The sequence below is a fragment of the Zophobas morio genome, unplaced genomic scaffold (genome assembly GCF_036711695.1).
Source record: "Zophobas morio isolate AGI-343-1 ecotype UQ-CSIRO unplaced genomic scaffold, CSIRO_AGI_Zmor_V1 ptg000022l, whole genome shotgun sequence".
NCBI lineage: Eukaryota > Metazoa > Arthropoda > Insecta > Coleoptera > Tenebrionidae > Zophobas > Zophobas morio.
The window spans coordinates 4828755-4900843 of NW_026972127.1; the positions used below are offsets into that span (position 1 = coordinate 4828755).

At 32.8% G+C, this 72089-nt stretch overlaps 1 protein-coding gene and 1 long non-coding RNA gene across 2 annotated transcripts; one reads left to right on the forward strand and one right to left on the reverse strand.

Moving 5' to 3' along the window:
• The first annotated feature begins 16475 nt into the window (after positions 1–16475).
• LOC135133840 (insulin-like growth factor-binding protein complex acid labile subunit) lies at positions 16476–43134 on the forward strand. Its single transcript, XM_064062358.1, has 2 exons — positions 16476–17096; positions 41995–43134. Exons 1-2 carry the CDS (start codon positions 16476–16478, stop codon positions 43132–43134), a joined length of 1761 nt encoding a protein of 586 aa, XP_063918428.1.
• LOC135133725 (uncharacterized) lies at positions 40433–40976 on the reverse strand. Its single transcript, XR_010281201.1, has 2 exons — positions 40514–40976; positions 40433–40467 (listed from the first exon to the last, which is right to left on the reverse strand). It is a non-coding gene; the product is annotated as an uncharacterized LOC135133725 (long non-coding RNA).
• Positions 43135–72089: the final 28955 nt, after the last annotated feature.

Sequence of the window (72089 nt, forward strand, 5' to 3'; positions counted from 1 at the left end):
TGTTACTGTATCTTAGCACTTTTTTCTTTTTTTGTTGCCTTTTTTGTAGTCGCCTAGTTTTTGGTCCTTTTTTGGCGTCTTTTTTGGTAATTTTTTGTAGTGAGCATTTTTAGATTTTTGTTTGACTCTTGTTTCCTGTGTTTTCCAATCGTATGTCGGTTTTTGTGGACTTTTAGTCCCTTTTTCATTGATTTTTTGTTCTACTTTTTGTCACTATGTTTTTTTGACTCCATTTTGTTGGTAGCATCTTTTTCATCTCTTTTTTGTTAGTTTTTCTATTTTTCTCCACTTTACATTGTTTTTTTATTGTGTTTTTTACTTTTTCAGTTTTTACTACCTTTTGTATCAATTTTTTGTCCCTTTTTGATTGTTTATTTTTCGATTTTTTGTTACTTTATCTTTTTTGATTCCCTTCTGTTAGTTACATTATGTGTGATTTTCTTGGCACATTTTCATTTTATGTCACTTTTTGTGGCCGCCTTTCTTTTGGACCTTTTTTAGCGTCTTTTTTGGCTTCGTTTGTTAGTCATTATTTTGTAGTCATCTTTTTCTTATTTTTATTTAACCTGTTGTCCTCCGTTTTCTAATTGTATGGCGATTTTTGTGGATTTTTTGTCCCTTTTTTTGTTATTTTTGTGTTCTACTTTTTGTGACTACGTTTTTGGACTCTCTTTCGTTATTAGCATTTTGTCGCTTTTTTGTCACTTTTTTAATTTTTCTCCCCTATTCATTGTTTTTTTTTTGTTGTTTTTGGTGACATTTTCATTTTTTACTTCCTTTTGTTGGTCGTTTTTTGGTCACTTTTTTGGTCACTAGTTGTAGTCACCTGTATTTTCACAGTTTTTTGTAAAATTGTTTTGTCACGTGTTTTTCCTATATTCTATCGCCCTTTCTTTATTTATTCCCCTTTTTGTTATTTTTTTATTCTCTTCTGTTAGTCACATTTTTCTTTTTTCTTGTGGTTATTGGTTTTTGTCCCTTTTTCTAATCGGCCTTTTTTGTGGGCTTTTTTTGTCGCCTTCTTGCTCCTTTCTTGATGGCGTTTCTTTATCACGTTTTCTCGATTTTTCTCTCTTTTTTTTGGTTTTTTGTTGTGTTTTTTGTGGCTTTACTTTTTTCTTCCTTCCGCATTTTTGTATTTTGTCCCTTTTTATTTGTTTTTTTTTTGTTTTATCTTTTGTTAATTTATCATTTTTCGATTTCCTTCTGTTAGTCACATTTTGTGTGACCCTTTTTGGCGCTTTTTTGTCACTTTTTGTGGTCGATTTTCTTTTGATGCGTTTTTGGCGTCTTTTTTGGCCTCGTTTATTAGCCACTTTTTGTAATGCTCTTTTTCTCATTTTTAATGACTTTTTTGCCCTCGGTTTTCTAATTGTAAGTCCGTTTTTGTGGACTTTTTGTCCCTTTTTCATTTTTTTTTAGTTCTACTTTTTGTGAGTGTGTTTTTTTGACTCCTTTTTGTTATTAGCATTTATTCGCCTTTTTTAGTCACTTTTTCAATTTTTCTCCCCTGTTCATTGTTTTTCTACTGTTCTGTTTTTGGTGACATTTTCATTTTTTACTCCCTTTTGTTGGTCGTTTTTAGGTCACTTTTTTTTGGTCGCCTTTTTCTGTGACTTTTTGGTTTTTGTTTTTGTTACATTTCTTTTAACCTTTTTTTTGAGCTCTTTTTTATAATTATTTTTTGGTCACTACTTGTAGTCACCTTTCTTTTCACCTTTTTTTATGAAATTGTTGTGTCACTTATTTTCTATATTCTGTTAGTCGCTTTTTTGTAATTGTCCTTTTTTGTGGACTTTTTTATAGCCTTTTCACTCCTTTCTTTATAGCATTTCTTCGTCACCTTTTCTTAATTTTTCTCCTTTTTTCTTGTTTCTTTTTTTTTACTCCCGCATTTTTGTATTTTGTCTCTTTTTGATTCGTTTATGCTCCTTTTATTTTATTTTTTGTTACTTTACCTTTCTTTGACTCCCATCTGGTAGTCACATTTTGTGTGATTCTTTTTGGCGCTTTTTTGTCACCTTTTTGTGGTCGACTTTCTCTTGATCCTTTTTTGACGTTTTTTTTGGCTTCATTTATTAGCCACTTTTTGTTAATGATCTTTTTCTCATTTTTATTGACTTTTTTGTCTTCGGTTTTCTAATTGTATGTCGGTTTTTGTGGACTTTTTGTCCCTTTTTCATTCTTTTTTTTGTTCTACTTTTTGTGACTATGTTTTTTGACTCCCTGTTGTTATTAGCATTTTTTCGCCATTTTTGTCACTTTTTCAATTTTTCTCCCCTATTCATTGTTTTTCTTCTGTTCTGTTTATGGTGACATTTTCATTTTTTACTCCCTTTTGTTGGTCGTTTTTAGGTCACTTTTTTGGTCACCTTTTACTGTGACTGTTTGGTTTTTCCTTTTGTCACATTTCTTTTAACCTTTTTTTCGTGTTCTTTTTTTATAACTATTTTTTGATCACTACTTGTAGTCACCTTTCTTTTCACTTTTTTTTTAAATTGTATTGTCACTTTTTTGCTATATCCTGTTAGTCGCATTTTTTTGTGACTACTGGTTTCTGTCGCTTTTTTGTAATTGCTCTTTTTTTGTGGACTTTTTTTATCGGCTTTTTACTTCTTTCTTTATAGCGTTTCTTCGTCACCTTTTCTCAATTTTTCTCTTTTTTTTGTTTCTTTTTTTTGACTCCCGCATTTTTGTATTTTGTCAATTTTTGATTCGTTTTTGCTCTTTTTGTTTTATTTTTTGTTACTTTATCCTTTTTTGATTCCCCTCTGGTAGTCACATTTTGTGTGATTCTTTTTGGTGTTTTTTTTTGACACCTTTTTGTAGTCGTTTTTCTTTTATCGTCTTTTTTTTGGTCCCGTTTGTTAGCCAATTTTTGTAAGTAGTAATCTTTGTCTCGTTTTTATTGACTTTTTTGTCCTCTGTTTTCTACTTATATGTCGGTTTTTAAGGACTTCTTTTTCTCTTTTCATTGTTTTTTTGTTCTATTTTTTGTGACTATGTTTTCTTGACTCCCTTGTGTTTGTCGCATTTTTTCTTTTTTTCTTGCGATCTTATTGGTTTTTGCCACCTTTTTTGTAGACTTTTTGTCACCTTTTTGCATTTTTATAATTTTTTTCTCAATTTTTCTCCCCTTTTCGTTGGGTTTTTTTGTTGTTTTTTCTGACTTCTTGTTATTTTACGCCCTCGTGGTGGTCGACTTTTTGTTTCTTTGTCACTTTTTTGTGAGTGCTTTTGTTCTTTCTTTTTGTCGCCTTTCTATTAACCTTCTTTTGACCTCTTTTTTATAACTTTTTTTAGCCTTTATTTTCTTTTTTTTTGTCGCTCGTCCTTTTTCCATTGTTTTATTTTTGTTTTACATGTTTTACTCTCGTCTTTTAGTCGCATCTTTTGTTGTTTTCTTTGTCACGTTTTTGTTTCTTTGTGATTTTTTGTCGCCTTTTTTATAACCTTATGTTCGCATTTTTTGTTGTTTCTCTTGTATGTGTTAAAAAGTTCGAAGAATCGGTATCTGAAAAATAAAACTATAAATAAAAATTTTTCAATCACAGACAGTCCAGGCACGAACAACTTTCTAAATTAAATGAGAGATAAATAAGGACCCTTCTACACTTATTATTATATTGTTGTTTATATGATGTGGTACACGACTTAAAATTCGAAAAAATATTTCTTTTTATATATTATATATTTAATACACAAAAATGAAAACAAATTAATATATCTCCTTGTTACTAAAAATATACTTATGTTTTTGAAATAAAAAAATAACCCACAATGGCAGAATCTTGTTATGTTAATAATAATAAGAGAACATTTCTGCGAACATTTTTGTTTATTTGAAACCTTTGTTGTAAAGCACAGAACTTGAAAACATGCGAATGCAAACAACATTCGCTGTGACTAATTCAGACAATGTTTTCCTAAGCACGAGAACTCAGTTTAGAATTTCAAAAGCAAAAATTGCAAAATGTAATACAAACGCTCTCCATAAATGTGCGGCGATATGACCTCACTCTCACTAGAGATTTGCGATATCCATCGATAAGTCGCTTTTAAATTAACAGAAAAACACTGACATTTTTTGCAACAAGGATTGCAACAACTGAAAATAAAACATGCGTTCAAAATAGCGTTGAATTCAATCAGCACAAACAACAGAATTATGCATATGTTCAAAAATTAATTAGCGTCAATCCTTTGCCATTATTTTATCCACATGTGTGGATTTTAAAGGTTTTAGTTGTCACACTGAATTATTAATATGCACATTTCATTTATTCCGGATTTTAACTATCACGTCATACCTTCGTAATCAACACACGTGACAAATATGCTACGCTTGGTAAAAATCATTTGTATGAAACGCCAGAATGACCATGGCATCACGTAGATAATTAATTAATGATGCCACCGACAGATTTTACTATTTTGCGGGATTGTCGTGCCGGGCATACGAATATTAAATAGAATATTAAACTCGGCATTCTAAACGACAGCTGACGATGTTATTAGGTTTGTTATTATACTCTAGTAGTTTTTAATTTAATAATTGGAATTTTGTAGAACAACGCTTTTTTTTAATGTTATACTGGAATCTTTAAATAAAGAATTTAGAATTTTTTAAGTTTCGATTTTTACCTTTTTAATATACTTTGTCTCCAACAACATATATAACGTACAGGTTAAAATTACAAAAGGTGACACAAAGCTCTCGCAAGCCCCTCGAAAAATACCTCCCTATAACTACAACGATTGCTTTTATTGGCACAGACAGCCTTTAAAACTGACCCGATCGACCCAATTCAATAAGTTTGAAATTCTGGTCTCGCCTCCCCGGCACACTCTCTTAAAGTCTAATAACTTTTTGTTCTTGGCACAAACACCGTCTCTAGCACTTCTTCGTCGCTTTTGCCCGACTTAGCCTACCGTTGCAGACGAAATAAAAGCGCTTTGCGTTGTACGCTTTCACTACTTTTACAACTAATAAAGCAAAATGGAATTTATGGCACAGAAACATATAAATTATTCAGTTTGTGCTTTACTTCTTTACAATATTTTATTTCGTGGAATTCCCGGCATAGTCCACAACTCTCCAATAATAAAAGTTGAGACGTAACTTAATAACAGTCCGAAAAAATATAAAAGCTGAAACCATTTACGAATTCCGGGGAAAATTCTTCGGGAGATAAAATTAGCATGGAGTAAAACGTCGGGTTACTCTTGACATTCTCAAAGTTTGGCCTCTGACCTGACTATAAATAAATAGCTGAATTTTATGAAATTCTCATAATTCTGTGACCGGAGGAAAACTTCGGCAAACACGAGATGCGGATAGTGATGGAAAGATTCGTTTCAGCAGAATTTAATTACATTACATTCCATTTTGCGTGACATTCAGAAGTAGGGCGGTCTTGTTAGAGGATATATTAAATTGGTGGAATTGAAAAATGAGGAGTCTGAAGGAGTTAGTTACGTCGGGGTTAGATAAAAGCAGAATCCTTGTCGAATGTTTTATACAGGGTCGCTAGAATGTATGCATGGTTAAATATCTTGAGAACCAATTAAATAAATTAATGGTTATTAAATTTAATTAATATTAAACAAAAAATAAATTAACTAATAACAACCGAAACCAAAAATAAACTTCTGCTTTATACTCAAAATGTAAAAAAGACGCTGAATAAAATTTTGTATTATTTTTGAGTTAAAGAGAATTTCTGGACGAAAGCTACCAATGTCGTTATTGTCAAAGGTAACTATGTCAAATTTCTTTTTTTATTTATTCTTATTTAAAACAATTTATTTTACCATTTCAATCAGAAAAACTTCTTATAAGCCTATACCTAATTTCAGATGATTTGTACAATTGGTTGTCAAGATATTTAACCTTCTACCATACATTCTAGAGACCCTGTATTTAAGCAGAGAGTAGAATATCTGTGTAGTTATGCACTACGCATTTGTTTCAATATTAAGTTGTTCTTGGATAATTTATTTAAATAATTTAAAAATTCGCGCATGGTTCTATAATCTCAAAAAAAAAATCTTCAAGAAAGGCTGCTTTCAAGTTTTGTTGTTGTTTTATGAACGCTAGACTATGAAAAAAATAGGTCCCCCGTTTTCGACTGTCCGCCATCTGCCTATGAGCTGTTGGCGATTGTCTTGGACAGCTAATCTGACACTACTGGACGAATTGTTGTAAAATTTTACATGTATTTTAAGAATATCGTGTATAACAAACTTCTTTCTACATATGTGGTTTATGAATCGGTTTTAATTTTTACTTTAGACATTCACATTTTTAAGTTTATATATATAATTTTTTCTCCGAGCGGTTATAATCTCATCTTTTTACCCTTCCGTGACCCTTCTTGTTCGTCAAGTTAGTCAATGCTATATAGGTCCGCCAGTGTGAAATGTGTCCCAGTGAATTTTTCTTTTTACCTCATTTTTCTTTATTTTTGAATTATGATTAATAATTAAATAATAATCCAAAATCTTTTATTAAATGCGATGGATGTAATAGACCGTTATATATTAATTTAACTAAGAATTAAATATATTTGGTTTGAATGTGACCAGGGCCTTGATCAACTGCCGAAATTATTATCTCTTGTGAAAGAACTAATAAGAGAAGAAATATTTCAGCTTAAAGAGTTAAATAAACCTACCTCGGCACATTTGTCCACTTAAAATCCGGATAATAATCTTATTTTAACTACTGCTTTTGAGGAAATAATAGTTGAAATATCTAAAATAAAAGAACAAACCGAACAACTTTATTCTATATATGTAATACTAAAGAGCAATTTGATTAAAAAAAGAATAGGATTGAGATGATAATTTGTTTGTCAAGAAAATACTTGCTGATTTAAAGATGAAAGAACAAGTAGTAAACCCTGTAAGATTGCGTAAATTCGATAGAACTAAGCAGTCTCTTGCTCATCCAATTTAGGTACAATTGTCTTCTAAACAGGATCTTCTTACTGTCATAAGTAAATTTAAGAAACTTAAGGATTAAATACCACAACATGTTCCTACATCAGTGTCGGAAAACTAAACTTATCCAACAGTATATCTTCATTATTCTCATTATAATATCAAAATGTTAAAAGTCTGAATTCTAAGATTGATCAGTTTTATTGTAATGTTTGTAGTCCTGACTTTGACGTTATTCTAATCAGTGAATTTTGGCTCAGTGATTATGTATTAATAATGATATGTTGCCTACTCAATATAACATTTTCCGTTGTGATCGTAAGTTTCTTCGTGTCAATAGGTCTCTTAGAGGTGGAGGAGTCTCATTGGGTGTATAACTCGTATTTTTCTTTGTACCAGGCCTTAAAATCGTTATAACTTTGATTATACCTATTTTATAACTTCTCTGGCAATAAAATTTGAACTGTGAAAAGCGCCGCTTCCCGAATTTCAGGTGGCGTGCACGAAATTGGATCAGACATTTTAATCAATCTATTCTATACTAAAATTACTTTACTCTATTTTCTTCTGTTCTTCGCTATTTATAAAATTATCAACAATCACACGAAACGCAATTTCGGAAATGTCAAGAAATGACACCTACTTGATTTTTAATTTTAAATAATAATAATAAATAAACGAGGTTTGTCAAAAATATCACTCTTTTTGCTTTTTCATAACGAAATGGTGCCGGTTGGGGAAAAATAGTATCCAAACCTTGTTAAGTAAATTTCCTTGCAGACTTTGAGCAATTACAAACCTCAGTAGTAATTTTTGCTCGCGGTCTGCAAGAAAGTACTTCCTTACCGTGGTTTGCAATGTACTATTTAGGTTGGATGAAGCTTTGCACACGTATGTAGCAGCATCTGATGACATTAATATGATGTACGATACGAAAAAAATAATCTCTCGTTTCCGTCTGTCTGTCTGTCTGTCTGTCTGCCTGTCTGGTGTATGTATTCATTTATATTGGACACGTATTCTCTGAAATTGCTGGACCGATTGATGTCAAATTTTATACGTATATTAGAAATATCATGTAGATAGTTAAATGCAGACCAAAATTTTGCAAATCATCCCCACCAACAATTTGATTTAACTGTACGAATCCGCTTTGACTTTTTCCCTAATCCTCAAAATTTTTGCAAAAACATTAACGTAAATCGGTGGTCTAGTGGTTACGAGTCATTAATGAGGACCGGACGTCGCGGGTTGGATTCCGAAGTTAGCCTTTCGGTTTTTTTTTCCTTTTTTCTCTTTTTCTCTCGCATTATGACTATGTTTATCACGTCATAATAATTTTTTTAATGATGAAATTAGCCCACTTTGAGAATACGTTCTTCTTTATTTAAAAATGTAAAACCTTTTCGGAGAAGCCAATGTTTTTTTTTAATGGGGGACTTCAAATGTATTTGTTTAAGACTGTGAAACCTTCTCGGGGGCCTTAATTGCCTTTTTAAAAATGTAAAATTTTCTCGGGGGCCCCAAATGTACTTTTTTTTTAATGTGAAACTGTCTCCTAGGCCCTAACTGTTTTTTTTTTTTAATGTAAAAGCTTCTCGGGGCGCCAAATGTAGGTTTCTAAGGATGTGAAACCTTCTCGGGGGTTGCAATTAACTTTTTTTAAAATGTAATATTTTTATTTTCAGCGATCCCAACAGGTTTTTTGAAGTAAAACCTTCTCGAGGTTGCCCAAATGTCTTTTTTTTTAATGTGAAACCTTCTCGGGGGTCCCAACTGTCCTTTCTAAAAATGTAAAACTTTGTTGGTGGCGCCAAATGTGTTTCGGAGAATACGAAACATTCTCAGGGGTCCCAACAAATGTAAAACCTTCTCGGGGGTCCTAATCGCCTTTTTTAAAAATGTAGAACCTTCTCGGGTGCGCCAAATGTTTTATTTTAAAATATGAAACATTCTCAGTGGTCCCAACAAATGTAAAATCTTCTCGGGAGCCACAAATATCTTTTTTTTCAATGTGAAACCTTCTCGGGGGTCCCAATTATCTTTTTTAAAATGTAAAACCTTCTTGGGGGCGCCAAATGTTTTCCTAAGGATATGAAACATTCTCAGGGCTCCCAACAAATGTAAAACCTTCTCGGGGGTCCTAATCGTCTTTTTTAAAAATGTAGAACCTTTTCGGGGGCGTCAAATGTTTTTTTTTTAATGTGAAACCTTCACAGAAGCTCCAACTGTTTTTTTTTTTAATATTAAAGCTTCTCAGGGGCTTCAAATGTATTTTTTTAAGATTGTGAAACCTTCTCGGGGGCCCTAATTGTCTTTGTCACAATTATAGGTTTTTAAGAACGTGAAAACTTTTCGGGGATTGCAATTGTCTTTTTTAAAAATGTAAAACCTTCTCGGGGATACCAAATGTTTTTTTTAACCTGAAGCATTCTCAGGGCTCCCAACGAATGTAAAACTTTTTGGGGGTCGTAATTGTTTTTTTTTTAAGTGAAACTTTCTCGGGGTCCCCAAATATTTTTTTTTAGAATGTGAAATCTTCTCGGGGGTTGCAATTGTCTGTTTTAAAAATATATAACCTCCTCGGGGGGCGTCAAATGTGTTATTTAATAATGTGAAATATTTTCAGGGTTCTCTACAAATGTAAAACTTTCACGGGGACCCCAATTGCCTTCTTTAAAAATGTAAAACCTTCTTAGGGGTCCCAAATGTCTTTTTTTTTTAATGTAAAATCTTCTCGGGAGTCCCAACTGTCTTTTTTTTAAATGTGAAACCTTCTTGGGGGCGCCAAATGTTTTTTGGAGAATGTGGAACATTGTCAGGAGTTCCAACAAATGTAAAACCCCTCTGGGGTCCCACTCGGCTTTTTTAAAAATGTAAAATTTTCTCGGGGGTGCCAAATGTCTTTCTTTTAATGTGAAACCGTCTCCAAGGCTTCAATTGCTTTTTTTTTAATGTAAAAGCTTCTCGGGGGCCCCAAATGTTTTTTTAAGAATGTGAAACCTTCTCGGGAGTTGCAACTGTTTTTTTAATGCAAAACCTTCTCTGGGGCGCCAAATGTTTCATTTTAGAATGTGAAACATTCTCAGTGGTCCCAACAAATGTAAAATCTTCTCGGGGGCCCCAAATGTCTTTTTTTTAATGTGAAACCTTCTCGGGGGTCCCAACTATCTTTTTTAAAAATGCAAAAACCTTCTTGGGGGCACCAAATGTGTTTTTAAGAATATGAAACATTGTCAGTGCTCCCAACAAATGTAAAACCTTCTCGGGGGTCTCAATCGTCTTTTTTAAAAATGTAGAACTTTCTGGGGGACGCCAAATGTCTTTTTCTTAATGTGAAATCGTCTACCAGGCCCTAACTGTTTTCTTTTTTTTAATATAACAGCTTCTCGGGGGCCCCAATTGTAGGTTTTCAAGAATGTGAAAACTTCTCGGGGGTTGCAATTGTCTTTTTTAAAAATGTAAAACCTTCTCGGAGATCCCAATCGTATTTTTTAAAAATGTAAAATTTTCTGGGGGACGCCAAATGTCTTTTTTTTAATGTGAAACCGTCTCCGCGGTCCTAACTATTTTTTTTTAATGTTAAAGCTTCTCGGGAGCCTCAATTGTAAGTTTTTAAGAATGTGAAACCTTCTCGGGGGTTACAATTGTCTTTTTTAAAAATGTAAAACCTTCTCGACGGCGCCAAATGTTTTATTTTAGAATGTGAAACCTTCTCAGTGGTCCCAACAAATGTAAATTCTTCTCGTGTGCCCCAAAGATCTTTTTTTATGTGATAGCATTTCGGGGGTCCCAACTGTCTTTTTTAAAAATATAAAACCTTCTTGAGGGCGCCAAATGTTTTTTCTGAGAATATGAAACTTTCTCATGGGTTTCAATAAATGTAAAACCTTCTCGGCTAATCGTCTTTTTTAAAAATGTAGAACCTTCTCGGGTCCCAACAAACGTAAAATCTCCTCGGGGCCCCAAATATCTTTTTTTATGTGAAACCTTCTCGGGGGTTCCAACTGTGTTTTTTAAAATGTAAAACCTTCTTGTGGGCGCCAAATGTTCTGAGAATATGCAACATTCTCAGGGGTCCCAACAAATGTAAAACCTTCGCGGGGGTCCTAATCATGTTTTTTTTTTAATGTAGAACCTTGTCGGGGGCGCGAAATGTCTTTTTTGAAAATATAAAACATTCTCGGGGGCGCCAAAAATTTTATATTAAAATGTGAAACCTTCTCGGGGCTTCCAACTATCTTTTTTAAAATGTAAAACCTCTTTCGGGGCGCCAAATGTTCTGAGAACGTGCAACATTCTCAGGGGTCCCAACAAATGGAAACCCTTCTCGGGGGTCCTAATCGTTTTTTTTTTTTAATGTAGAGCCTTGTCGGGGGCGTCAAATGTCTTTTTTTAATGTGAAACCGTCTGTGAGGCCCCAAGTGTTTTTTTATGCAAAAGCTTCTCGGGAGCACAAATGTATTTTTTTAAGAATGCGAAACCTTCTCGGGGGTTGCAATTGTCTTTTTTAAAATGTAAAACCTCCTTGGGGGCGCCAAATGTTCTGAGAATATGCAAGATTCCCAGGGGTCAAAACAAATGTAAAACCTTCTCGGGGGTCCTAATCGTTTTTTTTTAATGTAGAACCTTGTCGGGGGCGCCAAATGTCTCTTTTTTAATGTGAAACCGTCTCCGAGGTCCCAACCGTTTTTTTTTAATGTAAAAGCTTCTCGGGGGCCCAAGTATATTTTTTTATGAAACCTTTTCGGGGGTTGCAATTGTCTTTTTTAAAAATGTATAACTTTCTCGGGTGCGCCAAATGTTTTATTTTAGAATGTGAAACATTTTCAGTGGTCCCAACAAATGTAAAATCTTCTCAAGGGCCCCAAATGTCTTCTTTTTTAATATGAAACATTCTCAGGGCACCTAAAAAATGTAAGACCTTCTCGGCGTTCCAATTTAAAAACGTAAAACTTTCTGAGGGACGCCAAATGCCTTTTTTTTTAAGTGAAACTGTCTCCGAGGCCCTAACTGTTTTTTAAATGTAAAAGCTTCTAGGGGGCCCAAGTTGTAGGTTTTTAAGAATGTGAAACCTTCTCGGGGGCGCCAAATGTTTTATTTTAGAATGTGAAACGTTCTCAGTGGTTCCAACAATTGTAAAATCTCCTCGATGGCTCCAAATGTCTTTTTTTTTTAATGTGAAACCTTCTCGGGGGCCCCAAATGTTTTTTTAAGAATGTGAAACCTTCTCGGGAGTTGCAACTGTTTTTTTAATGCAAAACCTTCTCTGGGGCGCCAAATGTTTCATTTTAGAATGTGAAACATTCTCAGTGGTCCCAACAAATGTAGAATCTTCTCGGAGACACCAAATGTCTTTTTTTTAATGTGAAACCGTCTGCGAGGCGACAACTGTTTTTTTTTTAATGGAAGAGCTTCCCGGAGGCCCCAAAAATGTTTTTTTAGGAATGTGAAACCTTCTCGGGGATTGCAGTGCAATATATAACTATTTTTAAATTAATATTTTGTCCCGATGCATTCACAATTTTTTTTAAAAACATTGAAATTGCCCAAACAGATTTCCTATGGGATTTTTTTTATGGAAAAATTTCTCAACATAACAAGTTTGTAATTATTTTCTTCGTAGTTGATCTAATAACAGAAAAAATAACGTTTTATGCAAAGATTTAAAATTTCTGAAATCGAGTTAAAAATAAAATATCGAAGTGTTGGAAGGAATTTCTTATAAAATAGTCTCATACCCGTATGTAAACCAGCGGATCCCATTTTTTTCCATAAAATTCAAATATATCCAATAAGATACTATAAATTTTTTATTTATTATAAAATTTCTTAGTATGACAAATCAGTGCTACAAAAGTCAAATATGATGCGAAAATTTAAAAAAATTTAATCTCTGAAATCGAGTTGAAAAATGTATGTCCACCTTGAAATAAATTCGCACCATTTGTTTTTATTTTTTCCAGATATCAAGGTGTTGAAATAAATTCGATTTGAAATGTAATAACACAGACAGTTTCTTAAGAAAGGTTAAAGTAAAATACATTTAAATTTATGTTATCGCGGCGCCTTCACCTTTTTTCTCCATAACATTAAAATAGATTAAATACATTGCCTAGGAGAACCATCTCCGAGGTTATAACTGTTTTTTTTTTATTGTAAAAGTTTCTCGGGGGCCCAAATTGTAGGCTTTTAAGAATCTGAAACATTTTCGGGGTTTGCAATAGTCTTTTTTAAAAATGTAAAACTTTCTCGGGGGCACCAGAGTTTTTATTTTAGAATGTGAAACGTTCTCAGTGGTCCTAACAAATGTAAAATTTTCTCGGGGGCCCCAAATGTCTTTTTTTTTAATGTGAAACCTTCTCGGGGGTCCGAACTGTCTTTTTCAAAAATGTAAAACCTTCATTACGGCTCCAAATGTTTTTACTGAGAATATGAAGCATTCTCAGGGGTCTCAACGAATGTAAAACCTTTTCGGGTAATCGTCTTTTTTAAAAATGTAGAATCTCCTCGGAGGCGCCAAATGTTTTTTTTTAATATGGAAGCGTCTCCAAGGCCCTAACTGTTTTTTTTAATGTAAAAGCTTCTCGGGGGCCCAAATGTATTTTTTTAAGAATGTGAAACCTTCTCGGGGGTTGCAATTCTTTTTTTTTTTTAATGTAAAACCTTCTCGGGATGCCAAATGTTTTTTTTTTTAAACTTGAAGCATTCGCAGGGCTCCCAACCATTGTAAAACCTTTTCGGGAGTCGCAATTGTCTTTTTTAAAATGTGAAAATTTCTCGGGGTTGCCAAATGTTTTTTTTTTAGAATTTGAAAACTTCTCGGGGTTCCAACTGTGTTTTTTAAAAATTTAAAACCTTCTCAGGGGTCCCAAAAGTCTATTTTTTAATGTGAAACCTTCTAGGAGACTCTAAATGTTTTTTTTTTATCGTAAAACCTTCTCGGGGGCGACAAGTGTATTTTTTTAAGAATGTGAAAACTTCTCGGGGTTGCAATTGTCTGTTTTGAAAATATATAACCTTCTCGGGAGCGCCAAATGTTTTATTTTAGAATGTAAAACATATTCAGGGGTCTCAACAAATGTAAAATCTTCACGGGGGTCTTAATTGCCTTCTTCAAAAATGTAAAACTTTCTTGAGGGCGCCAAATGATTTTTCTGAGAATATGAATCATACTCAGGGGTCTCAACAAATGTAAAACCTTCTCGGGTAATCGTTTTTTTTTAATGTAGAATTTTCTCGGGGGCGTTAAATGTCTTTTTTTTATGTAAAACCGTCTCCGAGGCCTCAACTGTTTTTTTTTAATGTAAAAGCTTCTCGGGGCCCCAAGTGTATTTTTTTAAGATTGTGAAACCTTCTCGGGGGTTGCAATTCCCTTTTTTAAAAATGTAAAAACTTCTCGGGTTGCCAAATGTTTTGTTTTAAACCTGAAGCATTCGCAGGGGTCCCAACGAATGTAAAATCTTCTCGGGGGTGGCATTTGTCTTTTTAAAATGTGAAACTTTCTCGGGGTCGCCAAATGTTTTTTTTTTAGAATGTGAAAACCTCTTAGGGATTGCAGCTGTGTTTTATAAAAATTGAAAACCTTCTCAGGGGTTCCAAATATCTATTTTTTAATGTGAAACCTCCTAGGAGTCCCCAAATGTTTTTTTTTTAAATCGTAAAACCTTCTCGGGGGCGTCAAGTGTATTTTTTTAAGAATGTGAAAACTTCTCGGGGTTGCAATTGTCTGTTTTAAAAATATATAACCTTCTCGGGGGCACCAAATGTGTTATTTTAGAATCTGAAACATTTTCAGGGGTCTCAACAAATGTAAACCCTTCACGGGGGTCCTAATTGCTTTCTTTAAAAATGTAAAACCTTCTTGAGGGCGCCAAATGTTTTTTCTGAGAATATGAAACATTCTCAGGGGTCTCAACAAATGTAAAACTTTCTCGGGTAATAGTTATTTTTTTAATGTTGAATTTTCTCGGGGGTGTTAAATGTCTTTTTTTTAATGTAAAACCGTCTCCGAGACCCCAGCTGCTTTTTCTTTTAATGTAAAAGCTTCTCGGGGCCCCAAGTGTATTTTTTTAAGATTGTGAAACCTTCTCGGGGGTTGCAATTCTCTTTTTTAAAAATGTAAAACCTTCTCAGGATGCCAAATGTTTTTTTTTTAAACTTGAAGCATTCCCAGGGGTCCCAACGAATGTAAGATCTTCTCGGGGATGGCAATTGTCTTTTTCAAAATGTGAACATTTCACAGGGTCGCCAAATGTTTTTTTTTTAGAATGTGAAAACTTCTCAGGGATTCCAACTGTGTTTTTTAAAAATTTAAAACCTTTTCGGGGGTTCCAAATATATATCTATTTTTTAATGTGAAACCTTCTAGGAAAGCCCAAAGGTTTTTTTTTTAATCGTAAAACCTTCTCAGGGGCGTCAAATGTATTTTTTTAAGAATGTGAAACCTTCTTGGGGGTTGCAATTGTCTGTTTTAAAAATATATAACCTTCTCGGTGGCGCCAAATATTTTATTTTAGAATGTGAAATAGTTTCAGGGGTCTGAACAAAATTAAAACCTTCTCAGGGGTCCCAAATATCTTTTTTTTTAATGTGAAACCTTCTCGGGGATGCCAAGTGTCTTTTTTTTAAATGTGAAATCTTGTCCGGGCTCCCAACTCTCTTTTTAAGAAATCTTTTTTCTATTACACTGACTAGTACCCTCTATATTGTTTTTACTATATAGAGGTTATCACGAAAAAGTAAAATTCCGCAAAATCAAATTTTATAATTTTTCAGAGAAGCAGTATTTGCTGGACTGTACTTTGGAGCCTAGGGAATTTCCGCCCAATTTTTTCAACTGGAACTGGTTCCGGAAGACAAAATTTCGTTAAATCGTCATGAACAAATATTATAATGGTATTATTATTTGTCTTTTCCAAACCTTTTGTGCTAATTAAATATGAAGGGCCACATTTTTCAGTGGTCAAAGTTCCAATCAACAAATTTGCGACATAGCGTCCACATGAATCGGTTGTTTCATCAACATGAAAATAAACTAGATTATCCTCTATAATTTAACGAATAGCCAGCTTTGTTTTTGAAACACTTTGTCCACGTAGTTTTTTTCTTAAGGTTCTCTGATCGGGAACTGACCTCATGGTACGCTTTTTAAAAAATGATCGTAGCTTGAGGTTATTCAGTTTTGTTAAAGAAATATCGGCACTGAGGAATGTTTCACACTATTCAAAACAACATTCTTGTTGAATTGTCTTCTTCTGGGTGTTGAAGAAAAATTCTGCGAATATTGAACGCAATAAGATATCAAAAAATTAAAAATTTAAATTTGGATACATTACTTACCTTTTTACAGTACACTCTGAAAAAAACAGATTGAGATTTTCATCTAACACTAGTTCGGGATACTTTTTAATTCACAATTTGAAAATTTTACAAAAATATGCATTTTTTAAAGCCCATTGTTAAAAAAATGTCATATTGCTAGAAAACATTTTTTTTTCTATATAACGACTTCGATTATTTTTTCCAGGATGCTTTTGCGCTGGCTGCAGCTGTCACCGTGCCTCGTACTCTTCTGGCTGTGCTCCGCCAGCAACGCCCTGTGCCCGTCCATCTGCAGCTGCAAAGTGACCGAGAGAGGCCGCCGCAAAGTCTTGTGCAACGAGGGCGGAATGCGCGACCCCATCCCCACCTCCGAGATGGACGCCTCCACCCAAGTCCTGGACATCTCGGCCCCCGACGACGGGCTCCGGAACGCGCTCACCATATCGCCCATCTTCCAGCATCTCAAGAGGCTCGAGGAGCTCCGCATCAGGAAATCCAACGTACGCCAGATAGGGATGCACCCGTTCTGGGGTGTGCCCTCCCTCAAGTTACTAGATCTGACACTGAATAATATCGGTGCTGTGCTCGATCACAACTTCCGCGGTTTGGTGAATTTGGTGGAGTTGAATTTGGACGATAACAGAATAAAAAGTTTGCAAAACGGTGTTTTTAAGTATTTAACTGAGTTAAGGATATTGACTTTGCAGAGGAATTTGATCGATGAATTAGTGCCTCGGCTGTTTTTAAAACTCGGAAAACTACACGTGCTCAAACTTAGTGGGAATACTTTCGACGAACTTAACCCTGAAGTGTTCAAGGACATTCCGGTGAGTGGGAAGGGTAATTTTGTAAGTGTAGGCTAAAATTAATGCGTGAATGCGACATAGCGCTACGTATGGACAATAAAATCTATAAATAACTAGAGTATCGATATTCAATTAAGTTAAAATAAGCATGATACGGTATATAAAAAAGATAATTTGGAAGTGAAATATAATTTCAATCCCTCTATTTTCCATTCCATTAATTTGTCTTTTAATGACGCTTGACTACTAAATGTATGATAAGTTTGTCGAAAAATATCAACTAAAATAATTCCTTCGTTGTGTCAACAAATTCTCGGCCAGCACTTGAAGCTCCAACCACTTCTCTCCTTTTATTTCAAAAACTTGCTGAACTAAATTCCCCAAACCCTTCCAGAATATGCACTTCACTAAATTCCAAGTTTGGCGGTGGCGACGGCGCCAGTCCGCCCCGATTTATTGCTAATTTAACTTTTTCCAAATCGATACAAACACACCAAACAACAAATCCTCCGGCTACTGTTACCGCGAAGTCGCCAAATTCCGTTTCCATCGAGCTCGCTCGTCAATCGCCAACAAGAAAACGACAAGCAAAATGAATTAAGGCCACAAAGAGCCGTTAAAGTCTCGTTTTGTGAAGCTCCGCCGAGTTGTGGCCCACAATACTTTGTTTACACCTGACACACTTGACATAAATTTTTATGAGAAGTTGGAAGTCGGAATCGCTGTTCCGCTTCCTTGTTTTGTTATTTTGATGGAATATGGATGAAAATTTCGTATTATTTGTCAGGAGGGCAGGAGTGAGGGGAGCGGAACAATGTGGGGTCGAGTACGCTTTAAAAATTGCAACAAAACGTTTGTTTTCAGTAACAGGTATGATTCATGGCTGGGTCAATATTTCCTTTGTTGGTTGTGTGCTTTTTGATCTTGTAGCTATAAACAAGAGCGGAGCCAGAATATGGAGGAAAAATGAGTCGGTTCGGGGGTGCTGACAGGGGGAAAAACAGGTTGTTTCGGCATCAAATGGGCATTGTTTCGTCCGATGGGCGTTTCGTAATATTTCAAAAAATGTGTACATTTTTCATTATTGGTTTAATTTAACTGTCGATACAAATTTGGGCTAGCTTCACTGTCTTATCCACGTATCAAGGCAATTATTTATGAATTATTGTGGGTCATAAAGAAATTTGCTGAAAATATTTAAAATAAATATTTTAAATTTATATGATATCCCGGCGCATCAACCATTTTTCTCGATGAACGTAAATTGGATTAAAGATACTGCCTAGAATTTTTTTTAATTGAAAATTTTTTGGAAAATATATCTAGTCTTATTTTCATCGTCCTCGTCTAATAAGAACGAATTTTTTAATGAGAAAATTTAAAATTTAGTAATTTTCTACAAATATCAAGTTGTTGAAAAAAATTCCTTATAATATAGTAATCCACAAAGAAATTTCTTGTCAAAGCTTAAAATAAATATTTTTAAACTAATGGGTTATCCCTGTACATTCTAAAGTCTTCTTAAAATAATTCAAATGGCTCAAATAAATTACTACGAATTTTTTTGAATGGAAAATTTCTCAGGATAAAAAAACTGTAGTAATTTGTAAAATTCCTAACAATATTTAAAATAAATATTTTTAAATTGATATTTTGTCCCGATGCATTCACAATTTTTTTCCAAAACATTTAAATTGCGCAACCAGATTTCTATGGGAATTTTTTATGGAAAAATTTCTCAACATGACAGGTTTGTAATGATTTTCTTTGTAGTTGATCTAATAACATAGAAAAAACAACGTTTTATGCAAAGATTTAACATTTCTGAAATCGAGTAATAAATAAAATATCCAAGTGTTGGAAGGAATTTCTTGTAAAATGTAATAATTCAGTCAGAAGTTTCTTAAAAATGCTTATATTAAAATATTCTCATAACCGTACGCAAACCAGCGGATCCCCTTTTTTTCCATAAAATTTAAATGTATCAAATAAGTTGCTATAAATTTTTTATCTATTGGAAAATTTCTTAGTATGACAAATCCGTGCTACAAAAACTCAAATATGATGCGAAAATTTATAATCTCTGAAATCGAGTTGAAAAATATATATCTGCCTTCAAATAAATTCGCACGATTTTTTTTATTTTTTTCAGACATCAAGGCGTTGAAATAAATTCGATTTGAAATGTAATAACATAGACACCTTCTTCAAAAAGCTTAAAGTAAAATACATTTAAATTTATGTTATCCCGGCGCATCCACCAATTTTCTCCATAAAATTAAAATAAATTAAATAAATTGCCTAGGAGATTTTCTTAAAGTAAAACTTCTTAGGATCACAAATCTATCCTTATTTTCGCCGTATCTAGCCTAATAAGAACGAAAAATTCAAACTTTATGCTAAGATTTAGAAGTTCTAAAATCGAGTTGCAAAAGCATGATCCACCTAGATACAAATTCGCCCTAGTTTTACTATGTGCTCCAGATGATAGGTTGTAGAAAGAAATATCACGTAAAACATAGTAATTCACGAAAAAGTGTCCCGAAAATTATCGAAATAAATATTTTTAATTTAATATGTTATTTCGGTGCCTTCAAAATTTTTATCCAAAATATTGAAATTGTTCAAACAGATGTCCTAGAGGAATTTTTTTATGGGAAAATTTGTCTTTATTTTCTCCGTAATTATTCTAATAACAGAAAATTAATTGTCTACTTTGAGATAAAGACGCACTAGTCTTATTTTCTTCAAATATCGATGTGTTGGGAGGAATTTCTTGTAAAATTAATAATTCAGACTGAATTTTTTTAAAAATGTTTAAATTAAAATATTTTCATCATATATTTATTGCTTTACAAGGAATTAAAAACATTTTTTGAATACCGTGTATAATAAATACTTTGTATAACACGATTACTTGAGAACATGTTTCACATGGTAATTTCTCGTTGAAAAATAAGGATTCTAAAATTAAGCTCCGCCCCTCGGCTTACGACGAATAAAAAATATCATCAGAATTGAGATAGGGCGGGTGGGCGGGGCTTATATATTACCTTTTTTTTTTCTTAATATACAGAGCTATCTTTCACAACAAGAAACTTAAAACATTGTTAAAATTGTACATTTTTGCAAGGCAATATGGATTTTGCAATTATGGGGCGGAGCCTATGTGCAAAATCGATATTTCCTAATACAAATTTTCCAACATATTTTGAGTGCATGTTGTGAAAAAAGTCTACACATATTAAAATAAAAAAAGGAAAATGTAAGCCCGCCCACCCGCCCTCTATCAATTGTGATGATTTGTTTTATTCGGGGTGAACCAAGGGGCGGAGCTTAACTGCAAATACTTATTTCTTTAGAAGAAATTAAAAACATGTTTGAGCATCGTGTTGTTCAAAAAATACTATGTACATTAAGAAAAAAAAGCAAAAAAAATTTCTCATTATCAAAATTTCTCTTTGTTTTCTCCAAAATGAATCTAATAACACAGAAAAAGTTACTTTGATATAAATTCGCATCAGTTATTATTTCTCCAAATATCGATGTGTTGGAAGGATTGTTTTCTGAAATGTAATAAATTACATAGAATCTGCTTAAATATTTATAAATTAAGATATTTTCATTATTGTATGCAAACCAGCCGCTCCGGTTATTTTTTCCAAAAAATTCAAATGGTTCAAATAATTTTATGATTTTATGAAAGTTTCTTGTGATAACAAATTCGTACTTATTTTAACTGTACCTAGTAGAATACTTAACCGAAAAAATTCAAATATCATACGAAAATTCAAATCAGGTTTTTTATTTTTGGTAATTATCAACGTCTTATAATTACTCACAAATAAATTTCCTGACAACGTTTAAAATAAGTATTTTTAAGTTAATGTGTTGTCTCGATGGATCCACAATTTTTCTTCAAAACATTTAAATAGCTAAAACAGGCTTCCTCGGAAAATTCCTAAAATTAAAATGGATTAAATATACTGCCTAGGAAAATTTTTCACGAAAATAAATCTGTCCATATTTCCGCCACACCTCGTCTAACAAGAACGAAAAATTCAAATTTTGTTTGGAAAACATAATTATTCACATGGACATTTCCTAAAAATACTTAAAATTAATACTTCAAATTTATATAATATCCTGGCGCATCCACCATTTTTATCCAGAATATGAAATTGTCTGAAATAGGCTCCCCAAAGGATTTTTGTTAGTGGAAAATTTTTCAGAACACCAAATCTGTTCTTAAATCCCGACCGTACATATTTGAAAAACATAGAAAAATTAAAATTGAATACAAAGATTTAAAATTTCTGAAATCCAGTTGAAAATAAATTTTCTATTTTGATATAAATTCGCATCAATCATTTTATTTTCTCCAAATATCGATATGCTGTAGTGAATTTCTTCAAAAATGTAATAATTCAGATTAAATTTTGAAATTTCTTCGTAAATCCCTAAAATTAAAGTTTATTAAATATTTGGTTTAGGATGTTTTCTGAATCTGGTCTAATAAGAATGAAAAATTCAAATTTTGTTTCGAACACATAATTATTCACATAAATATTTCCTAAAAATACTTAAAATTAATACTTCAAATTTATATATATCCCGGCGCATCCACCATTTTTATCCAAAATCTGGAATTGTCTGAAATAGGCTCCCCAAAGGATTTTTGTTAATGGAAAATTTTTCAGGACACCAAATCTGTGCTTAAATCCTGACCGTACATATTTTAATAACATTGAAAAATTAAAATTGAATACAAAGATTTAAAATTTCTGAAATCTAGTTGAAAATAAATTTTCTATTTTGATATAAAATCGCATAAATCATTTTATTTTCTCCAAATATCGATATGCTGGAATGAATTTCTTCAAAAATGTAATCATTAAGTCTAAATTTTGAAATTTCCTCGGGAAGTACCTAAAGTTAAAGTGGATTAAATATTTTGTTTAGGATTTTTTCTGAATCTGGTCTAATAACAACGAAAAATTTAAATTTTGTTTGGAAAACATAATTATTGCCATGGACATTTCCTAAAAAACTTAAGATTAATACTTAAAATTTATATAATATCCCGGCGCATCCACCATTTTTATCCAAAATATGAAATTGTCTGAAATAGGCTCCCCAAGGTATTTTTGTTAATGGAAAATTTTTCAGGACACCAAATCTTTGCTTAAATCCTGACCGTACATAATTTAATAACATGGAAAAAAAAATTGAATACAAAGATTTAAAATTTCTGAAATCCAGTTGAAAATAAATTTTCTAGTTTGATATAAATTCGCATCAGTCATTTTATTTTCTCCAAATATCGATATGCTGGAATGAATTGCTTCAAAAATGTAATAATTCAGACTAAATTTTGAAATTCTCTCGGGAAATCCCTAAAATTAAAGTGGATTAAATATTTTGTTTAGGATTTTTTCTGAATCTGGTCTAATAAGAACGAAAAGTTCAAATTTTGTTTGGAAAACATAATTATTCACATGGACATTTCCTAAAAATACTTAAAAATAATACTTCAAATTTACATAATATCCCGGCGCATCCCCCTTTTTTATCCAAAATATGAAATTGTCTGAAATAGGCTCCCGAAGGGATTTTTATTAATGGAAAATTTTTCAAGACACCAAATCTGTGCATAAATCCTGAACATACATATTTTAATAACATAGAAAAATTAAAATTGAATACAAAGATTTAAAATTTCTGAAATCGAGTTGAAAATAAATTTTCTATTTTGATATAAATTCGCATTAATCATTTTATTTTCTCCAAATATCGAAATGCTGGAGTGAATTTCTTCAAAAATGTTATAATTCAGACTAAATTTTGAAACTTCTTCGGGAAATCCCTAAAATTAAAGTGGATTAAATATTTTGTTTAGGATTTTTTCTGAATCTGGTCTAATAAGTATGAAAAATTCAAATTTTGTTTGGAAAACATAATTATTCACATAGACATTTCCTAAAAATACCTAAAATTAATACTTCAAATTTTTATACTATCCCGGCGCATCCACCATTCTTATCCAAAATATGAAATTGTCTGAAATAGGCTCCCCAAGGGATTTTTATTAATGGAAAATTTTTCAGGACACCAGATCTGTGTTTAAATACTTACCGTACATATTTTAATAACATAGAAAAATTAAAATTGAATACAAAGATTTAAAATTTCCGAAATCCAGTTGAAAATAAATTTTCTATTTTGATATAAAATCGCATAAATCATTTTATTTTCTCCAAATATCGATATGCTGGAATGAATTTCTTCAAAAATGTAATCATTCAGACTAAATCTTGAAATTTCCTCGGGAAATCCCTAAAATCAAAGTGGATTAAATATTTTGTCTAGGATTTTTTCTGATTCTGGTCTAATAAGAACGAAAAATTCAAATTATGTTTGGAAAACATAATTATTCACATGGATATTTCCTAAAAAATTTGAAAATGAAAGTTCAAATTTATATATTAACCCGGCGCATCCCCCATTTTTCTCGAAAAATATGAAATTGTTTGAAATAGGCTCTTCAAGGGATTGTTGTTATTTCATTAACATAGAAAAATTAAATTTTAATGCAAAAATTTAAATTTTCTTAAATCGAGTTGAAAATGAATTTTCTATTTTGATATAAAATCGCATTAGTCTTTATATTTTCTCCAAATATCGCTGCGTTGGTATGAATTTCTTGTAAAATGTAATAATTCAGACTGAATTTTCTTAAGTATTTTTAAATTAAAATATTTTCATAACAGTATGTAAACTAGGTGCATTCAGTTTTTTTACCAAAAAAATTAAATGCATCAAGTAAGTCATTTTTTTTAATGAAAAATTTCTTATGAAAGCAAATCCATGCTAATTTTCGCCATACTTAGTGTATTATACCTAAAAAACTCAAATATGACGGGAAAATTCGTAGTCTCTGAATTTTTATTATTTTCTTCAAATATCAAGGTGTTGAAGGAAATTCAATGTGAAATTTAAAAATCCTTAAAATAAAATAATGATGTTTGAATTTATGGTATCCCGGCGCATCCACCATTTTCCTCCCTGAAATTAAAATGGGTTAAATATTTTGCCTAGAAAATGAAAAATGTCCTTATTTTCGCCGTGTCTAGCCTAATAAGAATGAAATATTCAAATTTTAGGTGAAGATTAAAAAATCTGAAATCGAGTTAGAAAAGAATAACCTGTCAGGTAGATGTCCCAGAGGAATTTTGTTATGGAAAAATTTATCACTATTAGAAATTTCTTTTTATTTTCTCCTAAGTGAATCTAATAATATAGAAAAAATAACATTTTATGCGATGATTTTAAATTTCTGAAATCGAGTTGAAAATGAATTGTCTACTTTGACATAAATTCCCATCAGTTTTATTAATTTCTTGTAAAATAGAATAATTCAGATAAAAAAAATGCTTAATAAAACTTTTTCATTATGGTATGAATTGAAACGGTTCAAATAAATGGCTATGATTTTTTATGAAAAATTTCCGTGTTAATTTTCACCGTAATTAGTACAATTATTTATAAAAATTTAAATAACGTGCAGTAATCTACAATCTTTGAAATCGAGTTGAAAATTCGCTTTTTTCATTTTTTCCATAGCTCAAGGTGTTGGAAGAAATCCCTTATAATATGTAATAATTCACAAAGAAGTTTCCTGACAATGCTTAAAATAACTATGTTTAAATTAATATGTTGTCCCGGTGGATCCACAGTTTTTCTCCAAAATACTGAAATGGCTAAAACAGATTGTTTCGAGGAATTTCTAAAATTAAAATGGATTAAATATATTTAATTATTTTTTTAATGGAAAATAAATCGGTCTTTATTTTCACCATACTTGCTCTAATAAGAACGAAAAATTCAAATTTTGTCTGTAAAATAGTTAAAATTAACGCTTTAAATTTAAATACTTAATATCCCGGCGCATCCACCATTTTTCTTCAAATTATTAAATTCTTTCAAATATACTCCTTAGGAAATTTTTGTTAATGAGAAATTTTTTAAGGCACCAAATCTGTGCTTATTTTCGCCGTACATATTTTAATAACATCGAAAATTTAAAATTTAATGCAAAAATTTAATATTTCTGAAATCGAATTGACAAATAATTATCTACCACACATTTGTGATCCTGTATATATTTTTTCACTTAATAAGAGCGTTTTGCGTCCATTGTATTTTACTAAATTATAAAGAAAAATATCTACGTTTATGCCAAATAACTTGAGAAAGTATGCGCTACTATAAAAAGTGCCAATATTTTCCGAACTGTTGATAGTTTCTGATTTATGCTGTACCTGCGGCTCCCTCAAACATCTTTCGTTTCCACAGCCGCCTAGTCCTCCGCATCCCTTGAGCTTCAAACTACTGCACAAACGAGTAAATCCATTATTTTCCTCTCCGGCCGAACATCATCCGTTATTATAATTAGTGTTAAAATGTTGCAGCTAAAATGGATGGCCGCCAGAATTTATAACCTGCATTAACTTAATAACTCTGTATAACCAAGCTTTAAGTAATAATTAGAAAGGTTCATTTACATGGCGGAAGTAAAAGCATTGGCGGTTGCAAACCCAACACACCATCGCATTAATTTTTAAGCCGCCAGCACGTGACTGATATTTAATTCACATCTGCAACAACGCCGAATCTCCCCCCGAAAAACTCTGCAATAAATAAAAAATCACCATCATCCCCTAATCAAACTTTTTCAGGGTCCCGTTAATGACGCACTGTTTGCAGAGTAATTTAAAGATGAGTGCTTCAGATGCCTCCAAATTGATTACGCAAAACGTTAAAAGCCGATATTTCGCAAATTAAAAGAACGCAGAAACTTGGTTCGAGTTCCAACTTTAAAGACAAACTCGAATGTTGGGGGTAATTCTCCAAACAATTACTCCTCGGAGGGCGAAAAGAATGTTCCTGCGGTAAAATCTTGTGCACACGATTAAATATTTGATGAGAACGAGGTTAATGGCAACTTTTTCTTTATTAGTCGGTGGCGTAACAATTTGCAAGTTCCGGGCTAAATCGGCACATTTTTTCTTTATTACGGGGCGAAATTTAATATTTATGAGCGACTAAGTTTGAGTTATGTTGTAATCTAGACATTCTTCACTTGCTCGACTAGCTTCATGAACTTTAACTACCAGTGGAAAATTTTATTTAAAGAAAGTCAAAATTTATTTCACCCTTCGTCCGTGTTATGATTGATATTGCGATTAAGTATCGTTTTGGCGTGTTGCGTAGTCCCTTCAATCAATAAAACCCATATAGGTATGGAGGGCCATAATGTGCGATTTTAGCCTCGAAGTCTGATTTATTTTATGTGGGATCAAAATGTTGCTAAAGTGCCAGTTTCAGTGATTCGGTACACTTTGTCCGGGATCTCTGTTCGTAATAAATTGCACAGAAACGATTCAATTTATTTTATTAATGCTGGTTTTGTGTATTATATCTTCAATTTGCGGCTGTTAGCCAAGAGATTTCGGGTCGAAGCAGATAAAACATGTTAAATTGAATCGTAACGAGGAAACTGTGCACGTTTTAGGGAAGATTAGAGCGACGTTGTCGGACGAAATAATGCTGAGTTGATGACGAAATGAATGTTTTTGGCACTTGTCACTATCGCGCCGAAATGAACCCACTTTCCTCCATATTTTGGTTACATTGTTTTTGTAGCTACAAATATTTCCCTGTTTTCACAAAGAAACTAAAACACTTCGCGACTTGCAAACTTAATATCTAGCTTTATTCCGTTCGGATAATCCAGTCCGCAATAATTTTACAAAGTGTCTCTTTCGCCCCACCCAGTTTCTTTATTACAAACTCTTTTTATTTACATTTTACGCCCAAGACACAAATTCAAGCCCGGACTGCATATAACCAAAGCGCTGCAGTTCCCATTTTAAAATATGCATCTGCTGCGACTTCAAAGAAAAAGTAATTTTGTCGACGGAACTTGACATCTAATTTTACCCTTGAAGGTTCAATTTCCTGCAGTGCGTGTTCATTCACCACTTGAAGTATTATTTAGTAAATGAAACACGTCGTAACACGTCCCAAAAAGTCATTATTTTACGTTTGACATGTACATTTGTTTCGACCTGTCGAGATTTGAGAGTGATTAAATAATAACGTTTTTATTAAATTTTGAAATTGAGTTTATTACAGACTAAACGTGAATTTACTTGCGTTGAATAACAACGCACGAGAAGAGTAATCAATACACGGAAACGCAATCATCTCGGAATGAAGGGTTTTTTTCACTAGTAGCGTAAAAATGCACCATTGTTATGCTTGTCTGTGAGTTAATAATGGACTGAAGTTATTATTTACCAAGGTCAATAATAAAGATTGAGTTTATGCTTATAACTAATTTGGTTCTAATTTGCGTCCGGTCGATAATGATTGTCTTCACTACCTTGCCGTATAATATACTGTTCTTTGCTGTTAAACAGTTTAAGAACTAAATTATTAAGAAGCTGATTTTAGGTTAAAAAAAAGGCAAAATAGGGGGGATTTAAAATGTTAAAGTGGGTTTCACATAAGGGGAATACAGTGTTGTGTTGCAAAATATTTTCTGCAGATTCCGAATCTAGAATCATTTTTTCCCAAATATTTTCAAAAAAAAAAGCTAAAATGGGCTCTGTTCTAGTGAAAAAAAAAAGACCACCACATGGAGATTTGCTCGTTAATTACAAATCAATCTGAAGTCATTTTCAGAATAATTCTTGAAGTAAGCGAATAAAATAGGAATATAATTTCCAAACATTTTCTCAAAACCGTGTTAAAATAGCCTCTGCTCAAACAGGAAAGACGCAGGTTTATAGAGAATTTTATATACGTTGTGAAACTGACGCTATTTTTGCTGTCGTTTGAACTAATCGAGAAAATTGAGAACATTTTCGAAAAATTTTCCAAAGAGATGTTCAAGTCGGCTCCACACCAGAGACAAAAATGACGATCTGGGGAAGAATTTTTCGTTAATGAATCTGAAGTTATTTTTGATAGAGGGCCAAATATATTAAAAAATATACTTAAAAAATGTTAAAATGGGTTTTGTTAGTAGGGCGTAAATGCTGGATTATAAACTAGAAAACTTAAAAAATAAAAAAAAATGTAGATAGGCTTTGTTCCACTGGAAAAAGGGACTACCACGTAAAAAATTCGTCGTTAATTGCGAATGTAAATTCATTTTTATAATAATTCTTCAATAATATCCAAAATTTTCCAAAAAACGTGTTACAACAACCCCTGCTCAAATAAAAAAAGTCGGTTTTATAGAGTATTTTCGTATATTGTGAATCCAAAGTTATTTTTGTTATGTCGTTTGAACGTACCGAGAAAAATCACAATACAGGAAAAATTGGGTCAAAAAAATCAACAAATTTTGAGTTTAGCACTTGACAACCCGGGAACAGGCTGAGATTCATAGTTCCGGTCTTCATCACTCGCTTTCTTGAAGTTTTCTAGTCGCATTGCTTAATTTTTAGACCGAAATCATTACCCGTTTAGAATCTACGTCCAAATTAGTCGGACGGTGCCGTTTTTGGAAAACTTGTAGGAAGATAAAAATAATTAGGAACCGTCCTACAATTCTTCTGATACCAGATTTTTGTTCAGGAGGTTCGAATTAGAGAAAGGATGAATTTTCAGACCAATCGGTGTTCGTTTAAGAGAGACAGCTTTATATGGTGTAAAACCGAAAATTTTAACCATATACACGGAAAAATTTTTTTTTAGAAAAATTCGATTTCTAGACTAATTTTGTCCCGCTGAGTCCGTTTCCCACATCAGTTTTCGAAAATTTTTACTACTTTAAACGAAATCCTTATTAACCCATAAAATCTAATTTTGAGTTTGACAATCCAAAACACCGGAATTGGCTGAGATTCATAGTTCCGGTTTTCATCATTCGCTTTCTTAAAGGTTTCCACTCGAATTGGTTAATTTTCAGACCAAACTTCTTGCCCGCTTAGAATTTAGGCACTCATTTGTTGGAGGTTGTCATTTTGCGAAGACTCGGACAAAATAAAAATCCAAAAAAAAATCATTAGGGATTTTGCAATTTTTTTGACACCAAATTCTTATTCAGGAGTTTCAAATTTGGGAAGGGAGCAAATTTCAGACAAATCGGTGCCGATTTAAGCGAAATATGGCCAAAATCTCCGGATTTACGAAAAAATTTGGTTAAAAAATAAACATTTTTGAATTAGTCTGAAATTCAGTTTCTAGACTAACTTTGTCCCGCTGAGTCCGTTTCTAACATAATTTTTCGAAAATTTTAACTACTTTAAGAGAAATCCGTATTAACCCATCCTTAAGAAGCTAATTTTTAGTTTGACAACCCATAACTCCGGAATTGGCAGAGATTCATGGTTACAGTTTTTATCATTTGCTTTCTTAATGTTTTTCACTGGTTAATTTTCAAAGCAAACTTCTTGCCCGTTTAGAATTTACGTAGCCATTTTTAAACGGTGTCATTTTCCGAAAACTCGGACAAAATAAAAATTCTAAGAAAAAAAATCAGGAGGCTTTTTGGAACTTTTTTGAGACAAAATTCTTGTTTATGGGGTTCAAATTTGGGAAAGGAGCAATTTTTACACAAATCGGTGTCGGTTTAAGCGAGATAGCCCAAATTTCCGGATTTATGAAAAATTTGGTTAAAAAATAAACATTTTTCAATTTGTTTTGCAATTTTTTTGACACCAAATTCTTGTTCAGGAGGTTCAAATTTGGAAAGGGAGCAATTTTCGGACAATTCACTATAGGTTTAAGCGAGATAGCAAAAATGTTCGGATTTACGAAAAATTTGGTTAAAAAATAAAGATTTTTCAATCTGCCTGAAATGCGGTTTCTCGAGCAACTTCGCTCTTCTGAATCCGTTTCTGGCATCAATTGTTGAAAATGTATACTATTTTAAAGTAAATTCTTATTTAATTCATAATCAAAAATCAAATTTTGAGTTTGACACTCCACAACTCCGGAATCGGCTTCTATTCATGGCTCCGGTTTTAATTACTCGCTTTGTTGAGGTTTTCTAGTCGCATTGGTTAATTTTTAGGTCGAAATCCGTTTCCGTTTAGAATCTATGCCCACATTTACGGACGGTGCCATTTTTAGAAGACCGGTAGGAACATAAAAAAAAATTAAAAAAAAATTATAAGCCGTCTTGCAATTCTATGGACATCAGATTTTTGTTCATAAGGTGCGACTTAAGGAAGGGAGGAATTTTCAGACCAATCGGGGCCCATTTAAGCAAGATAGCTTGATATTAAAACCCAACATTTTGACAATACGGAAAAATTTGATTAAAATATAAAGAATTGAACATTTTCTAAATCGGCTTGAAATTCGGTTTCTAGACTAATTTTAACCCGCTGAGTCCGTTTCTAACATTAGTTTTCGAAAAATTTCCCTACTTTAAACGAAATCCTTATTAACCATGTTTAACAACCTAATCTTGAGTTTGACAATCCATAACTCCGGAATTGGCGGAGATTCACAGTTCCGGTTTTCATCATTTACTTTCTTAAAGTGTTTCACTCGTCTAGGTTAATTTTCAGACCAAACTTGTTGTCCGTTTAGAATTTACGTACCCATTTGTTGGACGGTGTCATTTTCCGAAGACTCGGAAAAATAAAAATCCAAAAAAAATCAGAAGACGTTTTGGATTTTTTTTGAGACCAAATTCTTATTCAGGGGGTTGAAATTTGGGAAGGGAGCATGTTTTAGACAAATCGGTGGTGATTTGAACGAGATAGCTTCACATGGCCAAAATTTTCGAATTTACGAAAAAATTTGATTAAAAAATCAACATTTTTCAATCTATCTGAAATTCAGTTTCTAGACTAACTTTGCCTCTGTGAGTCCCTTTCTGCCATCATTTTTCGAAAATCTCCACTACTTTAAACGAAATCCTTATTAACCCATGCTTAAAAATCTAATTTTGTGTTTGACAATCCATAATTCCGGAATTGGCTGAGATTCATACTTCCTTTTTGTATTATTCGCTTTCTTAAAGGTTTTCACTCGAGTTGGTTAATTTTCAGACCAAATTTCATACTGGCTTAGAATCTAGCCACCCATTAGTTGGACGGTGTCATTTTCCGAAAACTCGGACAAAATAAAAATAAAAAAAAATCAAGAGCTGTCTTACATTTTTTTTTTACACCAATTCTTGTTCAGGAGGTTCAAATTTGGAAAAGAAGCAATTTTCGAACAAATTAGTATAGGTTTAAGCGAGATAGTGAAAATTTTGGAATTATCGTTGGTTAATTTTCATTCCGAAAACTTTGACTATTTAGAATCTACTCACCGATTTATCGGACGGTGTCATTTTTCGAACACTCGGAAAATAAAAAAAAATCAAAATAAATCAAGAGGCGCCCTGCAATTTTTTTTTGACACTAGATTCTTGTTCGGTAGGTTCTAATTAGCGAATGGAGCAATTTTCAGACAAATAGGGGTTTATTTAAGCGAAATAGTTTCATTTGGCCTAAATTTTCGGATTACGAAAAAATTTTGCTTAAGAAATAATCATTTTTTAATTTGTCTGAAATTCGGTTCCTCGACTAATTTCGCCCTATTGAATCCGTTTCTGGCATCAGTTGTTGAAATTTTTTGTTAGTTTAAATGAAATATTTCTTTAATTCATACTCAAATTCCAAATTTTGAGTTTGGCAGTCCATAATTCCAGAACCGGTTGAGATTCGTGGTTCCGGTGAGCACAATTCGCTTTCCTGAAGTTTTGTAGTAGCGCTGGTTAATTTTATTCCGAAAATATTCGCTGTTTAGAATCTACTCACCGATTTATCGGACGGTGTCATTTTTCGAACACTCGGAAAAAAAATCAAAGAAAAAATCAAGAGGCGTCCTGCAATTTTTTTGACGCTAGATTCTTGTTTAGGAGGTTCTAATTAGCGAAGGGAGCAATTTTCAGACAAATCGGGGATTATTTAAGCGAAATAGCTTCATTTGGCCAAAATTTTTGGATTACGAAAAAATTCCTTTAAAAAATCAATATTTTTCAATTCGGTTTTTCGATTAAATATGCTTGAATCCGTTTCTGGTATCCGTTGGTGAAAATTTTTACTAGTTTAAAGGAAATCCCTCTTTAATTCATACTCAAAATCTAAATTTTGAGTTTGACAGACCATAACTCCGGGACCATCTGAGATTCCTGGTTCCGGTGTACACGATTCGCTTTCTTGAAGTAATTTTCATTCCGAAAACGTGGGCTCTTTAGAATCTATGCACCCATTTTTCGAACGGTGTCATTTTTCGAACACTCGGAAAATAAAAAAAAAATAAAAAAAAATCAAGAGGCGTCCTTCAATTTTTTCGACACTAGATTCCTGTTCGGGAGAGTTAGCGAAAGGAGCAATTTTCAGATAAATTAGGGTTTATTTAAGCGACAGTTTCATTTGGCCAAAATTTTCAGAATTTCAGATTACGAAAAAATCCCGTTACAAAATCAACATTTTTCAATTCGATTTCTCGACTAATTTCGCTTGAATCCGTTTCTGGCTTCAGTTGGTGAAAATTTTTACTAGTTTAAAGTAAAGAGGCTTCCTGCAATTTTTTGACACTAGATTCTTGTTCAGGAGGTTCTAATTAGGTAAGGGAGAGATTTTCTAACAAATCAGGGTTTGTTTAAACGAGAGAGCTTGAAATCCGAAATTTTGACCATACCGAAAAATTTGGTCAAAAAATGAACATTTTCCGATTTGCCGGAAATTCTGTTTCTATACTAATTTCGCCCTGTTGAGTGCGGTTCAAACATCAGTTGTTGAAAATTTTCACTATTTAAATCCTTAACCCAAAACTCGATTTATAGTACCGAATATAAAGTGCATAGGGATACAGAAAATTGAGACTTTAGAACAAAAGAAACAAAAAAGAATTAAAGTGGGTCGAAACTTATGACAAAAATATGCAAATAGGCAAAATCAAATGGGGCCCATATAAAGCTATACATTTATATACAACTTTCATGCATTTGACTACATCCAACATGAAAAGGCATTTGGCCTAGGATCCGCTTTTTAAATTAAATAGTTTAACTTTTTTAATCAATGCTGAATTGCAGTAATTAAATCTGTATTCCGACACTTCCAACATTTCCATATTAACTAACCGTCCGGAAAATCGAAAATTGTTAAATAAAATAACATGCAAGCATTTATTGTATTTCACAAAACCCCCATTTACAATTACCCTAAAATGTTTTAATTCCGGCTGAACGGCTAAAAATTATCGTTATTTAATCATGCAGACACAAATGAATATTGTATGATCCGCGCTAACAACAACCCGGAGCAAGAATCGATGAATGACAACATAATCACCCCATAATTAATGTTCTCCATTAGAATACCATAATACCAGCAACGGAACTATCCAGAAAGAAAACAACCGTAAGCAGCGACAATGACCCGATCAAAAGTACACAAATCGTCTAAATTATACCACCCGAGTTAGGGAAAACCCCAATTCCACCATCAATCAAAATCCAACCACCATCCACAAGTAAATTCGTTATTGTTAATCGGAGTTATAAATAGGACGCGAAGTTAGACACGTTTCGATTGTTGTGGATTCTTTGGTCTTGATGACGTCGTCGCGCTCAATTAACGACGGCTGAATTTAGTTTTATCATCGGCTTTGGAAAGTTGGCAGGCTGTTTAATCTTCATATTTTAGAAATTTCAACAACAATTCAGGTATTCAGAGGGGATGATAAATTAAAAGCAATCTGGAAGTTTCGGCGACTTTAATATCCCTGAGAGGTGGTAAAAGTGTGTTTTTAATTTTAAGAAAATGCGGGTGGCGGCAGGAAGACAGTTATTTGATATCGGGAATGTCATGCTATGCGGAGGAATTTCATCGGTTTGAGGGAAAAGTTTAAAAGATCGAACACGTGTTGGAGGGAGCTAAATTTAAATGTAAAGACGAATCAATTCGATTATTTAAAGTAGCTTGTATTTTGTAAGGTGATACGGCTGCAGAAAATCGGATCTTTTGTGCAAAAGTCAGCGACTATTGGCATTAAAGGGAAACTGCAGGAAAAACCGGATGGGAAAGCTACGAATTATTCGAGTTCGTGTGTGGTCGATGATATTGCACACAATGTTGCGCCTACCACGTTACTACTGTGTGCTTAACCCTATTGATTAAATAATATGGGGTTCTTTTAAAAGCAATTAGGGAAAGCTATACTTTTCCGACAATGAGTTCCCAGGCTGGAGATTTAATTACGGAGGAAGCAAATAAGATTCGCACAGAACATTGGCAAAATTGCATTAAGAACGTGATTACAATTAGAGATACTTAATTATCTCCGACCGTACCTGAGCCAATTATTAACCACGGTGGAGATAATTTAAGTGAGTGTGAGAATGAAAACCAGGCTTTCTGGATTCATTACATATGCTTTATGAATTTTTTTAAGAAAAATAATGAATTAATCTACTAAAGAATAGAATCATATATATTTTTATAAATGTAAATTATGTACACGAAAAAAAATAACGAAAAATATTTTCTTAATCAACAAGTTTCAAAATTGCATTTATTTGCGAAAAAATAAATCATAATAAAATATTCCAGGTTCAGCAATATTTAAGAATGGTTGTCTCAGTGGTTTTCATTTTAAACCAACAAACATTTTTTTTAATGTTAACACCCTGTATATTTTCATACACTTATATTCTTTACATGAAGACGAAGAAAAATAGCAGACGTAGAGTTTCTTGACCAAAAGTTTTTAAAATTGCAATTATATACAAAAAAATTATCATATTTAAAAATTTCCAGTTCCATATACCGGGTGTCTAGAAAATGGAGATTAATTCTTCAGTATGTTATCTGCGGGGGTTTCAGGAGTCCCAAAAAAATTATTAAAAAATTCCTAATGCTGCTAAAAAAAATTTTGGCAAATGACATACCTTCTAAGAAAAAAGAGGGTGGGTGGGCGGGGCTAGTACTTGCTAAGATAAGACTGATTTTGGCTAATGACTAGTACTTTTTACATTTATCAATTTTCAGATGTTTCAGTTTTATGTTTTTTTAATTTTTCTCCTCTTCAATTTTACGATTTTTAAATATTTCGATTTTTCAATCTTTGACTTTTATAAACTTTCAATTTTTCCACAATTTTGAGATTTTCGACTGTTTCGATTTCCCAGTTTTTCAATTCTTCAATTTTTGATTTTTCAGGTTCTTGATTTTTCAATTTTTCAATTTCTCAATGTTTCAATTTTTCGATTTCTTAATTTTACCGGTTTCTGTCTATTAAATGCCTATTTACATTTCCAAAGTTGGTTGTTAGGAAAGTGATAACTGTATCCTGCATGTAAAATAGGTAAGGTGAAAATTTCACGATTTTTAAATATTTCGATTTTTCAATTTTTGCAATTTTTGACTTTTAAATTCTCAATTTTTCAACTTCCAACTGTTTCGATTTTCCAGTTCTTCAGTTCTTCAAGTTTTCAATTTTTCAGGTTTTTGATTTTTCAATTTTTTAATTTCCACTTCACTTTTTTCATTTTTCGATTTCTCAATTTTTCAAGTTTTTAATTTCTGAGTTTTTGGATATTTCAGTTTTCGGATTTTTCAGTTTCTCCATTTTTTAGTTTTTCTTACATTTTTCAGTTTTGGGTTTTTCAATATTTCAATTCTTAGACTTTTGACTTCTGGATTTTTCGATGGGTCGAATTTTTACTTTTCGATTTTTAAAATTCAGATTTTTCAGTTTTTTTGATATTTTAATTCCATTTTTAAAATTTTAGATTTTTCGATTTCTCGATTTTTCATTCATTTCTTCGATATTTCAGTTTTGGGATTTTCTGATGTTTGGACTTTTCTTTTTTATATATTTATTTTTCAATTTTTCTAATTTCGAAATTTTATATTTTTTAGTTTATTCTATTATTCACATTTTCGATTTTTTAAATTTTTGATTAGGTATTAGATTTTTCGATTTTTCTGTTTTAAAAATTTTCAATTTCTCAGTTTTTAACTTTTCGATTTTGGGATATTCAATTTTCCAATGTTTCGATTTTTCGATTTCTTGGCCTGTAGTTTCGCGATCTTTTGATGTTTCGTTTCGCTATGTTTCAGTTTTTCATTTATTTTTCAAGTTTTCGAAATTTCAGTTTTGGAATTTTTCAGATAACTAATTATTCAATCTTTCGATTTTACAATTTCTCAATGTTTCAATTTTTCGATTTCTCAATTATCCAATGTTCCAGTTATACGTTTTTTAATTTTTCTCCTCTTCAATTTCACGATTTTTAAATATTTCGATTTTTCAGTTTTTCAATTTTTGACTTTTAAATTCTCAATTTTTCGACTTTTCAATTATTCGATGTTTTGATTTTCTATTTCTCGACCTCCAACTGTTTCGATTTTCCAGTTCTTCAGTTGTTCAAGTTTTCAATTTTTCAGGTTTTTGATTTTTCAACTTCAATTTCCACTTCACTTTTTTCATTTTTCGATTTCTCAATTTTTCAGGTTTCTAATTTCTCAGTTTTTGGATATTTCAGTTTTCGGATTTATCAGTTTCTCCATTCTTCAGTTTTTCTTACATTTTTCAGTTTTGGGTTTTTCAATATTTTGATTCTTCGACTTTTCGATTTTTAAGTTCCGGATTTTTCGATGTGTCGAATTTTTACTTTTCGATTTTTAAATTTCAGATTTTTCAGCTTATTGATATTTTAATTCCATTTTTAAAATTTCAGATTTTTCGATTTCTCGATTTTTCATTCATTTCTTCGATATTTCAGTTTTGGGATTTTCTGATGTTTGGACTTTTCTATTTTACATATTTATTTTTCAATTTTTCTAATTTCGAAATTTTATATGTTTCAGTTTATTCTATTATTCACTTTTTCGATTTTTAAAATTTTTGATTCTTTGAGTCAATGTTTCGGCTTTTCGACTGCTCGATTTTGCAATTTTTCGATTTCTCCTTAATTTTCCGATGTTGCAATTACAGCATTTTTCAGTTTTTCGATTCTTCAAGTTTTCTTCGATTTTCCAACGTTTGAATACAACTGTTTTGGGATTTTTCAATTGTTCGATTCTTCCATTTGTGGATTTTTATGGTTTTTGATTTTTTGATTTTTCGATGTCTCCATTTTTCACTTATTTATTTTTCAATTTGTCGAATTTTAAAATTTTATATTTTTCAGGTTTTTGCTATCTCGATTTTTCGACTTCTCGGTTTTAGATTTTTCGATTTTTCAAATTTCCGATTTTCCAAATTTTTGATTATTAAACTTTTCGATTTTTCTGCTTTAAAATTTTCAATTCTTCACTTTTTGACTTTCCAATTTTTCGACGTTTTAACTTCTATACTTATCGTTTTCTCGATCTTTTGAAGTTTGGTTTCTCTGTTTCAGTTTTTCAATTTTTCAATTTTTCGATTTTTCAGGTTCTTGATTTTTCAATTTTTTAAGGTTTCGATATTTCGCCTTCACTGTTTTCATTTTTTGACTGCCCAATTTTTTTCAGTTTTTCATTAATTTTTCAAGTTTTCGAAATTTCAGTTTTGGGATTTTTCAGATTACTAATTATTCAATCTTTCGATTTTACAATTTCTCAATGTTTGAATTTTTCGATTTCTCAATTTTCCAAGTTTTAAGTTTTTTAATTTTTTTCGTATTCAATTTCAAGATTTTTAAATATTTCGATTTTTCAATATTTCAATTTTGACTTTTAAATTCTCAATTTTTCGATTTTTCAATTAATCGATATTTTGATTTTCCCATTTCTTAACTTCCGACTGTTTCGATTTTCCAGTTCTTAAGTTCTTCAATTTTTCGATTTTTCAGATTTTCGATTTTAAAAATTTTTTTTAAACAAATAGGTCATTCCATTGAAAAGCAATACATAAAAAGAGCATTTTTTGTCCAACATCCTGTATATTTTTATTAATTTATATTCTTTATGCGGAAAAAAAACGAAAGAGATCAAATGCGATATTTTTTGTAAACAACAAGTTTAAAAATTGCATTTATTTTCGAAAAGATCATTATAATAAAACTTTCCCAGTTCAGACCATATTTAAACAGGTCTCAACCGCTTGATGGCAAAATATTACTTATTCACCGTGCTGTACTGAAAAAGAAAATGCATATTTTGATTTTGAAATAATTCAATTTAAATCAATAAATTAGTGCAATAAAAAAATAGTTTTTTTATCTAACAGCCCATATATTTTTTTATATTTAGATTCTTTGAATGAAAACGAAAAAATAACAGACACAAAATTTCTTGATCAAGAGTTTTTTTAATTTTCAATTATACATGATGATGAAAAAATGTCATATAAGTTCGATGGTACGTAGTTAAGAATAGGAAAAAAATGGTTAAAAGAACCCCTGGACCAAATTTTTGAAAATATTGAACTTCAAATTTGACGAATTAATCTCTTAATTCTAATAAATTTTAACGTGGATTTAATTGGAAAATTGTCAAAAATGGCATCTGTCAACAGTAAAAAATGACGCTGTGGATTGTATTTTACAACCTTCTCAATAACGTCGTCATTTTTTCGTCACCCTGTATATGTATTTAAAATTTCACAATTCCGGCATATTTAAACATTGTTGGTTTTCTGACGATTTTCAAATGAGACATCCAGTATCTGATATCATTCGTTAAAACTAGATTTGTTGTGGTTTATTTTAATAATATTTTAATACCGTGTGATTTTTTTAAATTTCTGATCTAGTTGGCTAACAAGTACGTCAGCAGTTAAATTCAAACGACTAATGTAAGTGTCATGGCCTACTACAGCAGAAATTTGAAAATCATCATCTTCAGGTATTATTAGCAGACAGGTTACTTAAATAAATACAAGACAAAATAAAAATATATATATTATTATTGATGAAAATTTTTGTGTTGGATTTGAATGTAAGAATTATGAACACCTGATCGTTGGAACAACCTGCATATACATATTTGGTAGTAACTAAAAATATGGTTCCTCAAAAACATTAATGAATTTTTGGAGAATTAGACGCCAAATACTAGATGAGTCAGAAAAGTTTAATATTGTTAAGTCTTAAAATTTGCCAGTTTAAATATGTTTTAACTTTCTTGTTGCCGAAATAAATCTACACATATTAAGAAAAAAAAGGCAAAATATAGCCCCGCCCGCCCGCCCTATCTCAATTGTGATGACTTTTTGTATTCGTCGTGAGCCAATCGAGCGGAGTTTAACAGCAAAATCCGTATTTCTCTATGAGAAATTAAAAACATGTTTTTGAGTATCGTGTTATTCAAAGAATACTATGTATATTAACAAAAATAATGTGATGAATTTATCATTCATCGTCAGATCAAGGGGTGGAGCTTAATTCCAAGATCCAGATTTGTCTAGAAGAATTTCCCATTTTAAACATGTTTTAAGTTGCTTGTTCTGAAAAGGCGACTACATTATTAAGAAAAAAGGCAAAATATTAGCCCCGCCCACCCACCCTACCCCAATTGTGATGATTTTTTTTATTCGTCGAGAGCCAAAGGAGCGGAATTTAATTGCAAAGTCCTTATTATTTCTCTAAAAGAAATTACCATGTAAGACATATTTTTGACTATCGTGTTATTCAAAGAATACTACGTATATTAAGAAAAAATTAAAGCCAAAGATTAAGCCCCACCCATACCTTCCCTGATCTAAACAGTAATGAAGTTTTCATTTGTTGCCAGACCTAGGGGCGAAGCCTAACTACAAAATCCATATTTCCTTACAAACATTTATCATTTTAAACGTATTTTAGGTTTCTTAGAATAATAATAATAATAATAATAATTTATTGTACTCAACAGAGATTAATCTCCAATTACAGAATACAAAACAAAAGTAAATAGTAGTCTATCTTACAAATAAATAATTAAATACAACGTATGCCTGCAAAATATATCTAAACATCAAGAAAAAAAAAAAAATAGAACAGTAAGGATAGCTCATTATAAAAAAGAGTAGAACAAAATTCTGACGCTCTGTAATTATGTGTTATGCTGTAAATGTATGGATTTCGATTGAAAAAACTTCCTTACCGCTACACCCTTGGGCCAAAAAGATGCAGCCAGAATATCATTTTGATATACAAAATCGATAGTAAGTTTGAAAGAACTATATAACTCAGGAAATTTAGAGTCCAATTTAATAAGCTTAAAGTCAGGAAGACGTTTATTTTTCAGCACTTCTTCATGGGATTTTAACTTAAATTTGATATAATCAGTAATCTTGTTCACATCAACATTAGGGTTTACTCTTGTAATATGTATGTGACTGCTTTTTTTTCTGGTGACAGCTACGAAATCATGATCACTCGATGACAAATCTGACGAACCTGAACTAGAAGCTATATCTGCTGAGCCAATAATTAACTTACTTACTTTCGGCCGACGTTTTAAAGTATCACCTGTTACCTCCTTCTCAGAAGGATTTTTACCATTGTCTGAAGAATTATTTAGATCAACTTCATTACATGAATTCGTATTAGGATAAATAATAGTGTTCCGTATTTCAGGTTCACTTTTGTTTACCACTTTTCTTGCTTCCACACCACTCACGTTTTTATTCATAATCTTACTCGAAAAAGCGTCCATTGATGATAAACTACAATCAGTGGAGCCTCCCAAGTTGTTCGAACTTTTTATCAAAATGTCTATCATCTCACTTTGCGTTTTTACACGATCCCTTAGCTCCTTTATAATTTCGTCTTTTTGTTTAATAATATAATTGAAAACAGCAATATCAACCTTTTTCTCAGGTCCACTCATTTGTTCCATTGCTTCAAAAAACTCAGAATCTTCGCACACAACAGGAGGCATTTTCACTTTATCACAGCAAACTAAAGACTTATTACTGTCCAAAATTTTTACATAAGATACACCCTTGGCACAACTAAGGTGGTACACATTATCACACGATATACATTTTAATGCACTGACAACTTTTGATTTACATTTTCTGCAGATTTGTGCAGACGTACCGGACTGACTACTACTATTGGCATCCATCTTGGCTAATAAAAAAAATATATCAAATTTGTATAAGCATAATTGCAAAATCCATATTTCTTTGCAAAAATATACCATTTTAATCATGTTTTAAGTTTTGTGTTGTAAAAAGATGGCTATGTATATTAAGAAAAAGAAGACAAAATGCAAGCCCCGCCCACCCACCCTATCTCAATTCTAATGATTTTTTTATGTTCGTCGTAAGCCGAGGGACAGAGCTTAATTCTAAAATCCTTATTTTTCTACCACCTAAGGCCTCTAAAAAAACTGGATTTACATATTTTCCTTTTTTGACAAATTCACTTAATTTTTGGTAATTAAAAATCTGTAGACAGAGAAAAAGAGTTATTCAGTTTTAGAAGTGAATCTTGGCGTTTTATTCGACATCAAAGTGTGTTTCTGTGTATAGCGTATGAACTCTCATCTAAAAGCGGTAAACTGAGAATTAGAAATAGAGGATTAATGTTCAAAGTGCCTAAGTTAAACAAGTGTTTTAATCTCCCTGTGGAATATTTAATCTTTTGATAGGTGTATATATACGTTCTAGGATTACTCGTGGATGTATTTTCTGTATCCGCGGAAGTCTTTGACGGAAAAATTTTATTTACTTGTTGATCGTCTTTTGTCACTAAAACGGATGTAAACGAAATCACTCAAACTTGAATTAGAATTAAGTTTGTCCATTGAAGCAATTGTGTTTTTTTATTTATTGTTTGTCGACGTTCTTTCAAATTTGTGTGCTGTTGCTCCATCTTGTTGAAAGCAGCCATTTTCAACTTCCAATCATTCTTCTTTTACTCAAACCAACACCAACTTCTTGAGGATGACTACTAATTCCTCCCTCTTTGTTCCAGGAACTCCGCGTCCTGGAATGCCGCGCCTGCGGCCTCCGCTACATCAACACCCAAATCTACCACTTGCTGCCTTATCTCGCCCACGTCGACCTCGGCGACAACCGGATACAGTTCATCTCGTCCGACGAGTTCCACGACCTGCACCACCTCCACAGCCTGCGCCTCGACGGCAACATGCTGCCTGTCGTCCTCGAGAAGACCTTCATCCACCAGCACGAGCTCAAGTACCTCTGCCTGGCCCGCAACCGCCTCGCCAAGATCACCAACACCGCGTTCCTCAACCTCTCCAGCCTCGTGGACCTCGACATCGGCTACAACAAGCTCGACAAGATCGAGATGGTGGCCTTCCAGCACGTCGCCGACACCCTCCAAAGGCTCGTGATCAGCGGCAACCGCTTCGGCGCGCTCGTGATAAAGGACATCCTCAACACTGTGCACAACGTGCGGGACCTGGAGCTGGCGAGCATGAAGTTGATGCATTTGGCGAAGGGGCTGGTGCCGGACAGGGTGCGGAGGCTCAACGTGTCGGCCAACAACCTCACGGAGCTGGAGGCGGCGGCGCTGCCCAAGCAGCTGGCTGAGCTGGACGTGAGCGGCAACAAGCTGGAGGGGCTCTCGGAGGCGGCGGTGGTCAAACTGCAAAGTTTACGGGCTGTGGATTGGGGCGGGAATTCGTGGAGCTGTCGCTTGTGCCACTTGGGAGCGGCTGTGCTGCGCTCGAATCGCTCGGAAACGTTCACGAACATCACGTGTGCCTCGCCGAAGAAACTTAAAGGGAGAGTGTTGTCGAGTTTGCGATTGGAGGACTTGGGGGTTTGTAAAAATCCGGGAGACGAAGGGTCGTTGGATCACAAAGTGATTCTGGTGGTGGGAATAGCGAGTTTGCTCGTGTTCGTCATAGTTTGCATAATCTTCGTAGTTTCGTACTTGCGACGACGCGCAACGAATTCCATGCAGGAGCAGAAGAGGATGGCGGAGATGCAGCAGGAGAATAGTTTGGACCATCCGATAGCGATTTTCGCCAAGGGCGAGATCAGTTTTAAGTTTCCGCTGGACTTGACGGAGAGGAAAGTGGAGGTCTCGACGATTGACGAGATCAAGAAAGATACACAGACTCTGCCGAACGGGACGGGGATTTGAAGGTTACTCAAAAAAGGGCGGCGGTGGTGCGTGGTGGCGGTGTAAATGTGCGCCCGACAACATATCGGAGATTGGGACGTCTCGACCATATCAATCGGAAATTTTTTATTGATGGATATAGTGAATTATAGTGCCTAAGGGGAGGGTGGGGGCGGCGAAGTGCACCACATGGGAGGCGAGAGAAAAATCGGGCTGGTAAATTTTATTCTCCTGGAAAAACAATATTTTTTCTAAGGTGGAAGTAAATGTGGGATTTTTCAAGCTACTGCAACAGAGTATTCTAAAACTTAGTTAAAGCACATATACTTTTTTAAATGTAAGAAAATTTCTTCCTCTCATTTTTATAAATATATATTTTTAGTATTACATCGTCTGAGAACTTGTTTGATCTACAAACCAGAGCGCGCTCAAGCTAATGTCGACTCTAAGAGATTTGATCTTTAAGCCAAGGAACCGGTTTGGACCGCAATTGTCCAACAATTGTTATGTAATTATTTGTATGTAATATTATACCGGTAAACCAGTGCGCAATTAACCCTTTATCCTAAAATAATAATGATTTATTTACACATATATCGGTACAGTGTTTCCAAAGATATTTGGAAATAGAATTAAGTACTTTTATTGCACTCTCAGCGGAATTATAAATGAATTCAGCACTTCATTGCATGCGGACCGCTTTCAGTGAAATTTGTTGGACTTATTTCGTAACGTATTATTACATTTATGTTAGAAAATGAACTTAAAAAAAATCTTCTGAGCTTTTAGTGTCTTATTTTTTATGAATTTGAAAAAGTCTCAAGTACCTCAGTGTTTCTGTTTTTTTTAATTCAGGAGACTCTAGGGTACCCACGGTGTATTATTTTGGGAGCCCATGGAGTTTTTTTTTGTAAATTATTTAAAACAATTTTGGGGGACTTTGGTGTTCTATTTTCGGAAAATTCGGACCTGACTTGTTTTTGAGTTACTTTTGGAACCCCGTTTTTTTCTTTTGGAAAATTTAAAACAATGTTGAGGTTCTAGGTATTCCTGCTTGAAAAAAATTTGAAAGTGCTTCGGAGCCTCTAGTGTCTTTTCTTATAATAATTTAATTAAATTTCTTAGAGGATACGTCATTTGCTAAAATCTGTTCAATTTAGGACGACTAGCCCCGCCCACCCACCCTCTCTTCCTAGAGGGATCATATTAGCTAAAATCAGTTCTATCTTAGCAGGTACTAGCCCTCTAAGAAAATAAAAAGCGGGTGGGCGGGGCTAGTGCTTGCCAAGATAAAGCTGATATTGCCAATTAATGTACTCTCTAAGAAAATAAAGAACGGGTGGGCGGGGCTAGTACTTACCAATATAAGAATGATTTTGGCAAATGACCTACTCCCTAAGAAAATAAAGAGCAGGTGGGCGGGGCTACATGCTAAGATAAAACTAATATTGCCAAATGGCATACCCTCGAAGAAAATAAAGGGTGGGTGGGAGGGGCCAATACTTGCCAAGATAGAACTGATTTTGTCGAATGATATACCCTCTACTCTTCATTCTCTTAGATGGTATGTCATTTGCCAATATCAGTCTTATCTTAGCAGGTACTAGTCCCGCCCACCCACCCTGTATCTTTTTAGAAGAATCTCATTAGCCAAAATCAGTCTTATCTTAGAAGGACTAGCCCTCTAACAAGAAAATAAAGGGCGGGTGGGTGGTTCTAGTGCTTGCCAAGGTAAGGCTTATATTGTCAAATAACATACCCTCTAAGAAAATAAAGGGCGGGCGGGTGGGGTTAGTACTTGTCAAAATACGACTGATTTTGGGAAATGACCTACTCCTTAAGAAAATAAAGAGCAGGTGGGCGGAGCTACATGCTAGGATAAAACTGATATTGGCAGATGGCATACCCCCGACGAAAATAAAGGATAGGTGGGCGGGGCCAACACTTGCCAAGATAGGACTGATTTTGCCAAATGATACACCCTCTACCCTTCATTTTCTTAACGGGTATGTCATTTGCCAATTTTAGTTTTATCCTATCAGGTATTAGCCCCGCCCACCCACCCTATCTTTTCTTAGAGGAATTTCATTGGCCAAAATCAGTCTTATCTTAGCAGGACTAGCCCTCTAATAAGAAAATAAAGGGGCGGGGGGGCGGGGCTCGTGTTGCCAAGGTAGGGCTCGTGTTGCCAAGGTAGGGCTTATACTGTCAATTAACATACCCTCTAAGAAAATGAAGGGCGGACGCGTGGGGCTAGTACTTTCCAAAATAAGACGTTTTGGCAAATGACCTACTCTCTAAGAAAATAAAGAGCGGTTGGGCGGGACTAGTACTTGCTAAGATCAAATTGATATTGCCAAATGGCATACTCTCGAAGAAAATAGGGTGGGTGGGCGGGGCCAACACTTGCCAAGATAGGACTGATTTTGCCAAATGATACACCCTCTACCCTTCATTTTCTTAACGGGTATGTCATTTTCCAATATTAGTCTTATCTTATCAGGTACTAGCCCCGCCCACCCACCCTGTCTTTTCTTAGAGGAATATCATTAGCCAAAATCAGTCTTATCTTAGCAGGACTAGCCCTCTAACAAGAAAATAAAGGGCGGGTGGGCGGGGCTTGTTCTTGCCAAGGTAAGGCTTATATTGGCAATTAACATACCCTCTAAGAAAATAAAGGACGGGCGGGTGGGGCTAGTTACTTGCTAAAATGAAACTGATGTTCCCAAATGTCATACCCTCGAAGAAAATAAAGGGTGGGTGGGCGGGGCCAATACTTGCCAAGCTAGGACTGATTTTGCCAAATAATATACCCTCTACCCTTCATTTTCTTAACGGGTATGTCACTTTCCAATATCAGTCTTATCTTATCAGGTACTAGCCCCGCCCACCCACCCTGTCGTTTCTTAGAGGAATCTCATTAGCCAAAATCAGACTTATCTTAGCAGGACTAGCCCTCCAATAAGAAAATAAAAGGCGGGTGGGCGGGGCTTGTGCTTGCCAAGGTAAGGCTTATATTGTCAATTAACATCCTTTCTAAGAAAATGAAGAGCGGGTGGGCAGGGCTGGTTACTTACTAAGATAAAACTGATATTGCGAAATAGCATACCCTCAAAGAAAATAAAGGGTGGGTGGGCGGGGCCAATACTTATCAAGATAGAACTGATTTTATCAAATGATATACCCTCTACCTTTCATTTTCTTAGAGAGTAAGTCAGTTGCCAATATCAGTCTTATCCTAGCAGGTACTAGCCCCGCCCACCCACCCTCTTCTTTTTAGAGGATGTCATTTTCAATTTTTTCTTCTTACCTGGTACTAACCCCACCGACTCGCCCTCTATTTTCTTAGAGGCAGCTCTTTTACCAAAATCAGTATTTCTTAGCAAATACTAGCCCCGCCCACCCACCCTCTCTTCTCTAAGGGGATATCTGATTTGCCAAAATGAGTCTTATCTTGACAGCTACTAGCCCCGCCAACCCACCCTTTATATTCTTAGAGGGTATGTTATTGCCAAAATTAGTTTTATCTTATCTGACTAACTTTTACAAAAATGATCAAAATTTGGAAACATTAGGAGCTTATTTATATGCACAAGGCAGGAATTCTCTAGTGTTTAGTTAGTTATGCTTTAATGGATTTTTCTTTTGTTGGAATTTTGTTTTTGTTTATAATTTATAAATGTCTTATTAAATGATTTTTTTGTTTATTTATTAATGAAAAATAACAGCTTGTTTTATTAATAATAATATTAATGACTACTGGTTGTTATGGTTATTGCCCTAAAAAAAAAAAATAAATAAAAAGTGGAAGTCAGTCACCATCGTTACTAAGAAATCAGGAAGTAAGCCGGAGTTATTCACGTATTAGGTGCGTGCAATGTTGCCAATTTTACTTTTATAAGATTACATTTTTTTTTTCGTAACCTACATCGTAAAGAATTTTTTTATCAATTTTTTCGGATTCCCGAAAGCCCCATACATAACGTACTGAAGAATTAATCCTCCATTTTCCAGATACCCGATATTAGTAAAGTGTTTCTAAAGATACTTGGAAACAGTGTTAAGTACATTTATTGCAATTTTTTATTGCTGATCACAGCGAAAGCCGCCTGTCAACTGAAAACTAACGAGGTAATAGTAGTACTTATTTGAATAATTTTCAGAACAACAAGTTAAGTTAAATTCTTACTTAACGTTTATTAAAAATACTTAATCTTTTTAACAAAATCTATAAATACGGTTCTGGAAACTAACCCCGAAAAAGCAGGTTGCTCGGGTACTTTTATGGGAATTAGCTCAAAAGCAGGCAGTTGACGGATGACCAGGGACTAATGTCACTCATAAAGTGATTAACTCTGATTCCAAATATTTTTAGGAATACTTTACATTATATCTTAAATCATTAAGATGCCCATGTACTTATTTTAAGCAAATCGATTTTAAAAATACACTTTCGAAGCGCTTCTGAACGCTTAGAGTCCACATTGGCTTGATTGCTTCGTGGTCTGTAGGTCACACAAGTTCTCAGGCGACGATTAAATAACTGAGTACAAATAATCAAAAATAAATCCACAATGTGTTCTAAAACAAGATGGTGGCATGTGTTCAATTAATTGGCCGTAAATCCTCTGTCAAAAGAAAGATATATTAACTGGTGTTAATTCGGTAGCTATTTTTTACAGATTTTGTCAGATTTTTCTCGTTACCTTGTCCTTTCCGCTCCAATTAAATGCCCACTGTTTGCTACCGTGTTGTCGCTCTTAATGAAAACGAGAAATTAATACGAAACTTAATTAATATACAATTTTGTGCTTGTGTGCCTTTTAATCTTTTATGAAAAATTCCAACAAAAAAATGTCTCTTCATTAAAATTAGAGTTAATGGAAGCAAAAAATCTAATTAATTTTTAACCCGTTGTTTATTTTCAGGAAAGTTGACTTTTATATAACAGTCTAATAAGTAAATATTATCCAACAACATGAAAATGTTATAAACTGGCAAAAACTGATCTATAAAACTCGAACTCCCACGTACATAAACCACATATTAAAGCCACGAGAAGCTTTATTTAAGCGGAAAAAATTTAAATCTCCCCCATAAAATAAAAGTAACGCCGGTCATACCGCCAAACTTATTGTATTAAATCTAGTAAAATTTTGGCACGTAGTTGGCCGAAATTTCACGAAAATCCCACATTTATTTACATTTTACGAACCATCAAGTTTTACAGCCCCCGAAAAACTAATCCGCGCCCTCCCATTGGCCGGCGTCGCCGCCCCGCCTCGCCCCTACTCTATTTTTGCATAATCGCAAGTACCTATCTGTACATAAATATCAATGTTCTCCAACTGTGTTATATACAATGTGCGTTCGCTTCTGGTCTCGGGACTCGACAATTCACGCACAAAATCGACTAAACACTCAGTTTTCTGTTTGGGTTATTAATTTCGCGGGATGAAACGAAAGATTTACGCCACCGCTTCGCAATAGCCAAAGGAAAATTATCCTGCGAAATCCTGTCTGACGGCCGATTCCCAGAAAGACGATAAGAGCCCTAATCAAGATTATGCCTACTTTATAAAGAAACTCCCATGTTTTTTTCATCCCTTCATTATCAAAAGGGTATTTGAAAGCACATTTTCATTCGCAAACCGAATTTTCTTTTTCCTGCTTTTTTATCTCCGCGTTCACCTTGCCGGGCCGGATTTGATCCCGGTTCAAAGAAACCGCACGGCAAAATTTCAACATGGCGCCAGTCGCAAGAACTGTCAATATTTACCTTTGTGTTTGTGTGTTTAGAAGCGACGGGTCGATGTTTATAAAGAAACAAAAAAAATTTGAGCTTGGGAGGCGGTGAGTGCTTGATGGAGTTGCTGAATAATGGGGTGTAATGTGATGGTGAAGATTCGGGCAGTGGCGTATCGAGGGGGGGGGGGGGATTTTTTACAAGAGGTATTTTTTGTGCACTTACATCACACAAGATATTGGCAAAATATGGAATAAATTCAAGAAAAAATTCAATTCAACGTTAGATATTAATATATGCTGGAACAGAACAATTTTGTTCTTTAGGGCGATATACTAGAAAAAAGTTGAAATTTTCTGGTTGATAGAGTTACTGTAAACTTATTTTTGCTGTCTAAAATTCTAAAATTAAAGGGTGAGTTTGACAAAATACTCTTAAATTTGTTTTTTTTTTTTATATCAAGTTGGCTGTGAAATTTTGTGGATTTTGTCGCCTGTCATAAATGTCAGTTATAACCTAACTTTCTTCACTTAACTTACAGTGACAGATTTTCCAGCGGCAGCTTGATGTGAAATAATTTATGACCATTAATTACCCTAAAAATAAATTTAGTACGCTACTGAAGTTAATTGTCATTTTTAACACTAATCATTCTACAAATACCATTATTATTTGTACACATGACACAAAAAGGAAGTATTAGTTAATTTAATTGCGCTGTTTAATTTTAGAAGCAATTACAAATTATAAATTTCATTATTTCAAATCATAAATGTGACAGTTTGATTAATTGCAGATTTGTTGTTTTATGTTAATAAATACTATTTATTATTAATCAAAAAAGATCAAATATTATCGCATTTCGTTACAACAAAGAAGTAAATGTTATTTTAATTTTGCATACGTTTTTTTATTTGCCATTTGATTAAACTAAATCAAAAATTCCACGTGATTGTGTATAATTTTTTAAAGTTTCAACTTTTGAAAACTTTAAATTTTCTAAATATTTCACATAAGTTCTATTTTTTTGTAAACTGAATGAAGTTTGCGAGATATACAGGGTGTCCCAACGCACTCTAATTGAACTCATTTAAGGCCACAATTTACAATTATTTTCAATGTTGGATTTTTTCTAAATAAAACGGTCTAGATATTTTTTCAGATTTAGGTCAACAATTTTACCTGGAGATATAGGATGTTATTTAAAAAAATTAAACTCTCTGTAATTTTCAAATAAAATAACCTATATAAATATTGGACATAATTTTAAATTCTAGCCCTAAATTAGTTCGGTTAGTGTATTCTGTGAAAATGGTAACTCACGCGGAAGGGAAGACGCAATTTTCCCCCGTCACATCGTTAGCACACCCTGTATCTATTATAGAGGATGTCACGCGATCCTCCATATCTCATTAATTATTGGAAATAGAAAAATGTTACAGACTAAAGTTGTTCGGTTCTTTGAGTATCAAATAAATTCTTTCTATACAGGGTGTTTTGTTTTTAAGGCATAGCACACAATTTAGTTTCTTAAATAGAACACCCTATTTATTTTTATATTTTCTCGTTTGTCACTTCCTAAGCGTTATAACTATTGCTTATTTTTAAATTCCTGCGCAACGTTGCCACGTTTTTCAAATTTCCTTGAATTTTTTTTGGCAACGGATGAGTTCACAAAAAATCGAAATAAGTTATTTTTAAGATCTGCGGTGCAATAGTTTATGGAGACATAAACGGAGGCACGTGCGTTATCATTAAATAAAATTTTAATATACAGAGTGTTTCGGAAAAATTTTAAAGAACGTTACAGTTTTCTAATATCCTTGTTTTAATTTTTTCTACTGTTTGTTCTTTTCCTTCAATATGTCAGTGCGTCTGTTAAAAAAGTAAAAAATGATAACGATCTTTTTGTAGTACACCGTTGCACAAAAATTCAAGAAAAATGAAGCAATATGGCTACGTCGCAAAAACAAACTGTGGTTATAAAGCTTAAGAGGGAGTCAATCAACATAAGTAAAAACATATGGGATATTCCATTTGAAAAAACTAAATTGTGTATCACGACTTATAATTTTAGTTTTTAATTTTTTCTCTATTCATGAGATGTCGACGAACGCGTTTTCAGTGACTCACGCTGTATATAAAAACTCTGTTTTTAATTAGAAGTGCCGAAAATACTATTTTAAATTTTAAGAAGTCTATTTATTTTTTGACAAGTCTTCCTTTAAAAGAATTTACATTTTATAGTCAAAATATTTCGTGTTTTTTAAAATCTAAAATAAAGTAAAATGGGGATAATACAAAAATCTTGGGAAGGTTTCAGTAAGATTTATAACATTTGCAACCTAAAAAATTGCAAATTGATGAAACTGTCATAGCTATTAATAATCTAATTTTGATTAGTGATGGGAAAAACTGCTACTTCTCTGGAACGGTGACTGACTGTTCCTGTGACACCACAGTAACAGTTACAAATAGCAGCTACTTTCTGTCACTGTTCTTCGACCAACCGCGCTCAGACTTATTGTTCCAAACCTTATACTGGGAATTACAACAGCACGAAACCTTTATGTATTAAGACTTGAGGCAGAGTTTTAATGTGTAAATCCGTTTTATTTAAGTAAAGAAAGTATTTTATACACATTATTTTTTTTTATTCCTATAATCTACACAAAAAGTAAGGTATTTCATTTTGGTATAAAGCATTTTTTATATTTGTTAAAAATATAACCGAACGAAAACGAAAAACGTTGTTTAAAAATGTTTTTCATGGACATAATTTAACTTGATGACATACTTGACTTAGATACTGGTACATTAGCGGACATTGACTATTTTTTCTGATATGTAATATATATAATAAAGCACGTACTGAAAGTGTCGATTACCATCCACATGTGATATCAAATGTCTGCAATGGTTCCAAGCCGTCACTGAATTGCATGGATTCTACGACAACTGGTCGCAAACAATTGATCGCGCGACAATTGATCGCAAGCAACTCGTCGCAGCACAATTGGTCGCACGCGACAATTGATCGCGGTGACAATTGATCGCAGCGACAATTGGTCGCACGTAAATTGATCGCAGCGACAATAGATCGTACGTAAATTTATCGCAGCGTCAATTGATCGCAAGGTAAAATTCATCGGGAAGTATTTTCTTTTATTAAAACTAAATATTTTGTATTCTGAATTTTAAGTTGCAATAAATTTAGCAATCAGGTAAGGTGTAAATATCGAATTAAAAACAATTTGAATATAGATAAGTGACGAAGTTTGTAGTTGCACTTTAAAAATTAAAAAATACGAGCGTAAACACCTTGTTACATAAGATTTTTTATTAATAAATTGTCATTTTGGTTATTTTTTTTAAGAGATTGTTTCTATTTATCTCGTTGCTTATTTTACCTATTATATTATAGGAACTAGCTTCATTATAATAAGTACTCAACATAAAAACAAGTGTTTATTGTTCTTAACTAGACTACAATTATTTAAAAAATCATATTTTTAACAACCTTTAAATTTTAACACATTTTGATATAGAATTGCCTCTATTGTCTATTCTTGTCTTTATACATATCACCAAACAATAAAATTTATGAACTAATAGTACATCTAGAGTATCCATATGCAGCGAATGTAAATTCCACTGGACGGATATAATACTTATTTTAATCCCTTGTAAATTGCAACGGATCTTTTACAGGGTTTGAGAAAGGTTTACGTGTATTGTAAATATATATTGCAAAAACTTTTATTAGAGCGTCAAGAATAATTTTGTGTTACCGGGAAATCTAAGAAATGTAGGTACTTATGCAACTAAAAACTTATTTTTTAATTATTATTATGTGACTAGTATTGTACTGAAGAAAAATTCAGTTGTACCATATGTGGCTGTAAAAAAATACATATACAGGGTTAGTCACGAGAAAATTATTTCTGAAAATTATTTTTACGCAACCCAAAATACGAATAGCATGTACCACTTGATACTAACTGAATTTAAAATGAAATGCTTAATTCATGATTGCTTTGAGTTTGGCAATGTCATTTTGACAATTCTGGAAAAGGAGGTTACGTAAGTGTCCATGGTGGTACCGCAGCCAGTTGGAGATCTCCGCTGGCGCCGCTTATAAGTTTGTCAGGGCTTGCTTCGAGTGCCTCTTGATCTTTTGCAACCGATTAATGACGAGAAAATTATTTCTAAAAATTCCTTTTACGATAGATATTTCTGTGACGTGTAAAACAGATCTGAGATTTAAAAAAATGGAAAAAATAATTGGTTCGCAGTTTTCCATGAATGACCCTACTACGGGCTGCTACCTGTTTTTATTCTTCTCCGCACTTTGCATCCTACAAAAATTTACAACATGGGCTGAAGAAGCCCACCTACATCCGGCAGATTAGGCAAATAATTGTGAGTATGAATAGTCGGCCTTCCGAGTGAAATGCCCTTCAATAAACTTTTCAAACTTCCCAAGCTAAAAATTAGTCACGCCATTACGAATAACCACTACTCAGTGGCGTCGTCATCCTGGTTGTTTCTACTTTTTAACGGTATTCACTGTTTGTATTACTTGTTACTGGTGATGTATTGATTGATTTAAATATTTTAAATAATATTAATTAATAGAGAATATAAATCTGTTATGTGCGTTGTTTTATTCAACAAATTTTATTCCATGAGCCGCTTCAAAAAAAAAAAAAAACTGTACGTCACTGTCATCGGCAGTCTAATCTGGATAGTGAGGGGTACTGTACTGACACTTTACCGGTTTGGCTCGAAACCATCATTTTAAGTTTGGCACTTCCTCCAGTAAGAGCATATTCCTTTGCTCCATGGTCAAAACTAATCTTTTTACGATCTTGTTTACAGAAATGACGTAAAAGTGGAGATTGGTGTGTAGGTACTTAGCAAAGGGAACGAGATAAATTATTCATTCTTTGGTATCTACAAGTGCCGTATTAACAGTGTGAGCGTTCAAAAAAGTTCTGAATGAAAAAACATCTTTGGTTTTATCATGGATTAAAGATAATCCAGAACTAATTTGTAGTGAGCAAAAAATTGTCTGCAAAGAATGCAATAAACTCCAAGATTAATTGTTAATATATAAATTCAAATTTCTTTGCACCAAATTTATTAAAAAATATATATATTTAATTTTTTAAACTATCGAACGTAATGAAAATAATACTTTTTCACTTAAAACTGTAACGAGGGTTTTTTCACGATTTATCTATAACTTTTTAATTTGACAATTGTAATAATTTTAAAACCATTTTTTATTAAAGAAAAATGACGTCTAACACGTTTTGAAAGCTATTTTTTTCACTCGTTTAATTGACAAACTTTAAATTTGTGAGAAGAAAAGCTTGAATCACTTACTTGAGCGTCTAATCAATAAGACGAATAATCCAAATGAACATTACAGTAGCATACCGACGAGATGTGTCAGCATTAAAAAAAATATTTTACAATATTTTCACTTTTTTGCACTTTGGTTTAGTCGGAACTGAGCCTAATAGTTACTGTTTTTATGGAACTCGTATGTATTTATTTTGACACTTTTTTTAGAAATAATGAAATTTTTGAGAATATAGCACATTATTTTATTTTCCTCATTCATAACAATTACTTATTTCTCTATAAACGCTATCATTTTTCGCCTGCGATCAATTGTCGCATGCGACCAGTTGTACTTGCGACGAATTGTGTTGCGATCAATTGTGACTGCGACCAGTTGTCGTTGCGACCAGTTGTCGCTGCGACCAGTTGACGCTGCGATCAGTTGTTTGCGATCAATTGTCGCGCGACGAATTGTGCACGACGAATTGACGCGGTACCAATTGCATGTATACAGTTCCAGTAGGTTAGGTGCACGTCTTTCTGTGATTCGACTCCGCTGTAATACAAGTGACTGTTCCTCAGAGTAACTGCTACTTTTAAACGTGTGTCACCACGAGGAACGGTGACATGTGAGGAACAGTGACAAAGTAGCAGACTGTTCCTTCACAACCCAACACTAATTTTGATTAACTTACACTATTTTGAAAATATGAATAATTTTGGTTTTCTTCATATACTATATAAATTTAAAAAAGACAAAAGGATTTTATGGAGAGTTTGCGTTTTTGAAATATTTTGAAAAGATCTTGGAGTGTTTAGTGTTTTGTTTCGAAAAAGTTTCAAAAAGTTTCTTTGGGGAGTTTAGTGTCTTTTTTATTAAAGACGTTGGAGTTTTGTTTTCGAAAGAAATTGAAAAGATTTTGGTAGGAGATTCCTAGTGCTTTGTTATGAAAGGGTTTGAAAAAATGTCTTTATTTCTTCTTTTTTAAGAAGACGAAATAATCTTAGAGGTCACTGGTGTGGTGTCATTGATGTATTTTTTTTGAAGAACGTGAAAGAATCTTCGAACGCTCTGTTGTTTTATTTGTGAAAGATTTTGAAAAAAAGCCAAAGATCCACTTGTCTTTTTTTAAGTAGGCAAAAGAATATAAGGGGGTTCTGATATCTTTTTAAAATCAAGTAAAAGAATCTAGGGCCTTTTTTAAAGAAAGTGACAACATCTTGCGAAACGTTTGTTTTAACTTTGAAAGATTTTGAAAAGATCTTCGAGCGTGTGATGCTGCTTTTGAAAGAGTTCGAAAAAATTTCTTAGGGATCCTTAGTATCTTTTTTTAAAGAAGAAAAAATAATCTTGGAGCCACTGGTGTCACTGATGTCTTTTTTTAAAGAACGTGAAAGAATCTTCGGAATTTCTGCTGTTTTGTTTGTGAAAGATTCTGAAAAAAATCTAGAGGTCGACTTGTCTTTTTTTAAAGTAGGCAAAAGAATGTCACGGGCTTCTAGTATCTTTTTAAAACAAAGTGAAAAAATCTAGGGGGCTTTTTAAAGAAGACGACAACATCTTAGGGAGCCTTTGTTTCAACCTTAAAAGATTTTGAAAAGATCTTGGAGCGTGTGATGTTTCGTTTTGAAAGAGTCCCAAAAAATCTCTTAGGGGTCGTTAGTATCTTTTTTTAAGAAGATGAAATAATCTTGGGGGCCACTGGTGTCACTGATGTCTTTTTTTAAAGAACGTGAAGGAATCTTCGGAATTTCTTCTGTTTTCTTTGTGAAAGATTCTGAAAAAAATCTAGAGGTCTACTTGTCTTTTTTTAAAGTAGGCAAAAGAATATAAGGGGCTTCTGGTATCTCTTTAAAAGAAAGTGAAAGAATCTAGAGGGCGTTTTTAAAGAAAACGACATCTTGAGGAGCCTTTGTTTTAACCTTGAAAGATTTTGAAAAGATCTTGGAACGTATGATGTTTTGTTTTGAAGAGTTCCAAAAAATCTCTTAGGGGTTCTTAGCATCTTTTTTTAAAGTAGATGAAATAATCTTGGGGTCACGGGTTCTTTTTCTGACAGAATGTGAAAGAATCTTCGGAGCCCTAGTTTTTTGTTTTTGAAAAAAATTTAAAGAATCTAGCGGCCCCTACTGTCTTTTTTAAAGAAAAATATCTTGAAGAGATTTCGTGTTTTGTCTTTGAAAGAATTTGAAAGAAAGAATCTGGGGGTGGGTGTCTTTTTCTTTAAAGAATGTGAGCTTCTGGTGTTTCGTGAACGAGTTTGAAAGAAGAGTTTCAACGAATTTAAAGAGTCCCTTATGTATTTTTGAAAAGAAATTTAAATAATCTTAAAAATTAAAAGAATATGTCTTTCAGAAGAAGATGAAAGACTCCATAGAGGGGCAGGTGTTTTTTTTTAAGATTGTGAAAGTCTTTGTAACCCCTGGTGTTTTATTCTTGAAAGAATTTAAAAAAATCTGGGGGGTCCCTTCTGTGTTTTTCTGAAAAAGGTAATAGAATCTGCGAGATTCCAAGTGTCTTTTTTTTAAGAAGATGACAATATTTTGGGTAGATTTTTATCTTTTATCTTTGAAAAAATTTCAAAAGATCTTGCAGCGGAAGTTGTTTTATCAAAATAATTTTCAAGAGTTCGAAAAATTCTCTCAGAATCCCCAATTATCTTTATTTTTCGACAAAATGTGAAAGAATCTTTGGAAACCTAGGTTTTTTGTTTTTTAAAGAGCTTGACAGAATCTAGCAGTTCCTTCCATCTTTTTCTAAAGAAATTAATAAAATCTAGGGGCACCTATTCTTTTTTTTAAAGAGAATGGAAGCATTTTGAGGGGATTTTATGTTTTGTCTTCGAAAGAATTTAAAAAGATCTTGGGGTTTCTGTTGTTTTATTCGAAAAATCTCTTTGAGGCTTTAGTGTCTTTTTTAAAAAGATGAAAGAATCTTGGGGGAGTCCCTTCTGCCTTTTCAAAGAAACTGAAAGATTCCAAAAAACTGAAAGAATTCGTCTTTTTTAAAGCAGTTCAGATTCTCTGGTTTTTTGTTTTTTAAAGAGTTTCAACGAATTTAAAGAGGCCCTTATGTCTTTTTGAAAAGAAATTTAAAGAATCTTAAAAACTAAAAGAATATGTCTTTTCAGAAGAAGATGAAAGACTCCATAGAGGGGCAGGTGTTTTTTTTAAAGATTGTGAAAGTCTTCATAAACCCAGGTGTTTTATTATTGAAAGAATTTAAAAAAATCTACGGGGTTCGTTCTGTGTTTTTCTGAAAAAGGTAATAGAATCTGCGAGATCCCAAGTGTCTTTTTTTAAAAAAGATGACAATATCTTGGGCAGATTTTGTGTTTTATCTTTGACAAAATTTTAAAAGATCTTTGCAGCGGCTGTTGTTTAATCAAAATAAATTTGAAAGAGTTCGAAAAATTTTCTCAGAGTCCCTAAGTATCTTTCTTTTAAAACATTGAAATAATCTTGGGAGCCACAAGTGCTTTTTGTGACAAAATGTGAAAGAATCTTTGCAACCACTGTTTTTTTGTTTTTGGAAGAGCTTGAGAAAATCTAGCGGTTCCTTCCATCTTTTTCTAAAGAAGTTAATAGAATCTAGGAGGCACCTAATCTTTTTTTAAAGAGGATGAAAGGATTTTAAGAGGATTTAGTGTATTGTCTTTGAAAGAATTTGAAAAGATCTTGGGATTCCTGGTGTTTTATTCAAAAAATCTCTTTCAGGCTTTAGTGTCTTTTTTAAAAAGATGAAAGAATCTTGCGGGGACTGATGCCTTTTTTACATTATTTAATGTGAAAGAATCTTCAGCGTTCCTGGTGTTTCGTTTTTGAAAGAGTTTGAAAGAATCTAAAGAGTCCCTTCTGCTTTTTTTTATAAGAAGTTAAAACATTCCAAAAAACTGAGAGAATTCGTCTTTTTTAAAGAAGGTAATAGGGGGCTTCTAGCGTCTTTTTTATGAAGATGAATGCATCTTGGGGAGACTTTATGTTTTATCTTTGATATAATTTGAAAAGATCTTGGGACTCTTGATGAATTCGAAAAAATTTCTTAGGAGCTCCCAGTGTCTTTTTTAAAGAATGTGTTTGGTGTTTGGTTTGTAAAAGAATTGAAATAATTATGGAGTTTCTTCTGATAAATAACATATAAAAGACGAAAGGAAAAATGTTTAGGCAGTTAGAAACTTTAATAATTATATTATTAATTCTGTTCTAAATTTTCTTTGAGTTCTTTTTTATTGAGTTTTAGTAACGAATGTTTCAACCACTTCTGAGTCAAAGTGATGTCATTGAAAAGATATATTCCAGTACGTTTTGAAACTCTCAGCCATTAAAAAAAATGTTTAAAAATTTCAATTTTTCAGAAAATCTTCATTTAACGTGATTGTCGATTTCTGTTGATAACATGATAATTAACGAATTTTTGTTCCACCATATTTGTTACTAAGAAAAAAAAAATGTAATTTAGTGATGAATGAGTTTTATTCTCCAAAATTGATTTTCTTTTAAAATCTTGACATCATTTTTTTCAATTAAGACTTCTGCATACATATGTTTGTTAATAATTTATATTTCAAAATAGACACATATGGATACGTCACTGCCTTCAATCCCCCTTCTTTTACCCGATTATCCGCACCAGAATCAGCTTTAAAACTAAATAATTTATTTTCGCTAACCTCAGGTCATAATTTAACAATAACCACCAAAATTTTAAACACGCATACATTTTATTCCCTCACACCTATTTACAAGCAAAACCCGCCCTTAACTACATGGCCGCTATTCCAAAACCCCTCCCCACCCACCATGGATGCCATTTATGGTCAATAAAAAAACAATATGGCCGAAATTCGGTAGGCAAGGAATACATTACAGCCCACCGAACTGCAGATGGATTACATTTTATTTATTTTTTATTGTCCATAAACAGAGGATTCCTATTGTTTTGCCCCCATTGACGGACCCTGTGATAGCAATTTGAGAATGAATAATTAAAACAAATTGTCGGCTATAAAGCAAAACTTGAACACTGTGCGCAAAAACTCTGTCCTCTAATTACCTCTGATGTGGCGTAAATCATTTTCGTTTAATCAGGATGAAATCTGTTTCAATTTGAAGTGAATTACATACATTGTCTGGTGGCAATATTGTTTGTATAAATACGAATGTATAAATTTGTTTCAACGTGAAAATCAATTTGTTTCGGCGGGACCACTGTTTGTTTATTGAAAGTTTATCGTTTATTGTGACGTTATTGTTTTATAGGCGTTTGTAAAATAAGTTGTAAGTATTATACAGACGGTCCGAAATAAACTGTTACTATATATACTTCCGCATTTTCTTATTTGTCCACCTACAAGAACCCTCGAGGGTATCGTCAAGAGTTTCAGGAATGCAATGAAAAAACCCTCCGAAGTCTTCAACAGGATATCGAGCTCCGAACTTCACTAAATAAAAGTCGAGGAAGTTTTTAATTAAATTTACAAACAATTTTGAGATAATTTTTCTCTTTTTGTGATGAACTTTGCACTTAAATTCAGTTTGAAATTCAGTGTCGAGGTTTAAAAAGCGATAAAAACGTTCGTACGTTATGTATAGCTCCTACCAGCACGCCCTGTAAAAACTGACAACGCACAGCGCAAATTCGCTTAATAATATAATTAACACAGAACCCTACCAGCAGAATCCCGGATCAAAGCAAACGGCAAAAATCCGCCAAAGACACAGTTATTATGGAAATCGTCCGGCGATAATTGTCCTCTGCCGGGATAATTGAAACAATCCAGATTTTTGTCAAGGGAATATTAATTAATGTTATTGCTACTCCGGAACTTCTTAGATATGACCGGAGCGGAAAGTTTCGTGTCCGGAAAAGGGTTCGCAGCCGTTAAACATTGGTGACAATTTCATTAGAGGCGTTCAAGCCAGAAGACCACGTACTATGCATACTAATCGGGGCTTGAGCCCGGACCAGCTTTATTAGAAGTTATAATTATTATTGTTACAGACGTTGCTTTCGCGGACGAAAATATTTGGGGCTTGTTTGGAGCCAGAAGCGAGACGAAGGAAAGGGAAATCGTCTGGATTATACAATTTTGGGAAAAATCTAACCGGATTAAGACGAAATTATTCAAAAGGCGGAATGTTTTTCTCCAAATATCCTCCACTTGTGTAATTAATAAGTGTATAACGTTGTAAAATATCGTCGTAGCATTCAGCAGTTCACAGACTACGAAAATGCAAAATTTTTTGTTTTTGTCGCTGCTTGTCCATTATTATCGATAATATATGGTTGAATAAAATCAAGAAATCCTATAGTATGCTGTTTTACTTGCGGCTTAAAAGTCAATCCACGTCTTAAACTTTACTTACCGGAATTGTCGCAGGAGGACTAAGTTCAAGCCATTAAGTTTTACAGTTTATCCGAGATTAAATAACAAGCTTCTCTGAAATTGTGGTAAGACATGAACTCCAATTAATTTAGTTATTTATCTACTGCAAAAATTTTGTAACGTCATCTCAAAAAATTAAAGAATAAGTCTTTATAGTAATGTGCGTTAACTTTTTTGTCTTCACTCAGGTTTTTCCATAAAAATTGCATAAACTAAATACCTATATATTTTATATGCGTCTCCTGGGGTTTTATTTTATAACTTATTTGAAAGATTATTGGAAGCCTCTGGTGTTTTATTTTGGAAAAAATTTGAAAGAATCTGATTGGCTTCTGTTGTTTTATTTCAAAACTGCTGGTGTTTTGTGTTTGAGAGAATCTTGAGGTTCCAGGAGCAATATTTGAAAATGTTTGAAAGAATCGTGGGGGTCGTGGTGTTTTATTTTGAAAGATTTTGAAGAATGGTGTTTTGTTCATAAAAGATTTAGAAGAATCTAAGGGGCTAATGTTTGATTTTGGAACTCATTTGAAAGAATTTTGAGTCCCATTTGTTTTTAGATGATCTGGTGTATTTGAAAGAATCCTTGCGGCCCATGGTGTTATTATTGAAAGAATTTGAAAGAATCTTTTATAAAGGAATTTATAAGAATCTAGCGGGGAAAGGGGGTCCTGATATTTGATTTTAGAACACATTTGAAAGAATTTTGGGAGTTCTTGATGTTTTCTTTTCAAAAAATAAAATTTTCAAAAACATTTGAAATAATCTGGTTGTCTGTTGAAAGAATTTTGAGATTTTTGGAGAGAATTTGAAAAAATCTGGGAGCCTCTACAATAATATTAAAGAACCGTGGCACACCGTAGTGTTTTTTTAAGGGGAATTTGAAAGAATACTTGGGACCCCTGGTGTTTTATTTTTGAAAGAATTTGAAGGAATCTGGGAGGCTTCTGGTGTTCTGTTTACAAAAGAATTCCGAATAATCTAACGGGGTCCTAGTGTCTGATTTCGGAACTCATTTGAAAGAATTTTGAGTCCCGTGTGTTTTGCTTTTCAAAAAATTGAAAGAATCTGGTTGATCCCAGTGTTCTATTTTAGAACTGATTTGAAATTATTTTTGGAGAATCTGCTGCATTTGAAGGAATCTTTAAGTCCCATGGTGTTTTATTTTTGAAAGAAGTTGAAAGAATCTTACAGGCCCCTGGTGTTTTGTTTATAAAGAAATTTGGAAAAATCTAGCTGAGGAGGGGATATTTGATTCTAGAAAACATTTGACAGGATTTTGGGAGCCCTTGGTGTTTTATTTCCGAAAATATTTGAAATAATCTGTTTGGTCTGTAATGTTACATTTTAGAACTGATTTGAAAATGTTCTAGAATGATCTGATGCTTTGTTTTTGTTCAAATAATTTTGAGAATTTTGGTATTTTTTGAGAAAATTTGAAAAAATCTGGGAACTTCTCGAGTAACATTAAAAAAGAAAAAAAGAATCTTAGGGCCCCTGGTGTTTTATTTTGAGTGAATTTAAAAAAAAAGTATTCCCCGAAGAATTTCCAGCGTTTTGGTATTTCCTTAGAGAGAACTTGAAGGAATCTTGGAGGCCGATGGTGTTTAAATAAAAAAAAAGATGAAAGAATAGAAAGAATCTTGGAGCACCTGGTGTTTTGTTTTATAAAAATTTGAAAGAAACTTGGAGTCCTGGTGTTTTATTTTTGCACGAATATGAAAGAATTTTGAGCACCTATTGTGTTACTTTTTGAAAACTGAACAAATCTTAGGAACTTCTGGTGTTTTCTTTTCGACAAATTTTGGGTGTTTTGCTTTTGTAAGTCTGAAAGAATCTTGACGGTTTTGATATTTTTCTTGGGAAGAATTTGAAAGAATCGTAGGGGCTTCTGGTGTTCTACTTTTGAAAAATATTTTTAAAATCTTGGGGTCCCTGGTGTTCTATATTTCGAAAAATTTAGAAGACACTTGGGACCCCTAGAGTGTCGTATTTTTAAAACTTTGAAAGAATCTTAAGTGTTTTGTTTTTGAAAAATTTTTTAAAAATCTGGTGAAACGTTGGTGTTTTTTTGGGTGAGTTTAAAAAAATTGGAGGTTTCTAGTGCTTTGAGTTTAGTATTGTTCTTCAGGGGAATTCTATAGAATCTTGGGGGCGCATGGTGTTCAACTTTAAAAAATATTTGAAAGAATTTTGGGAACCTTTCGTGTTTTATTTTTGAAAAAATTGAAAGAATTTTACAATCCTGGTGTTTTGTTCTAGAAGAATTTGCACGAATCTTGAAGTACTGGCTGTATGACCATTTGAAAAAACAGTGTCAAACTCTACTGTTTTTTTTTTTGGGAGAATTTGATAGAATTTTGGGGCCCCTGAGGTGTTAATTTTTAAAAACTTTGAAAGAATCTTAGAAACTCTTAGTGTTTTGTTTTAGAAAAACTTTGAAAATATCATTGGAAATCTTGGTGTCTTTTGGGTAAATTAAAAAAAAACAGGGTTTTTAGAGTATTTCTTTTGGAAATTTGGAAGAATTTTGAAGTTTTTGATACTTTTTTGGGGAGAATTTGAAAGAAACCTTGAAGCTTTTGGTGTTTTACTTTTGAAAAAGTTTAAAGAAACCTTGGATCCCGACTGAAAAAAACTTGGACTCCTATTGTGCTATTTTTCTAAATTTTGAAAGAATCTTAGGTGTTTTGTTTTAGAAAATTTTTAAAAAAGTTTAGAAAAATTTAGTGTTGCATTTTTGGGCCAAATTGAAAAAAAAGCGTCCTTAGTGTTTTGATTTTGACAAATTTTGAAAATATATTTCTAAATCTTGCTGTCTTTTGAGTGAAAAAAAAAGTGGTTCTTGGTGTTTTGTTTTCGTAAATTTGAAAGAATAGTGGAGAATTTTAGTGTTTTACTTTTGAAAAAAAATTAAAGAATCTTGAGGTCCCTGTTTTTCTATATTTGGAAAAATTTTAAAGAAACTTGGGGCCCCTAGTACGTCATTTATTAAAAACTTTAAAAGAATGTTGGGGCTCTTGGTTTTTGTTTTTGAAAGATTTTGAAAAAAGTCTTGGGAAGCCTTGATGTTTCATTTTGGGTGAATTTAAAAAACCAAGGTTTTTGGTGTTTTATTTTTAGAAGTTTGAAAAAATTTTGAAGTTTTTGATATTTTTTTGGGAAGAACTTGGAAGAAACCTTGAGACTGTTGGTCTTTTACTTTTGAAAAAAATTAAAGAATCCTTGTGTTTCGAGTGTATTATATTAGGAACAATTTCAAAAAAATACTTGGACTCCTAGTGCGCTATTTTTCTAAATTTTGAAAGAATCTTAAATGTTTTGTTTTAGAAAAATTTTGAAAAAATTTTAGGGAAATTTAGTGTTTTATTTTTGGACCAAATTAAAAGAAAGGGTCCCTAGTGTTTTGATTTTGACAAATTTTAAAAATATATTTGGAAATCTTGGTCTTTTGGGTATAATAAAAAAATTGGGTTCTTGGTGTTTTGTTTTTGTAAATTTGAAAGAATAGTGGAGAATTTTAGTGTTTTACTTTTGAAAAAATTAAAGAATCTTGAGGTCCCTGGTATTCCATATTTGGAAAAATTTTGAAGAAACTTGGGGTCCTTAGTACGTCATTTTTTAAAAACTTTAAAAGAACCTTGGAGGCCTTGGTGTGTTTTTTTAAATTTGAAAGAATTTTAGGTAGGAACTCTTGCTGTTTTGATTTTGAAAAATTTTGAAAAAATCTTTGGAAATAAATATTGGTATTTTTTGGATCATTTTAAAAAATTCAGGCTTCTTGGTATTTTGCTTTTGGAAGTTTGAAAAAATCTTGAAAGTTTTGATATTAGAGAACCTTTGAGGCCTTTAGTGTCTCACTTTTGAAAAAATTTAAAGAATGCTGGGACCCTGAGTGCATTATATTTGAAACAATTTGAAAGAAACTTGGGGTCCTAGTGTGCTATTTTTTTTAAATTTGAAAGAATTTTAGGTGTTTTGTTTATGAAAATGTTTTTAAAAATCTTGGAAGATCTTGGAGTTTAATTTTGGCTGAATTTAAAAAAATTGGGGGTTTCTAGTGCTTTAGATTTTGGAGGTTTGAAGAATCTAGAGGGTTCTAGTATTGTTCTATGGAATCTTGGAGGCCCATGGTGATCAACTTTAAAAAATATTTGAAAGAATCTTGGGGCCTTCAGTGTTTTATGTTTGAAAAAATTTAAAGAATTTTAGAGTCCTGGTGTTTTGCTCTAGGAGAATTTGATAGAATCTTGGGGCCCTAGGGTGTTATTTTTTAAAAACTTTGGAAGAATCTTAGGAACTCTTAGGGTTTTGTTTTTGAAAAACTTTGAAAAAATTTTGAAATTTTTGATATTTTTTTGGGATGAACTTGGGAGAAGCCTTGAGGCTTTTCATGTTTTACTTTTGAAAGAAATTAAATAATCCTTGGATCTTGAGTGTATTGTATTAGGAAAAATTTGAAGAAACTTGGACTCCTAGTGTGCTATTTTTCTAACATTTTTTAAAGAATCTTAGGTGTTTTGTTTTAAAAAATTTGTGAAAAAATTTTAGGAAAATTTAGTGTTTTATTTTTGGGCCATATTAAAAAAAGGGTCCCTAGTGTTTTGATTTTGACAAATTCTGAAAATATATTTAGAAATCTTGGTGTCTTTTGGGTGTATTAAAAAAATGGGTTCTTGGTGTTTTTGTTTTTGTAAATTTGAAAGAATAGTGGACAATGTTTTACTTTTGAAAAAAATTAAAAAATCTTGAGGCCCCTAGTACGTCATTTTTTAAAAACTTTAAAAGAATGTTGGGGTTCTTGGTTTCTGTTTTTGAAAAATTTTTAAAAAAATCTTGGGAAGATTTGATGTTTTATTTTGGGTGAATTTAAAAAAATTGGGAGTCCCTAGTGTTTTGGATTTTGGAAGTTTGAAGAATCTCGAGAGTTTTGGTTTTCTTATTGGAGGGAAATTCAACGAATCTTGTGAGCTCATGGTGTTTATCAAAAAAAATATTTAAAAGAATCTTTACTTTTGGAAAAAACCAAAAAAATTGTGGAATCCTGAAGAATTTGAAAGAAATGAAAGAATCTTGGGGCCCTTGGTGTGTATTTTTAAATTTGAAAAAATTGTAGAAACTCCTGGTGTTTTGTTTTTAAAAAATTCTGAAAAAATCTTTGGAAATCTTCTGGTGTTTTTTGGATGAATTTAAAAAATTCAGGCTTCTTGGTGTTTTTGATTTTGGAAGTTTGAAAACATCTTGAAAGTTTTGATATTATTCTTGGGGAGAATTTGAGAAAATCTTTGAGGCCTTTGGTGTTTCACTTTTGAAAAAAAAATCTTGGGAAAACGCATAGTTTTATTTTTAGGCGAATTTAAAAAAATTGGAGTCTCTGATGTTTTGATTTTGACAAATTTTGAAAAAATATTTAGAAATCTTAGTGAGACTGTTGGTGTTTTACTTTTGAAAAAAAACTGAACTTTGGGGTCCCTGGTGTTCTATATTTGGAAAAATTTAACGGTGACTTGGGACCCCTAGTATGCAATTTTTTATAACTTTGAAAAAATCTTGGGGTCCTTGGTTTTTGTATTTAAAAAATTTCGACAAAAATCTTGACAAACGTTGGTGTTTTATTTTGGGTGAATTTTGGGAAACCTTAATGTTTTATTTTAAGTGAATTTAAAAAAAAGGGAGTCCCTAGTGCTTTGGATTTTGGAAATTTGGAGAATTTCGAGGGTTCTGGTACTGTTCTTGGAGAGAATTTCAAAAAATCTTGGGGGCCCATTGTGTTTTATTTTTGAAAGAAATGAAAGAATTTTGGGGTCCTTGGTGTGTATTTTTAAATTTGAAAGAATTGTAGGAACTCCTGGTGTTTCGTTTTTGAAAATTTTCTGGAAATCTTGGTGTTTTTTGGATGAGTTTAAAAAATTCAGGCTTCTTGGTGTTTTTGCTTTTGGAAGTTTGAAAACATCTTGAAAGTTTTGATATTATTCTTGGGGAGAATTTGAGAGAATCTTTGAGGGCTTTGGTGTTTCACTTTTGAAAGAAAAATGTTGGGAAAATGCAGAGTTTTATTTTTAGACGAATTTAAAAAAATGGAAGTCCCGGGTGTTTTTATTTGCACAAATTTTGAAAAAATATTTAGAAATCTTGGTGAGACTGTTGGTGTTTTACTTTTGAAAAAAAACTGAAGCTTGGGGTCCCTGGTGTTCTATATTTGGAAAAATTTAACGGCGACTTCGGTCCCCTAGTATGCCATTTTTTTTTAACTTTGAAAAAATCTTGGGGTCCTTGGTTTTTGTATTTAAAAAATTTCAACAAAAATCTTGACAAACGTTGGTGTTTTGTTTTGGGTGAATTTTGGGAAACCTTAATGTTTTATTTTAAGTGAATTTAAAAAAAAGGGAGTCCCTAGTGCTTTGGATTTTGGAAATTTGGAGAATTTCAAGTATTCTGGTGCTGTTCTTGGAGAGAATTTCAAAGAATCTTGGGGGCCCATGGTGTTTTATTTTTGAAAGAAATGAAAGAATTTTGGGACCTTGGTGTTTTGTTCTAGAAGAATTTGAAAGAATCTTGAAGTACTGGTTGTGGTTTGATTTTTTGGGAGAATTTGATATAATCGTTGAAACTTCTGGTGTTTTATTTTTGCAAGAATATGAAAGAATCTTGGGGCCCCTGGTGTGTTATATTTTAAAAACTTTGAAAGAATCTTAAGGACTCCTAGTGTTTTGTTTTTGAAAAATCTTAAAAATATCTTTAGAAATCTTGGTGTTTTTTGGATGAATTTGAAAAAAATCAAGGTTCTTGGTGTTTTGCTTTTGGAAGTTTGAAAGAATCTTGAAGTTATGGTGATCCATAACCTCCGAGGTAAATGAGTGAAATATGAAAACGAAACCCCGATTGTCAACAATAATGATCAAGACCATTGATTGGCCATTCCAAAAAATTATTATTATCAAACTTGTGAAAGTTTTTTATGTTTTTCTTAAGGAAAATTTGAAAGAATCTTGGTGTGCTATTTTTTTTAAACTTTGAAAGAGACACAGGTGTTTTGTTTTCTAAAAATTTTGAAAAAAAATTGGAATACCTTGGTGCTGAATTTAGAAGAATGGGGTCCCTAGTGTTTTGATTTTGGAAGTTTCAAAAATCTCGACGTTTCTGGTAGTTTTCTTGGAGAAAATTTGAAAGAATCTTGGGGCCCATAGTGTTTAATTTTAAAAAATATTTGAAAGAATTTTGAGAATTTTTAGACCCGGTTTATAGAAAGCGAGTTAAAGTTAAATTAATATTGTGTGTTGGAAACATACAGGAGGAAAAGCAAAAACGTTGAATAAACACAAAATCAGCCAAATGAACCTCATTCTTTCAAAACATTTTCGCTTCCAGTAATAATTCGTGTTAGCTTTTTAAATTTCATGCCATTTAACAACACAAGAGCAAAATTTCTTTCTATTCAGCTCCACCTGCGAATAAAAGAAACATAATTTACTCGGTGATTCCCTCCACTAATAAATAAACAACTCATCATCAAAAGCGCACAAACGCAAAATAACACCCTTCTCGCGTGCATCCCCAATAACAAAATCCCTCCATGCACATACAAAACACCCAATAGCGCATTTCGCTCCCCATCGCCCCGAGCTCCCCACAAGTCGAATCCAATCTCGCGAATCCGCGTTACGTCCAAACTTATTTCAAAAATAAATCGCGCCTACAGCGCGAATCTCCAATAATAAAAATTCAAACGTTGTTATTTTATTTTCGCTTCGCGTCATCGTAAGTCCTGGAAGTTGCAGGAATGCTCCCGCATAAAAAACGATGATCGTTCCGAGGGAGGCGCACACAAAGACCAGATGAGCACCGAACGGGGGCGCAAATTGCCGGATTTTCGCTTGTAAATGTAAGCCTTCGAAAAATTATCCAGAACTTCACGGTACAAGTAACGCCCGACGAACTGGATGAGCAAAGATAAACTGCCATCTACAAATGTATTTCCTGGTGGACGAAACGAGCTTTAACGGGGCTTGTATTTGCTTATGCTCGGAAAAAAGGGCGGCGGGCTCAGTGGCGGCTCGTGCCGGCTCCGGGGGCGGGACGGGGTCGGCGTGTCTTGCTGTCGAGGAGTTTGGGGAATTGGTGGAAGTTGGCGGAACGCGGAAAGTCTACGTACGGTAAAGGTTTTAAGAGGCGCTTTGGAGCTTAAGGTGGAGCGCTGGATGACGGGAAAGTTTGAATTAGGAGCCATTTGTTGCCTTAAAAGCAACCAGAAATTCTTCCTAAACAAAATTAAGAAATGAAAAAATAGAGAAATCGAAAAATTAGAAAATTGGAACATTGAACAATCGAAAAACTGACAAATCGAAAAGTTGAAAAATTCCAAAAAGGAAATCATGAAAAATTTGGAAACCGAAAAGTGGAAAAATTGGAACATCGAGAATCGAAACATCAAAAGATCCAGAAATCGAAAAGTCGAATAGTGGGAAAATCGAAAAATTGAAAAATCAAAAAGTTAAAAGTTGAAAAATTGAGAATTAAAAAATCGGAAACTTAAAGATCTAAAACTGAGAAGTCGAAAAATCTGAAGATCGAGAAATGGAAATAAGAAAAAACTGAAAAATCTAAAATTTAATAATTCGAAAAATAAAAAAATTAAGCAGTAAAAATTCGAGAAATCAAAAAATAGAAAAATCAATAAGGCGGAAAATCGAAATATGTATTGGAAAATTCCAAAACTGAAACATTGGACAATTGAGAAATAGGGAAATCGAGAAAAGTCGAAAAATCGAAAATCTTAAAAGTCGAAATTGAAAAATTGTAATACCGAACTAATGAAAAACTAAAGAATCGAAAAATCTAGTAATCGATAATAAAAAAATGCAAGGGTCTACTATTGTAGATCGCGTGTTGAGACTCATCACGAAAGTGTAGGTAGACACAATATTATTGACTTTTATGAGGTTTTTTTAAGAAAAAAATAAATAGATATTTGATATTTTTTAAGGGTCAACAAAATTCTGTCAAAGTAAAAATATTTTTAGAATCAGTATGTCGATATCTACGTCTCTGGATTTTTTCAAAATTTTTAGACGTTTTTTTAAAAGTGACATTTTTTCAATGGTCTCCCCTGCTTTAAATTTCGGCCAATTTGTGACACTATCGAAACTTAACTAAACACATTTTTTTCTAGATTTCAAGATCTAGAACTCACTTCCGGCCTCGTTTCTTTGATTATTTAAGCCGTTTTTCCAAATTCGACCGTACAAATATCGAAATTTTTGAAATTCTCAAAAATTCGCATTTCGTACCGATTCTTTCGAAAATGTTGCTTTGTGACTATCAACACGTTATTAATAATAATAATAATAATAATATATTTATTTATCCAGCAGACTAATATATAGTCCATAGTGGATACAACCACAGGAACAATATTAAATTTACAATAAACACATAAACAATATTAAATTTACAATAAATACATAATGCTCACAACATTGGTACACTTACCCTTTTTTGTTCCGCGTTTAAATTTTGTAGCCTTTTTAGCATTTTTTGTTCTAGGAAAATTTTCCCCCATTTTTTGACTATTTTTTTGTCATTATTTTTATATATATATTTCACCTTTTTCGTCGACTTTTTTTTCCAGGTTTTCTAGATTTTTTTATCGCATTTTTTCCTTTATATTTCATTCTTTATGACATTTTTATGATCTTTTATCTTCGTTCGTTTTAGCTCCCTTTTTCCTCATTTTTATGCTTTTAGTGGTCCCTTCTCCTTATGGACTATTTTGTAAGCCCTCTTTTTGAACTTTTTTGTAGTGCTTTTTGTCTTTTGAGGGCATTTTTTCGAATTTTTCTTTTATTTTTGCCCTTTTTTTTCCTTTTTTTTAGGTTTTTAGGTCATCATTTTTCGGTCCCATTTTTGTGAAATTTTTTCTCCTCTTGTTTGTTTTTTGTCGTTCTTTTTAGAGGCCTTGTTTCCTCATTTTTTTTTTCTTTTTGGTGGCTTTTTGACCTTTTTTAATTCCCATTATAATTTTTTGTAGTCCCTTTTCTTGTGACATTTGTTTGTCGCCTTTTCTTTTAGATTTTTTATTGCCTTTTTTGCCCATTTTGAAGCTGTTTTTGACGCTTTTTATACCGTTTATCGTAATTTTTGGATTCCTTTTCTCACTTTTTTGTGGCCCTTGTTTTATCCATTTTTTGTAATTTTTGTTTCTTTTTTTGTCCAGCTTTTAAATTGTGTAGCTTTTTAGCCTTTTTTTAATTGCATTTTTGTTCAGGGGAAATTTTCCTCAAAAATGGCTACTTTTTGTTGTCCCATTATTTTTTTCTCATCTCTTTTCGTCAACTTCTTTTATCACCTATTCTAAATTTTTTTATCGCATTTTTAGATCTCCTTCTAGTTTTTTACCTTTTTGTTATCCTTTTTTCTAAGCATTTTCCTAATGTTGTTGCTTTTTTTCTCCTTATTTATCGCATTTTTTCCTCTTTATTTTATTGTTTTTGCACTTTTTTATGATCTTTTATCGTCGTTTTTTTAGCTCCATTTTTCCTAATTTTTACGCTTTTTGTGGTCCCTTCTCCTTCTGGACATTTTTGTAAACCTTTTTTGAACTTTTTTGTAGTTTCACAAGTTACATACTTCCAGCCCCATTTTTTCGGAAAGTACAAAACAATTTTTGTATATGTTTCAAAAATTGATTTTCAAACCCAATATTTTTAAAATCGTGTTCCGAAACATTAAAGAGGCTATATTTTTGAATCAGTACGTTGAGATCTATATTCCAGAATTTTTGTAAGATTTTAGAAAACTTTTTCAAAATCTTCACGTTTCAAAATTCGACCTTTATGAAAATTTTCACTTCTTGGACCACCTTCGACAATTACCTGAAGAATTTTTTTGCAGATTTGGATCTACAGAAGTTACTTTCGCTTTATTTCTTCGAAAACTCCTACCTTTCTCCACAATTTGTAAGTATTTTTCAGTTTTTAACTTTTCGATTCTTCAATTTTGGGCTATTCGATTTTCCAATTTTTGCATTTTTCGCTTTCTCGGCCTATCCTTTTCTCAATCTTTTGATGTTTCCTTTCGCTATGTTTCAGTTTTTCACTTTTTCGATATTTTAAATTTTCGTCTTCAATGTTTCGACTTTTCGATTCCTCGATTTTTTAATTTTTCCATTTCTCCTTAATTTTCCGATGTTTCAATTATTGCATTGTTCCGCTTTTCGATTCTTCAATTTTTCTTAGATTTTCCATGTTTCGATTCTACAGTTTTGGGATTTTTCAATATTTCGACTCTTCAATTTTTCGAATTTTGGGATTTTTCGAGTTTTCAGTTCTATTACTAATTTTTTTGACTTTGAAGTTTCGACTTTTCGACTGCTCGGTTTTTCAATTTTTCGATTTCTCTTTAATTTTCTCGACCTTTTATGTTCCGTTTATCTAAGTTTCAGTTTTTAAATTTTGAGATTTTCTAAATTTTCTCCGATTTTTCAGTATTTCGATTTT

What these genes read in the sequence shown, in the direction of transcription:
- LOC135133840 (XM_064062358.1), top strand. Translation starts at nt 16,476, where the DNA reads ATGCTTTTGCGCTGGCTGCAGCTGTCACCGTGCCTCGTACTCTTCTGG. An exon ending in AAGTGTTCAAGGACATTCCG is followed by an intron (nt 17,097 to 41,994) that starts GTGAGTGGGAAG and finishes TCTTTGTTCCAG; the next exon opens with GAACTCCGCGTCCTGGAATG.